At 37.9% G+C, this 72,089-nt stretch overlaps 6 protein-coding genes across 9 annotated transcripts in view; 2 read left to right on the forward strand and 4 right to left on the reverse strand.

The window, feature by feature from the left end:
• Positions 1-20,684: 20,684 nt before the first annotated feature.
• Positions 20,685-24,698, reverse strand: LOC118486418. The gene is made up of 7 exons (XM_035982853.1): positions 23,820-24,698; positions 23,363-23,763; positions 23,109-23,262; positions 22,893-22,962; positions 22,378-22,723; positions 21,249-21,795; positions 20,685-20,711 (listed from the first exon to the last, which is right to left on the reverse strand). The coding sequence occupies exons 1-7, from the start codon at positions 24,696-24,698 to the stop codon at positions 20,685-20,687; spliced, it is 2,424 nt and encodes an 807-aa protein (XP_035838746.1).
• Positions 24,699-25,750: 1,052 nt separating this feature from the next.
• LOC110899536 lies at positions 25,751-26,677 on the reverse strand. Its single transcript, XM_022146425.1, has one exon. The coding sequence runs from the start codon at positions 26,675-26,677 to the stop codon at positions 25,751-25,753; it is 927 nt and encodes a 308-aa protein (XP_022002117.1).
• Positions 26,678-39,724: 13,047 nt separating this feature from the next.
• LOC110926750 (F-box/LRR-repeat protein At1g67190) lies at positions 39,725-41,842 on the reverse strand. Its single transcript, XM_022170451.1, has 2 exons — positions 41,654-41,842; positions 39,725-41,059 (listed from the first exon to the last, which is right to left on the reverse strand). Exon 2 carries the CDS (start codon positions 41,014-41,016, stop codon positions 39,745-39,747), a length of 1,272 nt encoding a protein of 423 aa, XP_022026143.1. The 5' UTR covers positions 41,017-41,059; positions 41,654-41,842; the 3' UTR covers positions 39,725-39,744.
• A 1,631-nt stretch (positions 41,843-43,473) lies between these two features.
• Positions 43,474-46,464, reverse strand: LOC110926740 (cytochrome b-c1 complex subunit 9). The gene is made up of 3 exons (XM_022170446.2): positions 46,191-46,464; positions 43,854-43,901; positions 43,474-43,733 (listed from the first exon to the last, which is right to left on the reverse strand). Exons 1-3 carry the CDS (start codon positions 46,305-46,307, stop codon positions 43,686-43,688), a joined length of 213 nt encoding a protein of 70 aa, XP_022026138.1. The 5' UTR covers positions 46,308-46,464; the 3' UTR covers positions 43,474-43,685.
• Positions 46,465-54,403: 7,939 nt separating this feature from the next.
• Positions 54,404-55,781, forward strand: LOC118488145. Its single transcript, XM_035985341.1, has 2 exons — positions 54,404-54,601; positions 55,229-55,781. Exon 2 carries the CDS (start codon positions 55,241-55,243, stop codon positions 55,733-55,735), a length of 495 nt encoding a protein of 164 aa, XP_035841234.1. The 5' UTR covers positions 54,404-54,601; positions 55,229-55,240; the 3' UTR covers positions 55,736-55,781.
• A 13,315-nt stretch (positions 55,782-69,096) lies between these two features.
• LOC110926719 (transcription factor TGA9) overlaps positions 69,097-72,089 on the forward strand; it is a 6,380-nt gene continuing 3,387 nt past the window's right edge. Inside the window, exons 1-6 of one of the 4 annotated variants that reach the window (XM_022170439.2) lie at positions 69,097-69,601; positions 69,692-69,816; positions 69,917-70,008; positions 70,276-70,358; positions 70,981-71,271; positions 71,732-71,776. In XM_022170439.2, the coding sequence (XP_022026131.1) occupies positions 69,734-69,816; positions 69,917-70,008; positions 70,276-70,358; positions 70,981-71,271; positions 71,732-71,776 (594 nt within the window). In that variant the 5' untranslated portion in view covers positions 69,097-69,601; positions 69,692-69,733. The remainder of the gene's footprint in view (positions 69,602-69,691; positions 69,817-69,916; positions 70,009-70,275; positions 70,359-70,980; positions 71,272-71,731; positions 71,777-72,089) is intronic. The other 3 variants (XM_022170425.2, XM_022170431.2, XM_022170436.2) reach the window with 3 other exon arrangements.

Consider the following 72,089-nt stretch of genomic DNA (forward strand, 5'->3'; position numbering starts at 1 on the left):
CATGCTCGGAGCATGTCTTCCAAAGTTTGTATCGTCCTTTCACTTTGCCCGTCGGTTTGTGGATGATATGCAGTACTAAGATTTAGTCGAGTTCCCATTGCTTTCTGAAAACTAGTCCAGAAATGGGAAGTGAAACGACTATCTCTATCCGATACAATGGAGAGCGGAACTCCATGTAGGGATACCACTTCATCTACGTACAGCTGAGCTAACTTTTCCATACTAAAGGTTTCTTTCATTGGTAGGAGATGAGCTGATTTGGTTAATCGGTCCACAATTACCCAAATCGCATCATTGCCTTTTCTGGTTTTGGGTAACTTAGTAACAAAATCCATTGTTATGAGATCCCATTTCCACACAGGCATTTCTAATTGCTGTAGTAGTCCGGAAGGTTTCTGATGTTCGGCTTTTACTTGTGAACATGTTAGACACTTAGACACGTATTCGGCTATATCCTTTTTCATTCCTATCCACCAGAAATTATTTCTTAAATCTTGATACATCTTATTATTTCCTGGGTGCATAGTATACCTAGACTTATGGGCTTCTTCTAAAATCTTATTTCTTAATTCTCCCTCCTTAGGTACCCAAATTCGTTTCTTGTGGAATCTCCAAATTCTATCGTTTCCTTGTTCTAGTTCTTTCATATAACCTTTCATTCCTTCAGCATCATCCTTGATTGCTGTTTCCTGAACTTCCTTGATTTGTTTCATTAAATCTACTTGTAGATTTAATCTAAGAGCACGGACTCGCTTTTGTTTCTCTTGATACTTACGACTTAAGGCATCTGCGACTACATTCGCCTTTCCTTCGTGATATTGAATATCACAGTCGTAATCGCTTAGGATTTCCATCCACCCCCTTTGCCTCATATTTAACTCTTTTTGCCCAAATATGTACCTTAAACTTTTATGATCTGTATAAACAGTAAACTTACTTCCATACAGATAATGTCTCCAGATCTTAAGGGCAAAAATTATGGCTCCTAATTCTAAATCATGAGTCGTGTAATTCTTTTTGTGCTTTTTCAATTGCCTAGAGGCATACGCAATTACCTTTTTGCGTTGCATTAACACACATCCAAATCCTAATTTTGAAGCATCACAATATACTTCAAAATCTTCTGTTCCTTCAGGTAAGGCTAAGATTGGAGCATTTGTCAATCGGTGTTTTAAAATTTTAAAAGCTTCTTCTTGTCTAGGTCCCCACTCAAACTTAGCGGTTTTACAGGTCAGCTTAGTTAAAGGTACAACTATTTTAGAAAAATCCTTAATAAATCTTCTGTAGTATCCAGCTAAGCCTAGAAAACTTCTAATTTCCATTGCTGTCTGCGGGACTTTCCATTTCGTGATTGCTTCTATCTTAGCAGGATCTACATGAATTCCTTCGTGATTTACCACATGTCCTAAGAATTGCACTTCTTGCAGCCAAAATTCAGATTTTGAAAATTTAGCATAGAGCTTTTCTTTTCTTAACAAAGATAAGAGTGCGTGTAAGTGCTCACAATGTTCCTTTTGACTTTTGGAGTAAATAAGTATATCGTCGATGAAAACGATCACAAATTTATCCAAGTATGGTTTACAGATTCGATTCATCATGTCCATGAATGTTGCAGGTGCATTCGTTAATCCAAAGGGCATGACTGTAAACTCATAATGACCATACCTAGTTCTGAAAGCAGTTTTAGGTATGTCCTCTTCTTGTACTTTCAGCTGGTGGTATCCGGATCTTAAATCTATCTTAGAAAAATACCTAGCGCCTTGAAGTTGATAAAAAAGATCGTCAATCCTAGGTAACGGGTATCAGTTCTTAATGGTAACCTTATTCAATTCTCTATAATCGATACACATTCTCATTGATCCATCTTTCTTTTTCACAAACAATACTGGTGCTCCCCATGGGATGAACTAGGTTGTATGAAGCCTTTGCTTAATAATTCATCTAACTGCTTTTTCAGTTCTAGCATTTTGGTGGGTGCTAGTCGATAGGGTGCTTTCGCTATTGGTGCAGTACCTGGAATTAAATGAATTCTAAATTATACTTCTCTATCGGGTGGTAACCCAAGTAGTTCTTATGGAAAAACATCTGGGTATTCTGAGACTACAGGGATGTCCTGAAGTTCCTTATCTTTAGTGTTAATGATTACGGAAATCATATACACCATTTCCTGTTTTCTAGCCAATTTCATTACTGAGATGAATTTTAGTGGCTTTCGCGGTCTATCTCCTGTGATTAAAATTACTTCTCCTGTGGGGGTTTGGATTTCTACGGAATTCTTATCACATAGGATTCGAGCATGGTTTGGCTATCAACCAATCCATTCCTAATACCACATCGAATCCGGCTAAGGTCATAGGTAACAGAATTGCAGAGAACTTATGGCCTAATAGTTCTATTTTTCCTTCTTGCAAAACTTTATCTATGTTAACAGAATTTCCTTCTCCTGTTTCGACCATAAAAATCTGCCTAAGAGTGGTTAAGGGTAGCTTAAGAGCTTGGCAAAATGAAGTATTAATGAAACTTTGGTTTGCACCAGAGTCAAATAATACTTTTGCAAATACGTCGTGAACTAGGAACGTACCGGCTATCACGTCTGGGATGAGTTCAGCTTCTTGAGTGGTCAGCTGGAATGCTCGTGCGTTCTTCTTGGTTGTTCCGTCGGCCGGTTTAGCTTTATTGTCTGCTGGTTTAGCTAACTTAGGACATTCAGATTGGAAATGTCCCATTTCTCTGCAGTTATAACAAACTCTTGTTTTCCTTCTACAGTCTTCTTCACGATGTCCTTTTGCCTTGCAAAAATTGCAAATTATATTGCATTGTCCATAGTGTTTCTTTTTGCAATTTCTGCAGAAAAGAGGTGATGAGGATTGCCCTGTTCCTCTTTTCTTAGTATTACCCACACGAAATCCTTGGGTAATCTTTTGAGCTAATTCCTTCTTTCGATCTTCTTCTCTTATGCGCACCAGTTCATCTGTTAGGGTATTAGCTAATTCCACAGCATCGTCAATAGTACGAGGTCTCGCGGCTTTAACGATGTTACGGATTTCACTAATTAATCCTGTCACACCCCCAAAATCCACCCGCGGAGCACCACCGCTTGGAGGCGTGACATACCAGGATCAAGCCACCAATCATATTGAACATGTAATAAATAGTAATGAATATCCATCAATACGAAAGGTGTTTATCAAAACCAACATAGTTAAGTATAGCGGAAGCATTAATGTAAAACCCAATCATAAGTATTATTATTTGAAACATCATAAGTATTAATGTATGAAATGACATAAGTAATCACGACCCAAATGCCCACAACGACCTGCTCCTCCTTGTGCAAGCTCCATGGATTACCTAAGGTCCTGCAAGGCGTGCAGCAAATAGTCAACAACTAGTTGAGCGAGTTCACAGAAAGTAAGTTCATAACAGTAATGCGTAAGTTCATCTAGTGGGGGCTTCCCATACAGGTATATACTACTGGTGAGGGATTCTCACATTTATCCTTTATAATGGGGGCTTCCCATTATGGTACTTACTAGACTAGTGCAACCATGTGTTCTTCTTAAACCGAGAACAGGAATACGTACAATGTCACGCAGGATTTACGTGAGTGCCCTTCCCCGAGGACAGTGGTACGCGTGGGGTTTACGTAGGATTTACGTAAGTGTCCTTCCGATCCGGAAGACAGTAATGGGTATTAGGTTACGTAGGATTTACGTAAGTGTCCTCCCGGCCCGGGAGACAATGGTAATTACTAATTTACGTAGGTTTTACGTAAGTGTCCTGACTATCCTGAGGACGATGGTCTATAGTCTAGTGATTGCGTAAGTACGAGTAATCATTCCATATCAACATTCCAACCCAATTCCCAACCCGGGAATCCCATGCCTTGGCTATGTGAACTCACCTTGGATTGCTCGGCAGATACACAAAGAGGTTTCTTGAACTAAAGTGGTCAACCACGTCCTATCATGGTTATTATACAAGTCATGTTTTGACTTAAAGTAACAAACGTTGGTTTCACATAGGTTAACATGGTACGAACATGTGAATATCATGGTAAACACATAACAGTCAACAATGTGCGAATAACAACAAGCCCAAAATATTGTGCGATCCATTGTAAACCCGGCCCAAACAGATAAGCAGTCCAAAAACATAACAGTCATAAGTCCAATTATTTGGCCCAATTGATTGGGCTCGTGACAGTGCCAGGTCCAATCAGTGTGCATGCATAACTGGTCTCGAGTCGCAACCAGCGATCTCGAGTCACAACAGGAGGCTTCGAGTCGCAACAGGACTCGCAACTGGGGTTTCGGCTTGTCATGGTCCGGTTTCGAGTCGCAATGGGACTCGCAACCGTGGTTTCGGCTCGTGCTGCTGTGGTCTCGAGTCGCAATCCGGACTCGCAACCTTGGTCCCGTGCTGTGCTGCTTGTGCGATCAGTTTAAATACCCGTATCTTATGCGATCGGTTACAAAAATTAACATTTTCCAAGTATATCGAAATCAATTAACAATTAACCGGTTTCCATGATTATTATTTAATCAATTAACAGAATTCCCATTATCCAACTAGCAAACCATCGATCAAACAGGATTTTTATTACCGATTCACATAAACCCTAACATCATATCATATTATCATATTAACAATTCATATAGCCATATAGCCGAGAACATCAATTAACCCGATTAAATCTAGACACACACATGGCCGGTTATCATGAGTACTATCAATACGGTTTAGCAAGGATACCAACATCATCACGATCATGCAAGCCGAACATGTAACCATACATCAATACTAAAATCATCATTCAATTATCAACCCTAATCATTCAAGTCTAAGCATGAAGTCATGTAATCAATCAATAACTAAACCATTCAAACACTAACCGATTGAATTGAGACAAAAGGGAAGGTGAGCCGAAGATTGTGGTTGTTCGCCGTCGGGTTCTAAGCAAGCCGAAAGAGAGAGAAGGGAAGTCTAGGGTTCTTGTGTGTTGTGTGTTTTTGTGACAAACTAACAATACCAATCCCCAACTATGGGGTTTACACGGCTAAAGGAAGTGGGCCGAACCCACTTGGGCTGCCCTAACGGACCCGCGCACAAGGTGTAAAGCCCAAATGGCTTTGTGCGATCAAGTGTGGGTGTGTGTGTGTTGTGCGATCGGGTTAATACATGCATACATACGTTACATCATGCACTCAATAACAAAACATTCATTAAATCCAATCATATAATTTAGTTCACATATGCACGTAGCGTTACACAAAGTAAGTCTAAAGTTCGAGTTGTCACATTATCCCCAACTAAATAGAAATTTCGTCCCGAAATTTGGTATGCACTCACCTAGACAAGTTCAATCGTTCACTGGTTTTCCTGGGGTGTCACATCCTCCCCCCGTTGATCTGGAATTTCGTCCCGAAATTCCGAAGTAGTAGCTTCAGCCTCAACAGTGGTTGCATTGGTTCCGAATAACTGGGGGTACTTTTCTGTCATCCTGTCTTCGCGTTCCCAGGTGTACTCTGGGCCACGTTTGGAGTTCCAACGAACTCGAACAAGAGGGATTCTCTTGTTTTTGAGGACCTTCACATCCCGGTCCGTGATTTCTACAGGCTCCTCGACGAACTGCAACCGCTCGTCGATAGTGAGTTCTTTGAAAGGAATGATGAGGGTTTCATCCGATAGGCATTTCTTTAGGTTCGACACATGGAAAACATTATGAACTGCCCCGAGTTCAGCTGGTAAGTTCAATCTGTAGGCTACTGGGCCTATTCTTTCTATAATCTCGAATGGTCCGACATATCGCGGATTTAGTTTACCCCGTTTGCCAAAACGTACCACACCCTTCCAGGGTGAAACTTTCAACAAAACCCGGTCCCCGACCTGAAATTCCAGTGGCTTTTTACGCTTATCCGCGTAGGCTTTCTGACGGTCGCGTGCTGCCGCCATGCGTTGCCGTATCTGTGCAATCTTTTCCGTGGCGTCCACTACAATCTCTGGACCCGTAATTTGACTATCTCCCACCTCTGCCCAACAGAGAGGTGACCGACATTTACGCCCGTACAATGCCTCGAATGGAGCGGCTTGTATGCTGGTGTGATAACTGTTATTGTATGAGAACTCCACCAAAGGGAGATGCTTTTCCCAGCTGTTGCAAAATCGATAACGCATGCTCGAAGCATGTCTTCGAGAGTTTGAATCGTTCGCTCAGACTGTCCATCCGTCTGAGGGTGATAAGCTGTGCTCATGTCTAACCTTGAGCCGAAAGATTTGTGCATCGCTTGCCATAGTTCTGACGTGAATCGTGCATCCCGATCCGAAATGATAGAGGTGGGCACCCCGTGCCTTGAAACGACTTCTTTAAGATAGATGTCTGCGAGTGTGGAGAACTTATCCGTTTCCTTTATCGCTAGGAAATGTGCAGACTTGGTGAGTCGATCCACGATTACCCATATAGTATCGTTCCCACGCAGAGATCTAGGTAGGCCTGTAACGAAATCCATGGAAATTTCTTCCCATTTCCACTGTGGTATCCTAGGCTGCTGAAGTAGACCAGCTGGTTTCTGATATTCAACCTTGACCCTCGCACAGGTCAAGCACTTGCCGACATAGGTGGCGATGTGAGCTTTCATACTTGGCCACCAGTATGTTGTTTTGATATCGTGGTACATTTTATCCGACCCTGGATGTACCGAGTAGCGAGACTTGTGGGCTTCGTCCATCACAAGTTCGCGTAGACCGCCATAAAGTGGGACCCAAATACGCCCTGTTACATAGTAGGCGCCGTCTTCCTTTAGTTCCATTCGTTGCCTTGAGCCGCGTAAGGCTTCAGCCTTGACGTTTTCGGGTTTTAGTGCTTCTATCTGAGCATTCCGTATCTGAGCAGGAAGACTTGACTGAATAGTAAGCTGGAGCGCTCGCACGCGCTTCGGTAAGGTGTCCTTTCGACTAAGGGTGTCAGCCACAACATTGGCTTTACCTGGATGATACTTGATAGCGCATTCGTAGTCGTTGAGCAGCTCGACCCATCGTCGTTGACGCATATTCAATTCCTTTTGCTTAAAGATATGCTCGAGACTCCTGTGATCGGTGTAAATCGTGCACTTGGTACCGTACAGGTAGTGTCGCCATATCTTAAGTGCGAAAACAACAGCTCCCAGCTCTAAATCGTGCGTCGTGTAGTTCCGTTCATGAACCTTTAGTTGACGAGAGGCGTAGGCAATAACTTTATCCCGCTGCATCAATACGCAACCCAGACCCTGTATTGATGCGTCACAATATACTACGAAGTCATCCGTGCCCTCTGGCAATGAGAGAATAGGTGCGCTGCAAAGTCTATCTTTTAGGTACTGAAAAGCAGTCTCCTAGGGCTCTCCCCAGCGATAAACGACACCCTTCTGTGTCAGTAGCGTAAGCGCCTGAGCAATCTTTGAAAAGTCTTTGATGAACCGCCGATAATAACCTGCCAAACCCAAGAATTGGCGTATTTCTGTCGGTGTACGCGGTGCAGGCCAGTTTCTGATCGAATCTACCTTGGATGGATCAACATGGATCCCGTCTCTGTTCACCACATGGCCTAAGAAGTGGACTTCACGAAGCCAGAAGTCGCATTTAGAAAGCTTAGCGTACAGCTGTTCCTTCCGAAGGAGTTCCAAAATAAGGCGGAGATGCTGCTCGTGTTCCTCCTGACTCTTGGAGTAAATTAGAATATCATCGATGAATACTATGACAAACTTGTCAAGATAGGGTTTGCACACCCTGTTCATAAGGTCCATAAATACAGCAGGCGCGTTCGTTAACACGAATGGCATGACGAGAAACTCGTAGTGACCGTATCGAGTTCTGAAGGCTGTCTTGGAGACGTCCTCATCCCGGACTCTCAGCTGATGGTACCCTGACCTCAAGTCTATCTTGGAATAGTAACTCGACCCTTGCAATTGGTCGAATAAGTCGTCGATGCGCGGAAGAGGATAACGGTTCTTCACCGTCACCTTGTTGAGTTCACGGTAGTCGATGCACATTCTGAACGTACCGTCTTTCTTTCTCACGAAAAGTACTGGAGCTCCCCAAGGCGAAGAGCTTGGACGTATAAAGCCCTTTTCCAAGAGCTCCTGCAGTTGCTTTGACAGTTCTTCCAATTCTGATGGAGCTAAATGATATGGTGCGCGAGCTATAGGTGCTGCTCCTGGAGCGAGCTCGATCTGAAATTCGACCTGACGATGAGGCGGTAATCCAGGTAAGTCTTCAGGAAATACCTGAGGAAAGTCACGTACGACTAGTATATCCTCCAGTCTCTTTTCTTTCGCTGATGCATCCGAAACAAGAGCCAAAATGGTTGTGTGACCCTTTCGTAAGCATTTCTGAGCCTTCAAGAAAGAGATGATGCCAACCACTGCACCACTCTTGTCGCCTTGCACTTCGAGAGGTTCTTGACCAGAACGAGGAATGCGAATTATCTTCTCACTGCATAAGATTTCTGCCTGGTGTTGGGACAACCAATCCATCCCAATCACGACGTCGAAACTACCCAAAACTATGGGAATGAGATCGATAGAGAAAGCTTGACCAGCTAGGATAAGATTACAACCCTGAACTACGTGCGTGGCTTCTAGACTTTTACCGTTAGCTAACTCTACTACATGTTTGGTGGGTAAAAGTGTTGGTGCACGTTTTAACAATTGTCTCATTTTCACAGACATATAGCTTGTATCCGCACCCGAATCAAACAAGACAGTAACATAAATATTGTCGAGGAGAAACTTCCCCATAACGACGTTGGGATCGTTCCTTGCGTCGCCTTGACCCAGCACGAACATACGACCACGAGCTTCGTTGGCATTGTTGTTGTTTCCCCCGTTGTTGTTATTCCCGTTGCCCTGATTGTTGTTGCGATTCTGATTCTGGTTCAATTGAGGGCAATCACGCTTGAAGTGACCTTCAGCCCCACACTGAAAACATCCCCGGTTTCCACGCTGTGGCTGCTGTTGCTGGTTCTGGTTCTGCGGAGCTGGTAGTTGAGGTTGCTGGTTTTGATTTGCAGGCCGTGGACTCCTACAGTCTTTGGCCTCGTGCCCCATCTTGAGACATCTTTGGCAACGACCCTTGTTGCATGGGCCACTATGGTGTCTGTTGCAGTTGTGACACTTGGGGTGAAATCCCTGATATCTTCCCCGTCTATGACCACCAGAGGATTGCTGACTAGGACTCTGGTAATGGTCAGTCTTCTGTTGCTGAGCTTGGGACTGAACGGATGCTGAACCTTTACTAGAATCCCCTTCCCACTTTCTTTTGCTGTCGCTAGGAGTAGCAGGAGTAGCTGAAGTAGTGACTGTAGCAGTAGCATTGACACGCTTAGGCAGCTTATTCTGATCCACTGCCTGGTCGGTGATGCGATGAGCGAGGCGTTGAATAGCCTGGATGTTGTCAAGATTAGCCGAGGTTACGTGGCTCTGGATTTCTGGTGCCAACCCCTTGAGATACATCTCGATGCGCTTCACTGGAGGGTCCACCATAGTTGGGCACAGCACGGCCAGCTCATTCGACCGTTTGGTATATGCTTCGATCTCTGACCCAACCATTTTCAAATTGTACAGCTCGTCTTCCAACTTGTGAATATCTTCACGCGTGCAATATTCCCTCTTGATAAGTTCCTTAAAATCGTTCCAGGGTGTGGCGTTAGCAGCTGCCAACCCTAAGATCTGAACTTGGGCGTTCCACCAAGTCAGTGCTATCCCTTCCAAGGTGCCAGTGGCATACTTGACCTTGCGTGCCTCAGGGCACTCGCACATTTCGAATACTGACTCTAGCTTCTCAAACCAATGGAGGAGTCCCACTGCCCCCTCGGTGCCACTGAAAGTATTTGGACGACAGTCCATGAAGTTCTTGAATGTGCAGACAGACTGCTGCGCGTGTTGACCTATTGTGTACGAATAGGACGAAGTTAAATACAAGAGCTAATGGGGATCTAAGGATCCTAAGATGAGTTATACTGCAGGGTATACTACCTGCTTGAGCTGCTGCAAGTGCCGCAGCAACTTGAGCTTGAACGAGAGCCTCTAGCTGGGCTTGAGTCATGTTAATTCGTCCAGACATGATCTTCATCGCAAAAGTAGCATAAGTAAGAATGGTTCGCGAGTAGGGCGATGACAGAAAAGAGTAAACACGTAGGGATTCTCATGCTATAATGTCATGTGTATCTGAGCACAATACGAGCAAAGTTCTACATAGTTCTAGCATACAGGCAATAAACATAAACCTTATTACCTAGGATGTCGAGTCTTGCACGAGGAGCGAAGCGTCGTTGTGGATCGTTGAGAGCACTGTTCTGGTTATAGTCCGGTTTTAATAAAAACGTTTTCCCATATTAAAACCAAGTTCTCTATAACCAATGGCTCTGATACCAATCTGTCACACCCCCAAAATCCACCCGCGGAGCACCACCGCTTGGAGGCGTGACATACCAGGATCAAGCCACCAATCATATTGAACATGTAATAAATAATAATGAATATCCATCAATACGAAAGGTGTTTATCAAAACCAACATAGTTAAGTATAGCGGAAGCATTAATGTAAAACCCAATCATAAGTATTATTATTTGAAACATCATAAGTATTAATGTATGAAATGACATAAGTAATCACGATCCAAATGCCCACAACGACCTGCTCCTCCTTGTGCAAGCTCCATGGATTACCTAAGGTCCTGCAAGGCATGCAGCAAATAGTCAACAACTAGTTGAGCGAGTTCACAGAAAGTAAGTTCATAACAGTAATGCGTAAGCTCATCTAGTGGGGGCTTCCCATACGGGTATATACTACTGGTGAGGGATTCTCACATTTATCCTTTATAATGGGGGCTTCCCATTATGGTACTTACTAGACTAGTGCAACCATGTGTTCTTCTTAAACCGAGAACAGGAATACGTACAATGTCACGCAGGATTTACGTGAGTGCCCTTCCCCGAGGACAGTGGTACGCGTGGGGTTTACGTAGGATTTACGTAAGTGTCCTTCCGACCCGGAAGACAGTAATGGGTATTAGGTTACGTAGGATTTACGTAAGTGTCCTCCCGACCCGGGAGACAATGGTAATTACTAATTTACGTAGGTTTTACGTAAGTGTCCTGACTATCCTGAGGACGATGGTCTATAGTCTAGTGATTGCGTAAGTACGAGTAATCATTCCATATCAACATTCCAACCCAATTCCCAACCCGGGAATCCCATGCCTTGGCTGTGTGAACTCACCTTGGATTGCTCGGCAGATACACAAAGAGGTTTCTTGAACTAAAGTGGTCAACCACGTCCTATCATGGTTATTATACAAGTCATGTTTTGACTTAAAGTAACACACGTTGGTTTCACATAGGTTAACATGGTACGAACATGTGAATATCATGGTAAACACATAACAGTCAACAATGTGCGAATAACAACAAGCCCAACATATTGTGCGATCCATTGTAAACCCGGCCCAAACAGATAAGCAGTCCAAAAACATAACAGTCATAAGTCCAATTATTTGGCCCAATTGATTGGGCTCGTGACAGTGCAAGGTCCAATCAGTGTGCATGCATAACTGGTCTCGAGTCGCAACCAGCGATCTCGAGTCACAACAGGAGGCTTCGAGTCGCAACAGGACTCGTAACTGGGGTTTCGGCTTGTCATGGCCCGGTTTCGAGTCGCAATGGGACTCGCAACCGTGGTTTCGGCTCGTGCTGCTGTGGTCTCGAGTCGCAATCCGGACTCGCAACCTTGGTCCCGTGCTGTGCTGCTTGTGCGATCAGTTTAAATACCCGTATCTTATGCGATCGGTTACAACAATTAACAGTTTCCAAGTATATCGAAATCAATTAACAATTAACCGGTTTCCATGATTATTATTTAATCAATTAACAGAATTCCCATTATCCAACTAGCAAACCATCGATCAAACAGGATTTTTATTACCGATTCACATGAACCCTAACATCATATCATATCATCATCTTAACAATTCATATAGCCATATAGCCGAGAACATCAATTAACCCGATTAAATCTAGACACACACATGGCCGGTTATCATGAGTACTATCAATACGGTTTAGCAAGGATACCAACATCATCACGATCATGCAAGCCGAACATGTAACCATACATCAATACTAAAATCATCATTCAATTATCAACCCTAATCATTCAAGTCTAAGCATGAAGTCATGTAATCAATCAATAACTAAACCATTCAAACACTAACCGATTGAATTGAGACAAAAGGGAAGGTGAGCCGAAGATTGTGGTTGTTCGCCGTCGGGTTCTAAGCAAGCCGAAAGAGAGAGAAGGGAAGTCTAGGGTTCTTGTGTGTTGTGTGTTTTTGTGACAAACTAACAATACCAATCCCCAACTATGGTGTTTACACGGCTAAAGGAAGTGGGCCGAACCCACTTGGGCTGCCCAAACGGACCCGCGCACAAGGTGTAAAGCCCAAATGGCTTTGTGCGATCAAGTGTGGGTGTGTGTGTGTTGTGCGATCGGGTTAATACATGCATACATACGTTACATCATGCACTCAATAACAAAACATTCATTAAATCCAATCATATAATTTAGTTCACATATGCACGTAGCGTTACACAAAGTAAGTCTAAAGTTCGAGTTGTCCCAAATCCCCATATGTAACGGGAAATGAGCACCGGTTCTGGCGAAGCCAGTGTTGGTACCACTCTCGCGTATTCAAAGAATGTCGAAGTATAACCACGACAATCTACACCCGTCATACGGTGATTTAGGAACTTATTTGCCATTTGATCTTTTTCATATTCGGGACAGAATTTTCTTTCCACAAGGCTCTTAAACTCTTCCCAGCTCATGGCATAGGCCATTCTTCTTCCTTTTGCCTGTAATACTGTGTTCCACCATTCTAGTGCCCCTTCTTTGAACAGATTTGAAGCGTACATAACCTGATCTTCATCGGCACATTTGCTTATTGCAATTACTGCTTTGGTTTTCTCTAACCAACGCAGTGTTGCAGTTGCCCCTTCGTTACCTGCAAATTCAGTGGGTTTGCAAGCAAGAAATTCTTTATAAGTGCAACCAGGCGTTGCAGCTTTCATTTTCTTAGGAAGTGGGACTTGTCGTGGATCATTATCATGATTGTCATGATTGCTTCCTCTATTTATACTATGACTAAAGTTATCTTCCTGAGTACGTTTACTAGGAATGATTTGTTGTGGTTCAACAGGGTTCCTAGCAGCAGCCATGATTGCTGGAATAGCATTGACTATCCCTTGAGTAATGATATTTTCAATATCTTGTCTAGTCATATACTGGTTTTCCGGGTTTTGCTCATATTGATTCTCTTCATTGACTGGTTCATTATTAACGTTTTCCATCTGATGATTTTTATACATATAAATTTTTAGTATCAAGTAGTGGTAAATTCAGCAAAACAACTGCACGTAATCACATAATCTTATCACAACACCTTTATAACCAAAATTTTCGATTTCTCGACTTCTATTTTGTGTTTTTATATTGTATATGCATCCATACACACTATATCTTACAAGGTTTTATTGCCCATTTTACAGAGTTCTAGTTTACTATTAACACTATTATATAATATACTTTTCCGACTCCACTATTCCGTTGGTTGACTGACAGTTCTAGTAACGATGCTCCCTTTCATCGTACTTCCAAGATAGTTGTTCCCCCATTTCCCTGATCCTATTCCCTGTTCCTATCAGTTCTTCTCCGAACTGTCGAAGTTTGGCTAAGTTTTCATCACTCATGGGAGGATTGGGGATAGGTTCTGGATCAAATTGTGGAAGGAAGGTGTAGGGACTATTAACTTTGCTTTGGAATTGCCAGTCATTTGTCCACCATTCTTTCATTTCGCCAAATGGTCGGGTGTGGATTAAAGGTTCTGGAATAGCTGGTTCTAAATTTAAAGGAAATTGGACAGTGGCCGGGTAAGGGTACAGATTATTACGGATTAGGCTGATAACATCACAGTTTGCCAGTAGACGATCTATTTCGTCTTGAAACGTGATTCCTTCAGATTGTTTCGAGCTTTCTCCGATCTATATTCCCTTTTTCTTAATGTCTTCCCTTATTTCTATTTCTGGCTGTTTTGAATTCTCTCCAGTCTCTATTTCTTTCCCTTTACTCATAGGATTTTCTATTTTAGGGAGTCTCCTATTGGCTGGCTTTCTCCTGTGCACTTTTCTCCATCCTACATATCTTCTCTTTTTAGGTTTGGCTTTTTCCAGCGGTGGAGCTTGGTATTCCAGGGGTTCTTCTATGTCAGCAATATAACCAGTAAAGTCGTGGGAGACTTCAATAGGCACTGGATATAAGTTGAGATTCTGAAACGCTTCCGATATCTCATTCATGCTGCATAGCATATATGCAAAATGCACAAAAATGCTAAGTTAAAACTTTGGAACAAAGTTTTACGAATAAATACTGAAGTTTCATTGCATACTAATTTGTACAGAGGACAACAGAAAGAAACACACTGGGATTTATTTATTTACTGGATAGTGATTTTCTACTAGACCCGACTTATTGGATTTTTAGAGGTTTGCATTTTCTGCTACAGTAGCTAGCATATAAAGATTTGCCCATTTTTCATCTAACTTATCTTCCCAAGGTGAACTATTGCCTAGTTCCTGGATTTCAGGATTAAATCTCACTTTCTTGACTTGGGGTTTCCGACTTTTCCTAATAATCGAATTTATTTTCTCTGGGGTAAGAGAATTTTCATATTGTGCTTTTCGGACAAAAATCCCTTCTTCTAGGGTTGCTGGGTATTTGGAGGAAGAGGTTCCTTTTTCCTGAGGTGCAGTATCTAATTTGTGGTAGATAGCAGAAAGCTTTTGTTTACCCATACTGTATCTAATAAATAGTCAGTTAATAAAACACATAATCATAGAATAGCAATTAATAGAATTAAGTATTTTGTCCAATACTTAACTTATAGGCTTAAATCAGTGGCTCGATCAGTGACTCTGATACCACCTTTTTCCTGTCACGGCCCTCGGTCCGGTTTGACCCGGTTCAAGAGCCGCGGGGCAGGAATCCCGTGGTATTTAATTTAGGCGACAACAGAAGTCTTTTAATTCAGGATCTTTTAACACCGAAAATGCCCGTTTAATATATTACATAAGATTTTAGGGATAAAATCCCATAATTCACAATAAGTTGATTTCACCAAGAAATCTTTATTTCTCAAAACATGTTTCTTATTTATTTTTATTGAGCCACTTCTCTGAGCTTGTAGTGCTTCACGGCACTTTCCCTGGATCACACAGATCACCTGAAACATGTTTGAAAAAGGTTTTGTCAGCGGGGAAATACTGAGTGAATCATTCATTTTACTGAAAATGACACATTTGTTATAATCTACAGTATTAAGAGCGATTACAATGTTTCTGATATCAACCCAACTACCCACAGTATTTGTCACTCGACCATCCATTGGCTAGCCCATTTGTCCAATGGTGTCCGTGACTGTGGTCAGATCACCCCTTGGCCACCCGTTTGTCCAAGTGTGACGGGAAACAAGTAATGTATACAAAACCCCACATACCGGCTGTAATATGGTGATTACAAAGACTTAATCCCTGTAATTATAACTTTGAAAATAATTTGGAGTTTTGTAAAACAGTTGATAAAAAGAGAATGACTCACATTGCAGATTTAACGAGCAAGATACAAGCCTACTGATTAGCCTTGATTAACCTAATTTTTAACACAATGCACACACAAACGGGTTAGTAACTAATACAGCAGTTACGTCAATTCACGAGATTAAACCCTCACAACGATTAACCAGTGCAATACTTAATAATTCAATCGGATTCACAACGAATAACAGAGCATAGTCCGAATTCGAACAACACTCAAATATTCAAGTCGAAATCACGATGAAAAATCAAAGTATAAGCTCAATTTGAGCAGCACTCGGACAATCATTGGATAGTTATAATCGATCGGACGTTGAATCGTGATAGCGATCGAGTTATTACCCTGAATGCGGCAGCACTTCGTGATCGTGTGTGTTTAATTGTAGTGTTTTAGCTTTATCTCGACGTACACAGAAATTCTGAGCGTCGTTTCAACTTCAGAAGGCAAGTGCCAATGTCTGCTATTTATAGTGATTTTTGAGACTCGCTTACGGACCGTATGCCCTTTCCCTTACGGTCCGTAAGCTAAGCAGTCTAATTATAGGCTGCCTAGGCTCGGGACTAGGCTTGCTGAATCAACTAAATTAACAAATCAGACTGTACCAACGTTTTATTTAGATAAACATTCAACTAGGGTTTACCCCCCTTGAGTTTAGGGGTCCTGATCCTTATTCCAATTGTTCCGGAAATTTTAGGGTTTATGCAAAATTACTTGGGTGTCTCAATTAGGGTTTCCTTAATAGATAATTATCGTCCTAATTATGGATTTTAGTGAGAGTTGTTACATAAAGATTCAACGGTTTTTAAACAAAAAGTTAGGTGAAGCTAGCCACCTAATATTTCCAATCGAAAAACAAAGACTAGACATTCAACAACATATACACGATCGATAAGATTTCTCGGACTGCAAATCGACCTTAAAACATATAAACAAGCCTATTACTTTTGGGTGTACCTATTAGCACACCAATGTGCCTATATGCACACAAACCCTAGTTGAATCAGGGTTTACCTACACTGCGTATAGACCTATACGCAGCGTATAAGGTTACATATGTACGCTGCGCATAGAACTATACCCAACGTATATAAACCATAGATTTGAGAACCTTATCAGCAATCATTGGACAGAAAAAAGGGTTTATATACTAGGGTTTATATACGCTACGCATAGGTCAATACGCAGAGTATATAAAGGGTCAAAAAGACAATGTTACCCTTATTTTTGGCTGCGTATAGCCCCCAATGCAGGGGTAAAATTGTCTTTTTTACTATTTGCCATGTATAGCCCTCTATTTGGCGTATATATGGGGCAAGTTTGGCAAAAAGACCATTTTTGTCACACCCTAACCAATGGCGGAAACATCGGGATGAGACGAAGTGTGAAGATTGCTAGAGACATCATAACGCTATTTGTGACAATATTTAATAAACCGATTTCATTTCATAATTCATTTGTCAACATTACAAAGAAATCAAATAACGTCAAGTTCAAAGGAATTACAATACAACATAATCAAAATTGATACAATGATTAAACCTAAACGTCTATATGTGTATCTAGGCATCAACGCTACTTCATTTCATAGCATCATCATCCTCAACCTGTAACATGTTTAAAATAAAGTTCAATGCAAAAGCAAAGGCGAGTATACAAGTTTAAGCATAAGTATAAGTATAAGTATAAAAGTTTAAAACGAATCCACATGGCAACTTAGTTTATACGAGATCAACTATCGTGGCATGCGATATTTCTAGCCAACCTCTGTTTACGCAAGAAAGTTTAATTAATTCAACATGACCCAAGTTTAAGGGGGGCGGTGCGTTACTCCTATAGCGCTATACATGTCGAAGGGAGGCTCGTGAGAGCTAATGACTAAAACATATCACATAAGTATGGTCCACGTAAGCATCAAGTATCATAGCATAGTATTCATGTATAAGGATTGTTTTGTGCATTGCATAAAGAATAAGTTTAAGTGTAGTTTAATAGTAAAACATGTTACACCCCAAAAAGTGGTAAACATAAAAAGGGGGTTGCGAGTATACTCACAAAGTTTGCATATGCTTTCCAATTATCCAATTATTGACGAGTTGATGAGGTGAGAAGATTGAATGTGTAGGGTTAAAGTTCAAGTATGCTTAGAGTCGAGATTCGGTATTTAAAACAACATAAAAGTAAGATATGAGAATAGCATGTGAAAATAATCATCTTCAACACTTAACACTTGTATGACACTTGGTAACCACAAAGGTTATGATAATGTTTTCATGAGTTGAACACCCATAAGAATCACAACAAGGTTTTAGGTCTTAGGTGATGTTCTACTACTTTAACATATAAACATAAGTTCAACATCAAAGGTTCGAATGAGTGTATATATATATCTAGGTTAAGTACTACATATTATTTAGTCCAATAACTCAAGTAGGAGGTAGAGGATTAGGATCTTCATTTAGGCACCTCGTGTTATCATGTATGGGGTAGGAAGAACATGCTTCCATTTAGGAACCCCTTGAATGTTCACCACTTCACTTGATGTAAAAACAACCAAGGAGGGTCACGAACTTGGTTTAGCACAATAACATAAACAACCTAACTATAGAGAAATCATCAAATCATGTGAGGATTGTATGTAGGACAACCCAAGTTGTTCCATAATCACTCATTCATCAAGATCTAAGCTTGACATGATTTGTGGGTTAAATACCCTAACAAAACAGAAAGTATTTGAGGTTTTAACCTCTGATTTATAGTGTCTCAACCTTGTTTTTAAGCTTAACCAACCATAAGTGAGGTTGTAAGCATTAGGACATAGGTGTGAGATGTGTTAGACACAAGTTGGATGAGTTTAACAAAGTTTAGATAAAAACAGAAACGAACAGCCCACTTTGGAGCCTATTTGGGGACATTCCAGGGACTTATTTACTGTGAAAAACCCATGGAAATGTAGATAAGGTCGATACAAAGTAGTAGGAAAAAGAATCGAGTGAATCGGATAAGAATTGAGTGAGTTATGCTCATTTTCGTGAAGGGGTGTCAATCTACCTGTAACAACTCTCATTAAAATTAATAATTAGAAGAGAAAAATGCCCAGATAGTCCCTGTGGTTTCGCATTTTTTCACCTATAGTCCCCAACTTTCTAAAACTACCTGAATAGTCCCCAACTTTTCAATTTTTGTTCACGGATAGTCCCTGGGTCTAACTTCAGTTTGTTTTTTCTGTTAAGTGGGTGTGAAATGACCAATTTACCCTTTCCTTTAAAAGGCCAAACCACAGGGACTATCCGGGCATCTTCTACATTTTTAGAGAAAAAACCCCACCACCACATCTCATCTTCAACCTCCACCCACCATCACCCTCCTCCACCCTCCACCATCACCTTCTTCTCCCCATCACCCTCCTCCACCCTCCACCATCACCTTCTTCTCCGCATTTTTCTATGAAAAAACCCTAAAACACCCAAGCCCCACCACCACCACCACCACCCTTGTGTGAATTGCATCTCTACAAACCATCACCAAAATCCCCCAAATCATTCAACCCCAAATCCCCCAAATCCAGCCACAGCCACAACCACCATCATCAATACCACCACCCCACCACCAAATCGTAAATTATGTATAATAAAAGTATACAAAAGATTAACAAAATGAAAATTAAATCTTAAATTATGTATAACAAAAAGAAGTTCAACTATTTAATGTATACGAAAGATCTAAAAAATGAAAAAATACATCTTTCAGCTTTGAGCCTTGCAAAAGCCATTTGTCTGCAAACCTTTAAATAAAAGTACTTTCACTTTGAAAGATATCAAGGCTAAAAGTGAATAATGGAAACAAGATGAAGAGGTTCTGCCCTCGGTTGTGTTTCTGAGCTTCAACAACAGAGGCGGGCGTCCATAAGTTCCGATCAAAAGTCATAAATGCTTCTTCTTATGGATTCCAATCATTTTTTCAACTGTGGATTCAATATTTCCGGTCGAACCTCGATCCCGGTCTTAAAAACACTGTCACAACAGAAGGAACCTTATCAATCTGTGGGCCGTTAAAAGTAGATGATGAATTAGATGTGGAGATCAGATCATTAAAGGAGTTGGAAAAATCATTTTTCGATTGGTTGACTGCAAGCCTTGATTCATTATGCATTGCTTCTATATTGATTGTTGTCTGTGAGTTTTGCGTCAGAGAGAGAGACAGCGAGGGGGGGGGGGTTGAGGTGACTTGGGTGTTTTAGGGTTTCTTCAAAGAAAATTGCAGAGAAGAAGGTGATGGTGGAGGGTGGAGGAGGGTGATGGTGGGTGGAGGTTGAAGATGAGATGTGGTAGTGGGGTTTTTTCTCTAAAAATGTAGAAGATGCCCAGATAATCCCTGTGGTTTGGCCTTTTAAAAGAAAGGGTAAATTGGTCATTTCACGCCCACTTAACAGAAAAAACAAACTGAAGTTAGACCCAGGGACTATCCGGGAACAAAAATTGAAAAGTTGGGGACTATTCAGGTAGTTTTAGAAAGTTGGGGACTATAGGTGAAAAAATGCGAAACCACAGGGACTATCCGGGCATTTTCTCTAAATATTATCTTTGTTTTTAACCACACTAACGTATTTTATATCAAAATTGTAATAAGGAAATGATTAATTACAAAATTTGAATTAGAATTAGATTCGAAACCATTTACTACTTCAAAACTTTTAAATTCAATCCAATTGATAATTAAGGAAAAAAATAGTTATTATATTTGTTTTTAATGTTAATAAGACTATTCGGTTTTTAACATCAAAGTTTTGTTCATAACTAAGGAAATATTTAAATATATTCAAGATTTAATGAGCAAACTTTGAACCATATGTTGTGATCAAACATTTGTGTTATGAACGTGAAAAATATTAACGCTTAAAATGGATGTTGTTTTGGGCAGGGAGTAAAATCGTGATAAGCTTCATAGATCAGGGAGTAAAATAACTATTTTTAAAGGATTGAGACAAAACCGTTAAAACGATCAAACTACATGGAGCAAAATGGAAGTTTACTCTGTTTATTATAAGAGTTAAATGTCAATTTAGTTCATGTGGTTTGGGTCATTTTGACAGTTTAATCCAAATGTTTCATTTTTCATATGTGGGTCCAAAAGGTTTTATTTCGTAAAAAAGTTAGCTTTTATCTCGTACTTGTATACATTTGCTAACTTTTTTAGTATTCAATAGTAATTCGTAAAAAAGTTCGTTTTTATCTCATACTTGTATACATTTGTTACACCCCCTGTATGGAATTTTTTTTTTTTTTTTGAAAAACGAACTTCATTAAAAAACACCTCCTACCCAAACGGACAAAAGGCCAAACAAACAAACACCCCCGACCCAACCGGGCAAAGGGCAAAACAAATTACATCATATACAAAGGATATTTACACCAATCCGTCCAATTTATATAATTACAGGACGATCTACTCTTAAACCAAGCGAAACCTTTCGATTTTATTTCCCCTATAATATCAAGCGGACTTCTTCTGATTTGATTGAACACCATCTCGTTCCTTCCTTTCCAAATACACCAACACGAAATAATCACCAAGCCGTAAATTATCTTCTTCGATTTCTTACCAGCCTGGATATGATTATGAGTATCCAGAATATCTTTGAAGTCGAAGGCGAAAATAGGAGGGATGTTGCACCACGTACTGAAAGCCGCCCACACACGATTAGCAACCAAACATGCAGTAAATAAATGCTCCACCGTTTCCTCGTATTCTTCATAAAAAGGACACAAAACCGATGTAATGTCCACATTCCTTCGCCTTAAATTAACTCTTGTTGCTAGCCTATCCAAATTACCTCTCCAAGCCATAACATTGCATTTGAGAGGCACCCATTTACACCAGACAAAATTAGGAAGGTGGCAATGACCTCTCTCAATAATTAAAGCCTTTTTGACAGACTTCACTGAGAAACTATCCTGGCTACCGTCATTCCAGTACCACGAATCCTTATCGTTGAAAAGCCTCACCATGTTGAGAACCTCTAGACATTCCAGCCATTCTTTAAGCTCGTCATCGGATTCGGGAAGTCTAGACCAATGCCAAGAAAAGCCCTCATTACCTTGAACTCTATCCGCAACCCTGCAAAATTTATACAATTCCAAACCAAACAGACGAGGCCATCTTTCCATGAAAGGAAGATCGCCCATCCAGGTGTTAATCCAAAAACGAATATCATCCCCGTTCCCCACCTTGCCCTTGATCAACCGATCTAAACCTTTCCCGTTTAATTTTATTTTGGAAAACACCTTTACAATATTTTTCCAACATCCCGCTATGTTCCCGTTGAGCGGAAGGAAGCTACTTTGGTTGCTTTTATAATGGCAAGCTTCCACCACTTTCCTCCATAGATTTTGGTTTTCAACCCTATACCTCCAACCCCACTTAGATAAAAGGGCCTCATTGACCTCAATGAGCCTGTTAATACCCAAACCCCCTTTAGATTTGGGTCAGGTGACCCACTCCCAAGCCACCCAGTTCATTTTGTTTAAATCACTAGATCCCGCCCAAAGAAACTTTCTCATTTTTGCTTCCAGGGTCTTAATTATACCGATTGGGGCCTCGTATAAAGAAAAATAATAGATAGGGAGGCTCTCCAAAACAGAATTAATCAGAGTAATCTTCCCACCTATCGAAATAGTTTTAGCTTTCCAAACCGACAACCTTTTGTTGAAAACCTCGATTATCGGGTTCCAACTGTTAATTCTATTCATATTAGCCCCCACCGTGATCCCCAAGTATGTAAGCGGAATATTACCAGTGTTACACCCGATCACCTTAGCCATTTCCGTAATCTCGCTATTATCCACACCCAATCCGTACAAGTTAGATTTAAGAAGGTTGATTTTTAATCCAGAACATAAATAGAATATTCTTAAACATCTGGCCACATTTACCACATTTTCCCTATCCCAATTCCCGATTAACAGAGCATCATCCGCATACAAAAGATGCGAAATAACCGGACCGTTATTAGGAGTTTGAATTCCTTTTAACACCCCTTCGAGCCCTGCTTTGCAAAAAAATGCTAGACAGAGCTTCCATAACCAGCAGAAACAAAAACGGAGATAATGGGTCTCCTTGTCTGACCCCTTTGGAGCAACTAAACTCAAAAGTAGGAGACCCGTTCACTAAAACTGAGGATCTAGCCGAAACTAGAACCCCTTTGATCCAATTACACCATAAATTAGGAAAACCCATTTGATCCATAATATCCAAAAGAAAACTCCAATTCACATTATCATACGCCTTTTCAAAATCAATTTTTAAGAGGAAAGCCTTTTTTTATCTTTTTTAATCCAAGCTATAAGTTCGTTAAGCATTAATGGACTATCAAGAATGTACCTTCCTTTGAGGAACGCCGTCTGATTTTCCAAGATGATGGACCCGATTACCTTTTTGAGGCGGTTAGCAAGAATCTTAGAAATAGTTTTGCTTATCACCCCAATTAGATTAATAGGCCTATAGTCTCTCAACCCCACCGGATCCTTGCTTTTTGGAATAAGAGTAATAAAAGATGAGCTACACCCCGCCTCAATAGTACCTTTGCTGAAAAAGGAATCAAGCAAATTATAAAAATCATTCTCAATTGATGAATTTGAAATTAAAACCGTCTGGCCCTGGAGCTTTGTCAGCCCCACATTCGAACACAGCACTTTTGATCTCTTCGTTCCTAAACGGGACCGTCAAAATCGCAGCGTCTTCCTCTGAGAGACGCCTAATGATGTGACAATTGAGTCTTGGTCTGTCTTTGGTTTTTTCCTCGAAAGCCTTTTTGAAGAAGTGCATAATTTCTCTTTTGACCAAGGATGGTTTTGAAATCCACTTTCCGTCTACCATAAGACCTGGGATATTGTTAAGAGCTCTTCTACTATTTATATACCCATGAAAAAAAGCCGAGTTTTCATCACCTTCCAAATCCCATCTAATTCTAGCTCTTTGTTTGAGATCTTTAATTTTGTATCCTTCGAGCTCCCTTAAATCTTTCAAGCATTCCACCTTAGACCACTCCTCCTCTTCTAACAACTTTCTCTCCTCTGAAACTTCGTCCTGCCTTTCAATATCTTCCTTTAGAATCCTTTCCGTTTCCCCTCTTTAGATAGAACCTTCTTTTTCCACTTTTTAATATCCTCCCTAATCACCTTGAATTTATGCATTAAGACCACTTCAGGTTCCCCGTTCCCTATAAAAGAGTCGTTTGCTTTTTGCACCACCTCGTCGAAATCTTTCCTCTCCAACCAGGAGTTGAAAAACCTAAATGGCTTGGGGCCAAAGTTTTTATCCGAGCAACTCAAAACAAGAGGACAGTGATCCGAGTGAACCCTTGGTAACTCCCTAAGGCAAGCCACCGGCCAAGCGTTGAAAAAATCATGACAAACCAAAAATCTATCGATCTTGCTTTGCTTATTACTGTTGTCTTTATGATAAGTGAATTTCCTACCTTTCAAATCATATTCTATCAACCCATTTTCGAAGATAAACTCATTGAAATTAGAAGCACAGTTTTTATTAAAATTGGAATTCCTCTTTTCTTCCATAAAACGAACCGCATTAAAGTCCCCCATAATCACCCACCAACCCGTATAACTCCCCAAAACCACCCCAATATCCTCCCACAGAGCCTTTTTTAGAGGGACTTTTTGCGGAGCGTACACGTTAATAATATTAATAGCTCTATTAATCCCCTTAATAACCCCCATAGTTAATAAAAAATTAGGATGCTTGATAGAATCATGTACCTTAAAAACGCTTGGATCCCATAAACTAACAACTCCACCAGATCTTCCGACCGCCGGCACGTGATCCATCTCGAATTTGCCCGTTCCCCAAAATTTCTCAAACTCTATACCTGAAATGTCACTGAATTGTATTTCTTGCAAAGCCATGAAATCAATCCCATTCTCTCTTTTTATCTCTTTAACCCACCCCGCTTTATTTTTAACCCCCTCCCCAAGACCTCTGATATTCAAAGAAAGGAAATTCATCTTGACAATTTTTGAATTCCTTCTTTCCTAATCGCTTCTCTGATCAAATTCCCATGGTTCTGCAGATCAACTCCCGCAATACCCCCCGTGATGAATGTAGCGTGTGTTTCTAGAAAGGTGTCGTCCTCCTCCTCGATGGGTTGCACATTTAAATCTTTTACCATCTCCTCCACCCCCTCCTTTCTACTACCTCTTGGTGCTTCCTGTCGAGACTCGTGCATCTCTTCATTCCCCATATTTTGGACTCCGACGTCTTCCTGTTCAGCGGAAGAGAAACTATCATCCTGTATTCCTATCGTTTTATTAAGGTCAAAAGGATCGTCTTGTCTCGGTCTATTTCTAGGCCAAGTAAGCCCACTAACTTCCTCCAAGTTAATCCTATTTTTTTGGGCTTCCTCATTTTCTTTAAACTTTTACTAGGCCCCATGGGCTTTAGGTTAACTGAAAATCCAAAATTTTGAAAATTAGAAAACTCCACATTTTCCCCAGCCCCACTCTCTTTCCTCGATTCCTTCTCCTTCCTTAATTGAGGGTTTTCAAAAAACCTTGGAAACTCCCTCATCCCAATCGCCTCTTCTTGAATATTAACCCCTTTATTACCGTTGCTTACCTCGATGTCATCCTCCTCATTAATGTCATCCGACCGTTCGGGAGCAGTTCTTATCTCTCTTTCCGCCGTCGATTTTTTTCCGCCGGAATCGCTAACTTCCGCCGGTTCGTTGTCGTCTCCGATGACCTTCACCGGATCCGGTGAAGCCGTAAAAATTTGCTCTTTAAACTCCTTCCCATCCTTTTCATCCTCCCCTCTATCAAATTCCCCATATTTCTTCTCCAATCTCCGATCATCCCTCAAAGTATTCACCAAAGTTTCTGAATCGGACAATAAATCATGTCCATCGTCTTCTACCGTCTGACCTCCCAGCTTCTCGACCGAGTCCGGGACCCAAACTTCCCTCTCTTCTTCGACCCACACCCTGAACCGCTTACCTTTATCAATGAGAATAACTTCTTCTTCTATCCTTTTTACCGCGTCCGTCATAACACACACAATCTCAAGTTAAAATGTTGTCTTCCGGTTGTCGTTGCGATGCGTGTATGACTTTACCGAAACATCTTCCCACCGAGTCGAATGTTTCATTACCGGACAGATGAAGCGGAACGCCGTAAATATTAAGCCAGGCAAGTCTCTCGAAAGCAATCATTTGACCTGTCCATGACTCCACGCTGTCAAACCACCCAAATCCAGGAATGTCGGCCCTGAAAATATCAGCTTCGAAGCTCGACTTGAAGACTAAAAGTATACTTAGACCGCCAAGATACTTGATTGTCGTATCACCATATTTTTCTTCCTTCAACAGCACATTCATCTTCCCAAAGCGTCCATAAATCCTTCGCTTTCGCCCGATTATCGCCTTACCATGTAACTCCTCGAAAGCCTTAGCGAACACTGAGGCCACCACTTCTTTCATGATACCAACCTCTTGTTGATTGCCGGACAGAACATCTGCGTAAGACTTACCGCTGGGAGCGAAAGGCCTGGAACTACTGCCTCCCTGATCCTTGTAAGCTTGATATCTAACTTCCTGGGTTCTGTGTCCCTGTATCTTCTTCTTACCCTTGCTGTCCCGATTACCCCTCACGTCGTCGTTATCCGCGGTGAACCTGGCTATATTGATGAAAAGTCTGTAGCTGCCCATCCATACGTTTTTCATCTTTTTTTCCAGTTCCTCCACATCCTTTACTCCGCTGAAGCTGGCGAAACCGAAACGGAAACCATTCTTGTCTCTTTTTCTCGCAACATACACTCCCTCAACCTTCCCATATGGTTCTAAAGATTTCGATATATCTTTCGAGCTACATCTCTCCGGTAACCTTGCCACGTAGAACTTCGCAAAACCGTTTGAACCCTTCTCTGCCCCATTGTCGAAACCCGCTTCCGATCTCCGGCCGTCCCGGTCCGCCGGTCTTCCGATCGCCATTGCACCTCGTGTGGGCTTGTGACTTTTGTTATCAGCACTTTGTTTTCATCAACCACCTTGGGGTTACTTTGACATTTACTCAATTATTCCTTTTTTTCTTTTATGAAATCAATGATTAGACAAAGAGTAAATTACAAAAGGAATAATGGAATTTAATAATCCCAACTTTCACCAGTTGGTCGGCAACGGACCCAACTTCAAAAATAGCCATTGGCGGTCCCAACTTTTGACATTTTGTAAAACATATGACCCTTTCTAACACCGGCCAAGGGATGTTAGTGGTGACCGCCAGTGGTCCAATGTTTGAAGTTGGGAGCACCATCTCCTACTCTCCCAGCAAGGGTCCAATGTTTTACAAAATGTCAAAAGTTGGGACCGACAGTGGTTATTTTTGAAGTTGGGTCCGTTGTCGGCCAACTGGTGAAAGTTGGGATTATTAAATTCCATTATTCCATTACAAAAATCGTCCTTTATGTTAACACTAATTGCAAGGTATGTCCTTTGTCTTCAAAAATTACAAAAAACGTACTCAATGTTTGCAAACCATTACATATTATGTCCTTTAACCCTAACTTAGTTAATTTTAATGGTTAAATTTTACCAATTGGGCCCCATATAAGGGTATTTTGGTCATTTTACCATAAATACTTGTAATAAATAATAGAGTAAAAGATGAGTTGCAGGTTGAAATGTAAATGGTCAATAGAGGTTGGTGAAGGTTGGTGGTGCACGGGGTAGTGGTGGTTATGGAGGTGTACGGTGATTGAAGGTGGTGTGCCATTCTGAGAAAAAAAGGCTGAGAAATCGAGATAACAATCCTTAAAAATGGCAAGAATAGTGCAACTTTTCGGAGGGTTTAAGTTTGTGGAGGTGGTAGGTGTCTACCTTAAACGATGGCGTACGATGGGGAGTGGTGGCGGAATCCATTAACGGTTCCATTTCTTGGAGATGTTTTGGAGATCTGAGAGATACCCAAATGAAAATTTTGAATCTTTTTGAGATTTGAGTGATACCCAGATGGAAATTTTGAATGTTTGTGAGGTTTTGAGAGATATTTGGGGATTTTAAAGATGTGAATTTGAAGAAAATAGAGGAATTTGTGGAGCTATTGTTTGGGTAGCGTGACTAAAGGAAAAAGAAAGAGACATGGCTATGAATATGATGGGTTAGACCTTCACAGTATATATTGTATAAACTGATTATTGTATTTACCTCTTCAATTAATGGAGATTTTGTCACGTTTATTGTTAATGTTGGAAGAATCCCCTTTCAGGTTAGTAATTAGTTGCGTTTTTTTTCCAGAAATTTGTTCCTTAATCTGTATGAGTTTATGCTTTGTTGATGACAAGATGAATTGAACTAAGGTGGTTGAGGGTGTTGGATTTATATGTACGGGTTCGATAAGTCAACGCTGCTGACCGAGCTATGACCCGTAAGAGTTACACCTTGGGCAACGAACATTAAATCCACTTAACTCGATTAACTGGTGATCACGAACAATTAACGGAACGGAATATATAATTATCTAGAATAATTATATATCTACGAAAAACGGAATTTATTATTTATACTGGTTATAAATAATATAGCGTTTAATTACTTATTTAATTAAACCCGTTTTTGATAAAAGTCAAATTGACACCACTGAATCCCAACAGTGGTATCAGAGCCACGCTTACAACATGCAAAACGAAACCGGTACTTTTAACCGGTTATAGATCTCAAACTTTAACTTGTTTAAAGTTTCAGATCTAAATATTTCTTGGGCAAAAAGTTATTTGGTCAAAAGTTTTATTTATTTTATTTGACCAAAAGATTGCCCACTTTAACATGATTGTGTTGAATATGTAAATCTGGCCGACCTTGTACTTGTATTTTGTTATTGTTTTGTTTTATGGTTTTGGCCCACTTTGTGGCTCAAAGTTGTAATAGATTAGGGTTTCAATTCTTGTTATATTTTTATATTATAACTTAAAGCTGAAGACCCGAAGACAAAACTGAAGACATTACAGGAATCAAGGAGATGCTAAAGACAACTAGATGCACTAGGTCCATCCTTGTGGTTGTTGTTACCCCGTGACCCAGTTTGGTCTTGCTATTTGGCTCTAGCAAGATCAAACAAAATGGCCTAAAGATTTACATATTTATTTTTGCTATTATGGTTGCTTTTATCATATAAGTTGTTATATTACAACCAACCTAATACCAAACTTTTAAAAGGTGTTTTAAAATGTTCACAATCAATTATAACAAGTTCTAAATAGATTTTTACAACTTGTAAATATTCGTTATAAAACAAATAGTTTATTTCAAAATAAATAATAACCATTATAGTTTTTTAAAATTTAACAAGTTTTAACTTTCTAAAACTCATAACTTAATAGTTTTAAAACTATTAACTTTAAATGGTTATACAAGTCGCGACAAACTTAGTTTTAATAGGTTATTTAAAATTAAGTGTCCTGAGAGATGAAAGGGTTCATCAAGATGTCACGACTAAATATATACTAAAATCGGCTCTTACGACCCTATTTGGTAAATATTAAATTTACCCATAATTAAAATCAATAGTCTATGCCATTCTATCACAAGCTACACTTGGAACGTAAAAGCGAACCATCAGTGTTTGGAGCCACAGCACCACACTTGATGTCTAGCATATCCTTCCAAGGTGCAAGGGTTTCGTTGACACATCCGGCCCTTCCACAAGTACCTCTTTTAGGACGACTATTACTTTTTCTTTTCTCACCACATGCTCCAGCTGTCTCGAAAGTAAAAAAGTCGGCATAGATGAGGCTAAACGTATCAATGCATAGACAAGAGTTGTCTTAGCGGCCTCATACTCGAGAGTTGTGCAATTCTCACAATTGACACTCGTTGTTAGTCTGCCTAGTCACTTACTAGAGTGCATGCCACAGCTGCCTTTAATACTGACATAGCCAGATTCTCATTCCTTGTTCTAATTACTATAATGGGTCATTAATTAAATAAAGAAATATACATCGAAAATACTAATTAAAATCTCTTTGTTTATGTAACAGATGTCTAATGAAAACAACTCCTTCGTTCTCAAGTCTATACTTGAAAAAGAAAAACTGAATAACACCAACTTTCTCGAATGGCACCGCAATCTGAGAATAGTTCTCAAGATGGCGAAAAAGCTATATATCTTAGATGGCCCAGTCCCTACCGAGCCTGAAAGTAACACTACTGCTGCTCGTAAGGCACTGGAAAAGCATAACGAGGATGCCATTGAGGTAGCCTGCCTTATGCAAGCCACCATGTCTCCTGAACTTCAGAAGAACATGGAAGATAAAGATGCTTATGACATGATCCAGCAACTAAAAGGCATGTTTCAGAAACAAGCCCGACAGGAGCGATATGACACCATGAAGCAGCTCATAAGCTGTAAAATGCAAGAAGGATCGTGTGTCAGTACTCATGTGCTTAAGATGAAAGGGTATATTGACCAAATGAACAAACTTGGTTATCCCCTGCAAGATGAAATGGCAGCGGACTTCATCTTGAACTCTCTCCCTAGCTCATATGACCAGTTCATTATGAACTATAATATGAATGCTTGGGTGAAGACTGTGCCTGAGCTACATGGTATGCTCAAAACGGCCGAGATGAACATTCCACATAAAACCAACCAAGTTCTGATGGTCAAGTCTGGTGGTGTTAAGAAGCCCAACAACAAGAAAAGGGCTAATAACAACAAAGGCAAGAAAATGGCTGTTGTTGCTGCCAAATCTGCCACCAACAACAAACAGGTTGCTAAACCACCCCCTCCTCAGGAGCGTCAGTGCTTTGAATGCAATCAAATGGGGCACTGGAAAAGGAACTGCCCACAGTATCTAGCCAAGCTGAAGGCGAACAAGGCCAATAACATTGGCACTTCTTCAGGTATTCTCATTTATGTTATTGAGCTTTTTACTGTCTCTAGCAACACATGGGTATTTGATACCGGGTGTGGTTACCACATCACTAATGTTTTGCAGGAGCCTGAAAAGTGGAGGAAGCTGAAACAAGGCGACATGGAACTCATCGTTGGTGATGAGAAAAGAGTGCCCGTTCTTGCAACCGGCACATTTCATTTTTCATGTCCTTCTGGCCTTGTAGTTAATTTAAACAATTGTTTGTTTGCACCTGGTATAACCAGAAACATTATTTCAGTTTCCCTTTTGTTTGAACAAGGTTTCAAGTACGTTTTTAATGGTATTTCTATTTCTGCCTACTTGAATGATGTCTTTTATTTTGAGGCTAAACCTCGAAATGGTATTTATGTGATTGATGTTCAAACATGTAACAACATATATCATCTTTCTAAACGTAACAAAGCTGGTATTAATGAAACCTTTCTATGGCATTGTAGACTTGGCCACATAAGTAAGGCACGCATAAAATGGCTCCAATCCGAGGGGATTCTTGAATCCACTGGACAGGACTCCTTCAATGATTGCGAATCTTGCTTAGCTGGCAAACTCACAAAGCGTCCCTTCACTGGTGTTGGTGAACGGGCTAATGGTCTGCTAGGACTCATTCACACTGATGTATGTGGCCCTTTCAGAACCATGACAAGAAACCATGAAAGATACTTCGTTACTTTCATCGACGATTATAGTCGATATGCTTTTGTCTATCTTATGAAGCATAAGCATGAAACTTTTGAAAAGTTCAAAGAGTTCCAAAACGAAGTAGAAAACCAACTTACTAGAAAGACAAAAATACTTCGATCAGATCGAGGTGGCGAATACCTCAGCTTAGAGTTCCTCAATCATCTCAAAGAGTATGGAATAATTTCAGAACCCACTCCACCTGGCACACCCCAACTTAATGGCGTGAGCGAGAGGAGAAATCGAACCCTACTTAATATGGTTCGATCGATGATGTGTAGAACTAACTTGCCTCACTCCTTTTGGGGTCATGCTCTTATGACTGCCGCCCGCATTGTCAATCTGGCTCCGACTAAAAAGGTAAACAAAACCCCATATGAGATATGGCATGGGCGTAAACCCGATTTGGAATACCTAAAAGTATGGGGATGTGATGCATACATCACAAGTGATACTGATGATAAGCTCGATCCTCGAGGCGAAAAGGTTGTTTTCGTCGGATACTATAAAAGAAGCGGATATTATTTCTACCATCCTGATGCAAATGTTATTTCCATCAAAAGGAAGGGGCACTTTCTCGAGGAAGAACTTCTTAATCGAGGAACTGGAAATAATGTGGTTGATCTTGAAGAAATTCAAGAACCAACAACAACCGCTGATGAAGTCGGAACGTCTGAACAACAAGAAATTGTTGCTGATCAATCAGACATGAACACAGGCGTTCGCAAAAGTAGCAGGACTCGTAAAGAACCTGACAGATACCTTTGGCATCTCGAAGGTGCTGAAGTCTTGGTAGTAGATGAGTCTAATGACGAACCTACTAACTACAAATCTGCTATCTCAGATCCTGAATCTGCGAAATGGCTGGAAGCCATGAACGCTGAGATGCAATCTATGCGTGATAATCAAGTCTGGGACTTGGTTGAGCTACCCCCCGAATCTCGGGCAGTAGGGAGCAAATGGGTTTTCAAGAGAAAAACCGATATGCATGGAAATGTACACACCTTTAAAGCACGGCTAGTTGCGAAGGGTTTCACTCAAACTCAGGGTATTGACTATGATGAAACCTTCTCGCCCGTTGCTATGATCAAATCGATCAGGATATTGCTTGCCATAGCCGCGTACTATGACTACGAGATATGGCAAATGGATGTCAAAACCGCTTTTCTTAATGGGCATCTCTCTGAAGATGTCTATATGGTTCAGCCAGACGGTTTTGTTGATCCAAAATATCCTAATAGGGTGTGCAAGTTGAATAAGTCCATTTATGGACTCAAGCAGGCGTCTCATAGCTGGAATCTTCGTTTTGACCAAAAGATCAAAGAGTTTGGTTTTGTCAAAAATGAAGATGAGCCTTGTGTTTACAGAAAGGCTAGTGGGAGCACTATATCATTCCTCATCCTGTATGTGGATGATATACTGATCATTGGAAACAGCGTCCCTATGCTTAACGAAGTTAAACACTGTTTGGGAACTTGTTTCGCAATGAAAGATCTTGGAGAAGCAGCTTATATTCTAGGAATCAAGATCTATAGGGATAGATCTAAGCGGCTTCTTGGGCTAAGTCAAAGTACATACATAGACAAAATGATGACACGCTTTAAGATGGAAAACTCCAAGAAAGGAGGTGTTCCCATGACTAAAGGGACTGTGTTGAACAAATCGCAATCTCCTTCAACGGACATTGAAATTAAGCGAATGGAAGGAGTTCCATATGCTTCAGCGATTGGCTCTATCATGTATGCTATGTTATGTACTAGACCTGACGTCTCGCATGCTTTAAGCATGACTAGTCGTTATCAGCAAGCTTCTGGCATCGCCCATTGGACTGCTGTCAAGAACATTCTAAAGTATCTGAGAAGAACTAAAGATATGTTCTTAGTATTTGGAGGAGTAGAAGAAGAGCTCACTGTAAGATGTTACACTGATGCTAGTTTTCAAACTGACCGAGATGATTCTCGCTCACAATCAGGTTTCGTATTCACTCTAAATGGAGGAGCTATCTCATGGAAGAGCTCCAAGCAGAGTGTGGTGGCGGATTCAACCACCGAATCTGAATATATAGCCGCATCAGATGCTGCAAAGGAGGCTGCTTGGATGAAGAAATTCATAACCGACCTCGATGTGGTTCCAAGCATTAAGAAACCCATCGAGATATTATGTGATAACACAGGTGCTATTGCTCAAGCCAAAGAGCCCAGGTCTCATCACAAGGCCAAGCACATTCTAAGAAAGTTCCACTACATACGGGAAATTGTGGAACGTGGAGACATCGTGATAAGCAAAGTGGACACAGATCAAAACCTAGCAGACCTGTTTACTAAGCCCATGACTCAGGACAAGCATGATCACCACATGGGTGCTATCGGGCTTAGATTAGCTAGCAATATGTTTTGATTTAGTATTTGGATGTACGAACTTTTAATAGTTGTACTTTTGAATTCAATTTTGATTTACTGGTTAAATGCAATTTTGAATCTTATAACTGTGTTCGATTTTAATACGTTTAATCCATGAATCTTGCATTCTAAACTATCCGTAGTCGGTCAGATTCGTGGGAACGATTCTGAATTAAGACTATTCTGACTTTGGACTCAAGGAGTTGACTTCCAAACTCACAGACCTCATTATGAATGACGTTGGATGTAACTCGCATCAAATCATCTTCATGGATCTTAGTCATAAAATGATTTGATATTGGTATACTCATTTAGTATCCTTCGACCTGAGATACATATTAGAACCTCCGTTTACCAAGGATTATTCTTTGATTACTGTCAACCGCTGTCGCGTAACTGCCAGTCATAAAGGCTTTAATTGGGAATAGTTCTGAAGTTCAGTGGGAGTTGTATGTAGTCGATATGGGATTCTGTACTCTTACATGATATGTAACAGTTAGACATTGTGGCGCCCTCGTTGATTCAAACTGGTGAAGTGTAAGGCCTTACCCAAACTTACTGTGTGTTTGTTCGGACCACTTTGACTCTTGATCGAGAACAATAATAATTGAACACCATATGAGAATGAACTTAATCCATGTCTCATTGATTCAATTTATGTCTTTTACAGAAAGGATGAATGACAACAATTACCATAAGTCTATTGTCTTGCAATAGTAAGTTGTTACTAATGGCAAAGTGTTTTGGTTAATGACTTTAAAGTGTCATACCTTGTTGGGGGCAGCCATGTGCAGCTAGAGCGCCACTGACTGTCTGCGTTGAGGATTTTATCGAAGACCGTCCAAGTGGGAGATTGTTGGATTTATATGTACGGGTTTGATAAGTCAACGCTGCTGACCGAGCTATGACCCGTAAGAGTTACACCTTGGGCAACAAACATTAAATCCACTTAACTCGATTAACTGGTGATCACGAACAATTAACGGAACGGAATATATAATTATCTAGAATAATTATATATCTACGAAAAACGGAATTTATTATTTATACTGGTTATAAATAATATAGCGTTTAATTACTTATTTAATTAAACTTTGTTTTTCGGGCTTCGTATCGCATCTGGACTTGAACTTATTATATAGGGCTTCGAGGCCTAAGAGATAATTAGGGTTATTAGTTAACCTAAATATATATATTACTATATATATTTCAACTCAATTATCTCCTTTTGAGATAAGCTACTGCCGTAAGAAACAAAAGGAAAAAACATCCCTTTTGTTTTGTGTGACAATCACAAAGGAAAAGAAAAAGAACAGCCGCCATTTTGGTGCCTCCCTTTTTGCTTTCATCTTACGACGGTTCAGTCAAGCCAAAGGCGCCACTGATTGTTTCGTGTTCATGTTCTAGCACTCGTTCGTTGTACCTAGGTGTCTCACACGGTTAATTATTAACCACAAGGTATATTTAATCTCATCGGTAGATTAATTATTTTATATATCGTATTTGCATGTTTGTAACCATGATCCTGTTTGGTTCACTTTGGTGTTAATTATTTAATATTTATTCCGCTGCGTTTTATTAATTATATATTTAGTTAATAAAATATATCAAACCCGTTTTTGATAAAAGTCAAATTGACACCACTGAATCCCAACAGAGGGTTGGGTATGATTTGAGTTAAATGGACAGCGGCGAGAGAGAGAAGTGGTTGAGAGTGTTGGAGGGTGGTGGCTGGAGATGGTTGAGGGTGGTGGCTGGAGGTGGCAGTGGTGGTTGTGGTGGTGAATGGCGGTGGCAGTGGTGGCAGGGGGTAATATTACAGAGTAGAACAAAACACAGGGGGTAATATGAAAGAGCATTATAGTCATTTCACATTCCAGTTAACAGATCTGTTAACAAAGTTGACGCCGGGGGGTAAACTTGCGACATAACACCAAACATTGGGGGGTAAAATTGCAATTATTTCGTTAGGGGGGTCAGAGTGCCAATTGGCGTAAACCTCAGGGGCTAAAATTGCATTTTACTCTTTTTTATGGAAAAATTACAAGTTTTGTCCTTTATCTTTGTAGTACTTTACAGGCGGTGTCCTTTTTTCAAATATTGACAGGCGGTGTCCTTTAGTAGGTATTTTGTTACAAGTTTTGTCCTTTAGGCCAAACCCAGTTAGAATTTTTAGTTAAATTTGGTCATGTGCCTTGCACATGAGGGCATTGTTGTCGTTTCTTTAGGGACTATTGTGTAAAAAAACTTATGTTTAGGGACTAGTTTGAATCTATATTTCTTGAACCAGACAATAAACTTGTTCGAGCCACTTGAAATTATGCCCTGTTTGAATCGCATTCAAGTTTTTTCTCACACCGGGGGAATCTTGAATAGCTTCAGTCACTCCAACGACTTCTTCAATAGACATTGAATAGCTTCAGTCACTCCAACGACTTCTTCAATAGACATTGAAGTGTGTGAGACTTTAACATAATCAGTATTTTCCCTTGTTTTAGGTGTAACAGAGCTTTCAGGTGTTCTATCTTCCGGCATGCCTTCCGGGACCAGACGACGGCGTTTTGTAGGTTGTACAACATCTTCGTCGCCAAGAACTCTACCACCACCATCTCCCACCTCCCACCACCACCACCACAACCATCCGCCATCCTTCTCATCCATCATCCACCACCACCTCCCACCACAACCATCTGCTGTCGCCCACACTTCTACCACCAACATCATCTCCCACCTCCCATCACCACCACCACAACAACCATCCGCCGCCGCCCACACATCAACCACCATCATCATCAACCGGTGCAGACTTGTGTCGCTGTATCCGATCACAGACCTGTGTCGCCGTCTCGATCTCACCGTCGTCCGAATCCGTATTCATCGATAAACCTCCACCGCCTCCGGTAATTTTTGAGGGTAATGATTTGGGGGGGTTTTTTAAGTTGATTTTAAAGAACTCACATTGAGTGTGAATGAGAGACAGTGAGTTGCATGCCATATGTACTACAGATGTTCTTGGTGTGAAGCTTTAGTTGGTTCAGATTGGGTCTCTAGAAGATTGGGGCTGGTTCGAATTACAGAGAGATAGAGAGAGAAAGAGAGAGATGAGAGAGAGATGGGTTGGTTCAGATTATAGAGAGAGAAAGTTTATATTTCTTTTAGTTTTTATTTTTTACAAATTATCCCTAAATAAGAATTCTTTACAAACTAGTCCCTAAACATAAGTTTTTTTACACAATAGTCCCTAAAGAAATGACAACAATGCCCTCATGTGCAAGGCACATGACCAAATTTAACTAAAAATTCTAACTGGGTTTGGCCTAAAGGACAAAACTTGTAACAAAATACCTACTAAAGGACACCGTCTGTCAACATTTGAAAAAAAATGACACCGCCTGTAAAGTACTATAAAGATAAAGGACAAAACTTATAAGTTTTCCCTTTTTTATTTTTTGTTATAAGTATTTTTGGTAAAATGACCAAAATATCCTTATGTGGGGTCCATTTTGTAAGATTTAACCATTAAAATTAACTGAGTTAGGGTTAAATGACGTAATGTGCAAGGGTTTGCAAACATTGAGTATGTTTTTTTAAATTTTTAAAAACAAAGGACACACTTTGCAATCTAGTGTAAACATAAAGGACGATTTTTGTAATTTACTCTTGGCCAAAAGAAGTTATTGGAACCGACTAAAATGATAAAGTCATTATTTCAAGGGCTTAGGTATGCATTTGTATTTGGACATCCATTTCTTGATGTCAACTAGAACATATGGAAACTAACTTCAGGGCATAGGATATTCTTCAATTCATCATCCATAAAGTATTTGTACCTTGATAGCTTTTGTCATTGCACAAAATTTTGACCAAATCGTAGGTCAAATCTTAATATTTTCTTAATTACTCTTAATCACAAAACTTCTCTTATTTTAATTTGTTAATAGTGAGTTTTAACAAAGTCAAGAACGTTGAATATAACGTTTTAATTTGTTAATAGTCAAGAACATTGACAAGATGGCATTTCCTTTGAAGTTGCCCTTTCAAGACATTACGTGTACCTTAGAAGCAATTTTTATTATATAACGCACCAAAACTATGATAAAATAAAAATCGTTTAAGATAAGTTTACAATGTAAATAGCAATATTGATTTGATGTCCCATTTTACAACTCAATAGTTTTGAGAATGTTAACCGAATTTAAAACATAATTTAATAATTAGTTAAACAATTATGTATTCTTAGTTATAGTATGTTAGATTGTTATCCATATTATCACATTATAGATCAGGTAACCAATAAAATAGGGCATAACTCATTTTTTTTATTAAATATAAGAGAACATCACAAATGTGTTTGTATATTTAATTGTCGGGGATGTAGGTGAAATTGAAGTTCATTCGTAAAGTATTTATGCTATTACCACTACATATTTAAAAATTTATTTGCCGCATATACAAACCAACTTACTTTTTTCCTTTCTTTAGACCAATTTATATTTGTAGTACCAGCCTTTAATAGACTAACCTTTAATAAAGTTATCACATAACAATCTCGGTTTAATATCTTCATAAATAAAATGACGTTTTAAAGTTCATTTTTATTCAAAACAAACACCCCTGCCGTTACTTCCCACTGCAACGCGCATTCCCGTCGCAACGTGAGAGGTATAAAACTAGTTCTAACATTCATGAAATTAAAGTAGAATAATTATTTTTTTTCATAATTTTTATAACTACATAAGTAATTCATTGTATGAGATTAATACCAATATATACATCTATACTATATTGTAATACATATAAGTGCACTAAAGGCAACTTTATATAATTTTAAGAGTTTAACCAGTTACAGCTTTTAAAACATATGATATAATCCTTTAAAACATATTGTTAACTTTTAAACCAACATCCACCAGTATTTTTAAACGACAATAACTTTTCACATGTTTTTAGTTTTTAAATAAAAACTATACTATAAAAACGAGCATTTTATATAATATAGCTATGTTTTTTTTTCCTTTAAAAAATTAAAATGTTACGTGATTACTAGTGTTTGTATTCTCGGCCACATTACTTAACAAATATACATATTTTGTAAAATTTGATAACTATATAAATTGAAAATATAATTGTAGAAAGAAGGGTATCCTTGGTAAACGTTTGTACATACTAAAATGAAGCCAAAAAAAGGGAGATTCACTAGGGAGGATCCTTTGTGGACAGAAATGGTACTTGCAGCCGATTAAGAGTGTCAGTCCACCCTTGAACAAGTCTTCAAATCAATTAAAGCATAAAAATGGTGACTAGCTTTTCAAATTTTTATTTTCACATTTACTGTAGTGTTATTTTTCTTTCCTATTATCGAATTAGATTTTTTTTTTCTTTTTTTGTCTCACACTTTTTGAATTATTATACTGTTTTGATCTCATTTATTTAGAAATTACACTTACGTTGCTCATTGTTTACTCAACCGTAAACATTTCCATTCTTTAGTCCTTAACACTAACAATTGTTAAATTTTTTGTTACTATTAAAAAATATATAAAAAACGTAAAAACCTCTCATCTCACGTCTTCTCTCGCTAGCCCTTTATCTTTCCCACCTCTTATTCCCGTCGATGACAACCACCAACGTCGTTGTCAACAACAACATCATGATTCTAGGTTTCGTAAGTCTTGTATCAATCGCACCCCTTTTTCTCCTTTCTTTTAAAACCGCTCAATTGCATGTTTTTTTCTTAGTTGGATTTCATCTTCATCGCCAATAACTTATTAATCTCGCACATCATTTTGACAAACCTACACCCCTTTGCATTTAATTTGGTGTTGTAATAATCAAACCCTAATCAAAATGCAACAAATTGGTGATGTTCATGCCATCTTGTGGGAGTAATATAAAAAAAAAATGTTCTCTTGAACTGGACGGTATTATTATTCATATGAAAAACATCAATCAAAATCATATATAAATTAATCTGGCCATTTGACTATTTGAGTCTACATATAAAAAAAAATAATATCACAAGAACTAATCCATAAAGAAATCTGCAAAATGTTTATTCATATATAAACTGAACATTGACATGAATGTATTGTCTCATAAGTTGAACAATTGATGAAGTAAAACTAGCCAGCATATGACATTCAACATTCGTTTTAGACTCCGAAACAACCCCATGAATGATCAACGTTTTAAGATTTCGACATCTTTTCAGCAAACACGCAACCCAATCCGCAAAATGTTCATCAAGAACAGTCCATCCAAGATCCAACGCAGTCACATTTTCCATCGAAGATGAACCTTGCAAGCTATAATGAAGAACACTTTCTTTTAACTCATCTCGTAACTCATAACTCAGCGCAAGATAGTTCAGTTCAGGGAAACATAACGCAATCGATTCAAGGTCAACAAAGTCAACCTCGTCGTCAAACACCACGTTCCATAACCGCAGCCTTCTCAACTTCGAAGATTTCGAGATTATCTGATAAAACTTTGACCATATGATGGTGAAGTTGTTTACGTCAATGATTTCAAGATCATCCATCGGGTCGATAATGTCGAGATGCAGGATGCTGACGTCATCCATCTTGAAATGCTTTAAACTACCGTTCCCGCTAAGCTCGAAAAGCTCGAGAGCGCAATCTTTCAAATGCAGTTTCTCAAGCTTATCGGCTTCGAGGGTGAATTTGTCTAAACTTATGGCTTCGATGTAGACTTTCTTTAACGTTTGACTGGTCAACTCGACGGTTACTTGAGCGTCAGTGATGGCAATCTCGGGACTTACGAGTCCCAAAAACTCAATCTTCGGACAAGCAGTGAGTAACAGATTTAAATCCAACGACGAAATACTGACGTAACTTAACGAAAGCGACTTCAAGAAAACGAATCTTTGATAATTCGGGTCAACCCCAGTGATCGAATTATGCGCCAAAACCAAAAGCTCGAGCTTTTGCCGCCCACAAACGTCGAGAATGTTAACATTTGGCGCGGTCCGTACGTTATAATACAAGCAACGCAATGTCTCTCGAGTATACATCAACCAAGCGATAACAGCAGAAGCTGAAAACTCGTCAACGTCGTCCATCAATATGGACAGACCTTGCAACCCTTTGGTTTGAAAAATAGTCTGTGTGATCAATATCTCGAGCCTGCTCGTTGTGAGGTCACGAAAAACCGGCCAATCGTCGGAATTAAACGACAGCATGTGAAGATGTTTATCACAAGCTTCTCTCCATTTCTTACAGGTTGTTGAAGCAATTACAACATCTCTAGCTGCCCTAAGATGGGACAGTATGTTGCCTATCACTTCAACCGGAAGACGATCCATAATCCGAATCACACACAAATTACTCAAGTACAATTTATGAACCCTAAATCCATAACCGAAAACCCTAATTATCAATAGAATTTAAAAATTCAATAATTAAGAGTGCCAAATGATGATCAAATCATCCCAATCAAAGAATGTAGAACTCAAAAATTACCAAAAAATCATTTTATGAACCCTAAATCTACAACAGGAACCCGAATTATCAATAAAATTCGAATAATTCAATAATTACGAGTGAAATGATGATCAAATCATTCAGATTGGACAATGTAGAGCCCAAGTACAATTTATGAACCCTAAATCTATAACAGGAACCCTAATTATAACAGGAGACTCTAATTATAAAAGAAAATCGAATAATTCAACAATTATGAGTGAAAATAATGATCAAATCATTCCAATCAAAGAATGTAGAACTCAAATACAATCTACAAACCCTAATTATCAATAAAATTTGAAATTCAACAATTATGAGTGAAAATTGATGATAAAATCATTCGAATTGAAGAATGTAGGTATGAAAACGAGATCGAAGAGCTTGATATGTGGATTTAAGGAATTTTAATATGAATGCTAGATACAAATGCGTGTATAGAATTTGAAATTAAAGGAAAATTGGGGGAAACGGAGGTACCGGAAAGAGGATGAGGTGTTTATTATTATTAGCGACGGTGATTGTGATCGTAACCGGTGATCGGAGAACGGAAGGTGCTGGAGATGACGGTTATCGGCTCCGATCGGCGGTGAAATGGTGGTGGTCCGGGATAGGGTATAATGGTTATGGAGTTTTAACGGTTAGTTATATGGTACGGAAAAAGTTTTGTAAAAATGTTGTTATTTTTAGAAACTTATCATAATCTATGTTTATGATGTCACAACAAGGGTCCTGACTGACCCCTTAGAGGGGAGGTCCACTTTACGCTCGGCGGACATCCTTGTGTTTGGATGGGAAGGGGGGAAACATGCTTGTGTAGATCTAACTGGAGTCTCCCCTCTTGTCGGGCTCAAGGACAAGGGCTTTGTCGTAGGGCAAACGGTGCTCAAGGCAGAGGCGAGCAAAGTGGCAAAACATGAGAAAGCCTGCCTGTAGAATCAACATGTGTTTGTCCCGTTTGCGTTTGATACCTTTGGTGGTCTCGCTCCTGACGCTGTGCGACTTTTGAATCGGGTTCAAAAAGTCGTTAATAGTAATTCTTCGTCGCTAAAGGTTTCAAACTTTGTATTTAGTAGAATTGGTTTTTCTATTCAAAAGGGGGTAGCGGCGCAACTTGTTGCCCGACTACCTGCCATTGCTTTCTAATTGCCCTTTTTCGTGTGAAATGATATTATCGTTTAACTGTAAAAAAAAAAAATTATTATTCTTATGTGAAATGTGGGTACGAGAGTAGTTTAGTTTGCCACTAAAAAAAATATGATTGTGATGATATCTTGGTGTGTATAAAGTTCGATATCTTGGTGTGTATAAAGTTCTGTTAGTTAAAGGGTTATGTAAGTGTCGCATAGACGGAGAGTTTATCAAGCCAACCCTTAAACATGGGTGGGGTGGTTTAAATTTTAAAGCGCCTTCCAAACCACCGCTTCCACCACTACTATCATCCTCTCACAATACCAACACCACCTCCGTGAACAACTACTGTCGCCACCCTCTCACCTCTAACCTTCCACCATTGTTCACTACCATCCTCTACCACTACCATACCGTCGCACCACCATCATCCAAACAGCTACCATTCGAACCACCACCATGTGCGACAACCGCCGTCCCCCACCACCAAACCTGGCACCCTTCACTACCGTGAACCACCACCACCTGCGACAAAAGCCATTTTATGGGTATACGGGTATGGAGATGGAGGTCAGCCATGGCCTCCGGCAGTCCATTCTTTCCAGTGACATGGTTGTGGGTTAACGGATTTGGGAATCCCCCCCCCCCTCTTTTTCTTCCCTTCTCGCAGCCTGTTAGCGGCCCGTAAGGGTTGGCAAACCACATCAACACACCCCTCTTTGGCGCCCCTTCTATGGTGTTGAAGGCGTTAGGGAGCTAAGCTGGACGTGGACGCCAGCCCACATTGTCCAGACTCATAAAAAAATATCACAAAAATACTTTATTTTTTTATGAATTGGCAAGATTTCTCTTTTGAAAACACAAACATAAATGACTTTGTACACTGTTGATCGTTTTGGGAATATGTTGACTGTATACAAGTATAACAGCTTTCTAAAAATAACAAGATTTTACCAGTTACACTTTCTTAAAAGATGCCCAGATTCGTTAACATGTTATGTTCTTAAATATGTAATTCTAATTATTATTATTATCATACATATTACATTATTTTAAAGACGAATTATTAATCATTTCCATAATTTATTACAATTAGAAAAACAAATTAAGTCCATAATTTATGATTTATGTCCATAGAGAATAAAAACAATTGGTTTTGAGACAATAAATCAAACAAAAGTCGGCAACTATTTGAGAAATTTCAAAAAAAATTCAAACAATCATGGGAATTAATCATCTGCAAAGTTGAAGGATCTAGTTCTGGGATTACAACCAGTTTGACCCAAAAAAAAAAAGTGAACACTTATTACCAAAATTCATATAAATTTTATCCTTAAATGGTCCCGACGGGGTGTGAGGTATCGCATACTATGATCAACAGTCATTCGGTTGGCCTCTGTCCCAAAACAGATATATCCTCGTACCGTTTCTGCATAAAAACAAGATGCTAAGAATACCACTCGGATATGAAAATCTGGAGAGATACAACTATAATAGATATGTGATTTAATTTAAAAAAAAAAAAAAAAAAAAAAAAAGCTAGACTTACCCCAATATTGTTATTCTCCCATAGTTTATGAACTCCATAGTCAACTGCCTGAAACACATAATCAGCACAAGTATATCAGTCACAACTGAAGCATTTCTTTTACATAAAGAACCACGAATAATAGATAACCAATGATAAAACCAAAAAAAGGAAAGCCGCATAGGCTAGGGACTTAGCGTTCGTTTCATGGAATGGAATGGAATGGAATTAGAAAGTTTTTCTTTGTAAAATTGATCTTGGTCGGGGGAGGGAGGAATTTGAAATCCCATAAATTTCTTTAATCAATGAAATTTGTGACTATTTCAACATTCCATTCCATTCCTTCATTAGAGTGAAGGATTTCTAAGGAATGTTGAAATAGTCACAAATTTCATTGATTAAAGAAATTCATGGGATTTCAAATTCCTCCCTCCCCCAACCAAGATCAATTTTACAAAGAAAAACTTTCTAATTCCATTCCATGAAACGAACGCTACCTTAAAAGTGGTGTTTGGGATTTGCCTTTTAAAACTGTTTATCTGCTTATTGTTTTTTAAATAAGCAGTTTGAAAAAAATAAAATAAACAAACGCGAACAGAATCGAAGCGTGTGTATATATAATGTGTTGTTAGACACAATATAAATCAGATCTACGATAAGTCGATAACAATACAAAACATAAACAATATCAACATCAACAACCTAATTAATCAAACGAGAATAGTATATACAGTGTGTTGTAAAACACAATATAATCGGATCTACGAAAACAATACGAAGCATAATCAATTTTATAAACATCAACAACAAAAACCCAAAAACCTAACTAATCAACCGAGAACGGAATCAAAGATCACAACAGGAAGCATAGTCAATCCAAGAAATCAGATCTACGAGGACAATACAAAGCATAATCAACCCACTAAACATCAACAACACAAACCTAATAACCTAATTAATCAAACGATAACCGAATTGAAAACTATATATACAGTGTTTTGTAAAAAACAATATAAATCAGATCTACGATAACAATACGATGCATAGTTAATTCTATAAACATCAACACAAACCTAAAAAGCTAATTAATCAAACAAGAACGGAATCAAAAAGACAAAAACTATATATATAGTGTGTTGTAATACACAATATAACCAGATCTACGATAACAATACAAAGCATAATCAATTCTATCAGCACCAACAACACAAACCTAATTAACCACGCGATAGCGCAATCAAAGAGTATATATATAGTGCATTGTAATACACAATATAATCCGATCTATGATGACAATATGAAGCATAACCAACCCTATCCACAACACAAACCTAAAAACCTAATTAATCAAACGGAAACGAAATCAAACAGTATACATATAGCGTGTTGTAACACAATATAATCAGATCTACGATAACAATACGATGCATAGTCAATTCTATAAACATCAAAAACACACACCTAAAAACCTAAGTATTAATCAAACGAGAACGGAATCAAAAACTATGTATACACTACACAGTGTGTTGTAGTACACAATACAACGAAATCTACGATAATAATACAAAGCATAATCAATTCTATCAATATCACCAACACAAACCTAGTTAATCAAACAAGAACAGAAGCAAAAACTATATACATCGTGTACTGTAATACACTATATAATCAGATCTATGATAACAATTTGAAGCATAATCAATCCTATCAACATCAACAACACAAACCTGAAAAACCTAATCAACCAAACGAAAACGGAATCAAATAGCATACATATAGCGTGTGGTAAAACAAAACATAAATTAGATCTACGCTAATAATACAAAATATAATCAATTCGACAATCATCAACAACACAAACCTAATAACCTAATTCAACAAACAGGAACAAATTCAAAAACTATACACACAGTGCGTCTTAATCCACAATACAAATCAAATCTACAACAACAACAATACGAAGCATAATCAATTCTATAAACATCAACACAAACCTAACAACCTAATTAATCAAACGAGAACGAGATCAGAAACTGTATATACAGTGTGTTGTAATACACAATACAAATCAGATCTACGATAACAATCCGAGGCATAATCAATTCTATAAACATCAACAACACAAACCTAAAACCCTAATTAATCAAACAAGAACAGAATCAAAAATTATATATACAGTGTGTCGTAACTCGTAATACACAACATAATCAGATCTGCGATAACAATACGGAGCATAATCAATTCACAAAAATCAACAACACAAACCTAATGAATTGAAACAAAACGGAATCAAACAACAAACATATCGAAAAGGTAAATCGGAACAGATATTAACAGATAAGGAATCGGAACCCTAACCCGTTCACCGAGGAAAGCACCGGCGATGACGAAAGTGACGTAGACGGAGTTACGGCGCATGAGGACTTTGTATAGTCCTTCAAACAGGCCTCCGGATCTCCGAGCTGCCGTGCTCATGGTGATATGTTAACGAAATCGGTGGTGAAATGGTGGTGCGATTTGGGGGTTTCGGTGAGTCTATAGGCGGTTACCGATGTTGCGTTTTGTTCGTGTGTCAGTCAATTCAGGGTAAAATGGAACCGGGTCCGATTCGGTATGTAAACATGACTGTTCCGGTTTAGATGGTTTGGGCCGGTTCTATAAGTGTACTTGTTTAAACTATGTATGGGTCACTTCAATTTGGATGTGTACAAATGTTGGCATGGATTTTTCTTTTTTAATTGTAAATTGGTGTCTATGTATTGAAAGTTGATGAGATAGTGTTTTAAGTAAACTGAAAAAAAAAAAAAAAAAACCAGTGGAGTGGTCGTCTATTGACAAACGCAAATCCTTTAAATATTTGGGTTCGGGTTTGTGTTTGTGTTCGCGTTTGGGTTCGGGTTGCTTAGATAGTATGGATCCATGGCCAAATATATAAAAAAGATGAAGAATTTTATAAAGTTGAGAGAAAGTTTAGGTTGGAATGGTTTAAAAATGGGGTGAAAGATGTGTATTTAAAGATAAAATAATTAATTATTTTTTTTAAATATAGCCGTTTGAGGGCATTTATTTCAAAAACATAATATTTTTTTAAACTAGCCGTTAAGCGGCATTTGTTTGAAAGCATTAGGCCCGGAAAGAGTGTGGGGTAGAGGACGCTGAAGACGGGGCCGGCCCTAGAGGGCGGTGTTCAGGCCCATTGCCAGAGCCCGTCGGCCCTTGACCGGTCCCATACCTGATTTATACTCGACTTAAGTTTCTTACCTGATTTTAAATTGTGTATTTCGGTACCTTGTTTGTCTTTTGTTGTCTACAATTTAGACTTCTTTTACATATTGGTTTCTTATAAATTTAGACTTCTTTGGTTCTTTTACATATTGGTTTCTTAGACTAGTGGGTATGGAGAGCCTTATTCTCAAGGGGATGGGCCGTCACATCAGCGCCACGTAGGCTCGGCTTGGAGGGGATGGACCTAGGGGTGGGGGATGAACCCCTTTATATATATATATATATATATATATATATATATATATAGAGAGAGAGAGAGAGAGAGGGGGGGAGAGAGAGAGAGAGAGTAAGGTTAACATACAAAAAGCCTTATCATACATCACGTAGGAGACAATGGTAGTCGTTGGATCAGGGGTATAATCACGCATGGGACCACATAATCACGCATGGGACTATAATCACGCATGTTCTATGATAATAACGCACGTTATATTTATTGTCATGTATGTTAATGTAGGTTAAGCCTTGAAGTACATTATACTTTCTCTCTCTCTCTCTCTCTCTATATATATATATATATATATATATATATATATATATATAGAGTTAGGATCCTGTAAAAAAGGCCCAAAGTGTGAGAAAGGTAAGAAATAATATCAGCCATTAGATCTTTTGATCTAATGGTTGAGATCAATAGGGACCAAAATGTAAAATATTTATATTAATTTGGATTGAATTGAAATATCTAGGGGCAATTGTGTCTTTTTATCTTCATTTTGTAAATCAATTCAATCTAAAATCCCTACAATTTCGTTCTCTCTCTATCATACGTTCCTAATTTCTCTCTTTCTCTCTCTTTCTTCTTCCATATTCAGAACATAATCCCTGCAAACATCACGAATCTGAAGATAAAACATCAATACGAAGATCAAACATCAATCGGAAGATCAAACATCAATCGGAAACGGAACCAGTAGTGGTGGTCGACGACGGCGGTGGTCGACGACGGCGGTGGTTGGGTTCGACGACGGCGGGTGGTTGGGTTAGATGAAGGCGGCGATTGGGAACTATGAGATTTTACTGTCGGGTGGTTGCGTTCGACGACGGCGGTGGCGGACCGGCAGTGGTGGTGCCGGAATCGGAGAAGAAGATGATACAGAGATGTAAGGATTATTGAATGGTGTTATTTTTTACTGAATGGTGTTATTTTTTACTGAATGGTGTTATCTTTTATGAATGGTATTATTTTTTACTGAATGGTGTTATTTTTTACTGAATTGTGTTATTCTTTTCTGAATGGTGTTATTTTGTTTCTGAATGATGGTTTTTTTTCTTTTTCTGAATGGTGTTATATTTATTTACTGAATGGTGTTATATTCTTGTACTGAATAGTGTTATATTATTTACTGAATGGTTTTATTTTGTTTACTGAATGATGTTATTTTTTGTTTACTGGATGGTGTTTTTTGTTTCTGAATGGTGTTATTTTATTTCTGAATGGTGTTTTTTGTTTACTGAATGGTGTTATATTTTTTTTGTAAAAACACCATGAATTGAACTATGACTTTTTTTAAAACATCATGTCATGAACATACTCTGATTCTGTGAATGATGCAAAAAGAATTAAAATGAATGATGTTATGGACGGTTATAAACTTATAATTCCTTAAATCAAGGATTTTCTCTCTCCAAATCCTTAAATCAAGGATTACCATATTTGAATTTGTTAGTGCATTTACAATCATACCCTTTTCAATTAATTTAGATCTAATGGTTGAGATTCTTTCTTACCTTTCTCACACTTTTGGTCTTTTTTACAATAACTCCATCCTATATAAACAAACAGCGTCTAACAGGCAGTTTCGACAGTTAATCTCTTCATCCCCAAATTCGAAATCACAGTTTTTGGTCATGCTCTCTGGTTCATACGAATTCAACAACACATACATACTAGTTCTTGTTCTCGAAATTCTGAGTTGCATTCGATTGAATTATTCGGGAGAACCACCGAAATAATTTGATCTGAAATGATCACACGCCTCTCAGATTATCCATTTACAAAATTCCCCAACAAAATACTAATACCTGATCTATAGAAAAGTGGGTACTGAATATCGTACGGAATCTATAGGTACGGTACCTAACAAGGAGCACCCCGCCCTATCCTCCTTGTTACGAGTCACGGTGGGTTTCCTTGTGCAGAAGACATGTTAAAGGACGGCCCGGCCATTGATCTCGGAAAGAAGAGTTAACCCGGGAGGTTAAGTCACTAGTCTCGTCAGTACCGCTACTCCTTGCAAAATGCTTATCTTTATATAGTATCGGTACCGAAAATACCAATACCAAATTATTGAAAAAAGTGGGTAGGTACCGAATCTATCAATATGATATCGATGCTTGGTACTAAATACTCAACCCTAGTTCAAAGTAACCACTTGAATGATTTTTTTTAAGTATAATAGGTATAATTTAATCTGGAAGGATAAATAGGGAAGAAAAGAGAGTTTGGGATTATATGATAAGCAAATGTTAATAATTAATATACATGTTTTTATGTGTGATAAAATGTTACAGAATAAGTTATGTGCATTCATAATAATCAATACAAGATATATAACATTTTCCTTTTATAAAGATACAATAGATGAAGGTACACAAAGAAAGCCAAACAGTGGCGGACCCACAAATTATTTGATGAGGTGCGAATGAGGGGATCATATTTTCAAAAGGTGCGGTCAGGTTTTTTATCTAAAAAATACACTAATTTTTTGTCAAAAGGCGTGCCCGCCCACCCAGCAAGACACTTGGATCCAACCCTGAAGCCAAATGGTCCATTGTAACACTATTTAATTACTATTTCGCCATTCCTTAGTCCTTTATAAACATGTTATGTTGCAACTATATCAATCCATATTAGCTATCTCGGTTTCTTCTGTAAATGAAGTTAGAAACCTCAAGTTGGCGATGATACTTTTGTTGTGTCACTCTTATTGTGTTGAAAAGACTTTCACCATCATCATGTTACCAAAATTTTCGTTCATCCGTGTCACACTTATTCTTGCACAATCAATATCAAACTTTCTCATCCATTCTAAGACAAAAGGATTGCATTTTGACGGCGTTTTCATCCTATTTACGTTGTTTCCACGTATAGGCACACCAAGAATGTTGTGAACTTGGTTATAGAACTTAAATTGGTCTATAAACTCATTTTAAAAATCTAACAAACTAACTATAGTATCTTTGATATTTTAATTAAATTAACTAGGTTATAACCCCGTGTATTACATGGGGTTGAATAAATAAATTTTACATATTAAATAATAAAACAATATATCTTTAAAACCTCATTTATTGTACGTGTTTGAATAAATGCAATTTTCTGTACTAAATAATAAAAAATATATATCCTTAAAAAACCCCGTGTATTGTACGAATTGAAGAAATCTAATTTTATATATCAAATAATAAAAAGTTATATCTTAAGAAACCTCATGTGTTACATTGGTCGAGTAAATCTAATTTTTTATAGTGAAAATAAAAATATTTAATATATTAATACAATGTTTGGTTTTCGTGATAAAATAGATTATTCTGTTGTTGCAAATTGTATTAACGAAGTCTCAATAAATTTAACCCTTTATTTAAAACTCCGCAAATGTATAAATGACAAATAATATTAGTTAATTTTATTTTAAGTTCTGTAAAATTTATCTGATAACAAACTAAACAAAACATTCAAATATAATTGATTCAAATAAATAATATTAGAAATGAGAAGGAGATTACACTATATAATAATTATTCATAAGATATTAAACTAATAATATTTAGTAGGAGGGTTATTTATAATATAAGATATTAAATTAAATAATATTTAGTAGAAAGGTTATCTATAATTAATTAGAAGAAATTAAATTAAAATAATAATTATCTATAAGAGATAGTCTAATATAATGACAAATGTCCCTAAAGTGATTTCTTTTATTATAGTAGTAAGATTATTTAAAGAAGTAAATAAATAAATTGACAATCGATAAATGGATTAAATTAAAGGATAATTCCTTCGATGGTTAATTATTTTCGCGAAGCTTTCGAATTTCAATGTTAGGATCCGAATTTTAAGACGGATCGGATTTAGATATTCGTTTTTTGACGGATGTTACATATTCCTTCGAGCTAACACAAAAAAAAAATCTTTTTAAGTTGTCAGCATATTTAACTTTTCAATCTTTAAAAGTCATAATATCGATTTAAATTTAAAAATGTCATTAAATTTCAATAGCCTAAACCATCCACTAAAACATATAAAGAAGCATTTAATACCCGGTCGAGTTTTTTTAATTCCCGATGCGGGTTTTTTCCCAACCCGATGCATACCTGAACCTGGAAATAAAGTATTATAATACCCGGGTTTTATAAAACCCGACCAAGACCCTACCCAAATCCGGGTACATAGGGTATACATTTTTGGTAGAAAACCCAGACCCGGACCCGACCCGTTTTTTCAAAAAACCTGATTTTTTAAAAGCCGATCCTACCCAAACCCGGTTCCATACCCGGAACCAGGTTTTCAAAAAACCCGATTTGTGCACCACTACTTGGAGCTGGGGGCCTGGGGTTAATACCTCCGCTTTTTGTCTAAAGTTGGGCTTGTTTTCTCTTTGTCTGGGCCCATTAAACTGCGCTATTTTAGTTCTCAAAATTCATAACCACAATCAAAGTCCATTACACGATAAACAAGTTTTTTATTCTAAAAGAGAAAAATGCCCAGATAGTCCCTGTGGTTTCGCATTTTTTCACCTATAGTCCCCAACTTTCTAAAACTACCTGAATAGTCCCCAACTTTTCAATTTTTGTTCACGGATAGTCCCTGGGTCTAACTTCAGTTTGTTTTTTCTGTTAAGTGGGTGTGAAATGACCAATTTACCCTTTCCTTTAAAAGGCCAAACCACAGGGACTATCCGGGTATCTTCTACATTTTTAGAGAAAAAACCCCACCACCACATCTCATCTTCAACCTCCACCCACCATCACCCTCCTCCACCCTCCACCATCACCTTCTTCTCCCCATCACCCTCCTCCACCCTCCACCATCACCTTCTTCTCCGCATTTTTCTATGAAAAAACCCTAAAACACCCAAGCCCCACCACCACCACCACCCTTGTGTGAATTGCATCTCTACAAACCATCACCAAAATCCCCCAAATCATTCAACCCCAAATCCCCCAAATCCAGCCACAGCCACAACCACCATCATCAATACCACCACCCCACCACCAAATCGTAAATTATGTATAATAAAAGTATACAAAAGATTAACAAAATGAAAATTAAATCTTAAATTATGTATAACAAAAAGAAGTTCAACTATTTAATGTATACGAAAGATCTAAAAAATAAAAAAATACATCTTTCAGCTTTGAGCCTTGCAAAAGCCATTTGTCTGCAAACCTTTAAATAAAAGTACTTTCACTTTGAAAGATATCAAGGCTAAAAGTGAATAATGGAAACAAGATGAAGAGGTTTTGCCCTCGGTTGTGTTTCTGAGCTTCAACAACAGAGGCGGGCGTCCATAAGTTCCGATCAAAAGTCATAAATGCTTCTTCTTATGGATTCCAATCATTTTTTCAACTGTGGATTCAATATTTCCGGTCGAACCTCGATCCCGGTCTTAAAAACACTGTCACAACAGAAAGAACCTTATCAATCTGTGGGCCGTTAAAAGTAGATGATGAATTAGATGTGGAGATCAGATCATTAAAGGAGTTGGAAAAATCATTTTTCGATTGGTTGACTGCAAGCCTTGATTCATTATGCATTGCTTCTATATTGATTGTTGTCTGTGAGTTTTGCGTCAGAGAGAGAGAGACAGTGAGGGGGGGGGGTTGAGGTGACTTGGGTGTTTTAGGGTTTCTTCAAAGAAAATTGCAGAGAAGAAGGTGATGGTGGAGGGTGGAGGAGGGTGATGGTGGGTGGAGGTTGAAGATGAGATGTGGTAGTGGGGTTTTTTCTCTAAAAATGTAGAAGATGCCCAGATAATCCCTGTGGTTTGGCCTTTTAAAAGAAAGGGTAAATTGGTCATTTCACGCCCACTTAACAGAAAAAACAAACTGAAGTTAGACCCAGGGACTATCCGGGAACAAAAATTGAAAAGTTGGGGACTATTCAGGTAGTTTTAGAAAGTTGGGGACTATAGGTGAAAAAATACGAAACCACAGGGACTATCCGGGCATTTTCTCTCTAAGAGAGATTGACATAAAGTTTTATAATTAAAATGCAATTGTATATAAACATTTGTGTTTTTTGAAGTAAAATTTTAACTTTAACATACTAATTTGCGAAAAGTTAAAAATTTCAAAAGTCGGGTTGAATGGGTCAGGCTCGGGCCAACCCGCTAATATTTGGGTCGTGTTTGGGTTCATATGTATGACAAGATTTTTGGGTTCGGGTTCGTCTAAAATTTTCGGGTTCGGGTCGGGTTGAACCACCGCTCTGGAAAGATGTTATGTTAAACCTCTTGGACTCTTGGTACATAAAGTAACTAACCTTTCATGGTTGAAACAAGGATTCAAAATATGGGATCTGTTTGGTTCGGATTTTCGGTTTTGTGGATATTGGTTGTTAAAATGTTTAAAACCGAACCATAGGTTATTCGTTATATTCGGTTTTGTCTTGTCACTTGATCTTGTTATTAAAAGTTTGGAGTAAGGAATAACAGTTCAAACTTATAACATAATGTTTTCTTTCTGTAGATAATTAACGATGTCCCGACGCGGATTAAGAAGGCAAAATCAGACAACACAACCATTAGTATCGTGGATTGGTGTGGCTATATCGTAGCGTGCTTAAAGAGAACCAAAGAGGAATGGGACGGTAAACTGGCCTATAACGGCCCATTGACTTTTCTCGCGGTACGTTTATTTACTGTTTATGTTTATATAAGTTGCTTTAGTAACTAACATAAACACATTTAATATGATTTTTTTTTTTTTTTTATAAATCAACAGGTCCTATATGCACATGAACAACAAACGAAACTTAATCCTGATTATGCGGTGACCCCAGCGATAGAATATGTTTCGGATGAATATTTAGAAGATTTTGAAAAGGAAGTTCTACCCATTGATGAGGATACTCAGATGGTAAGTTTATTTAAGTTATGCATACTATTATGTATGTTTATATAAGTTTTTATGTATACATAATTTTTTAATATTTTTTTTATAAAGAGCGCATCACGTATGTGATGCGCTCGAATCGCGCATCACACATCGCGCATCAGATTTTTGGAGGAGACGCATCGGAGTGCATCACGCAATTTAAAACGAAGCTGGTATGTAGATTAACGCGTATTGCTTTATCTTTGTAGTTACTCCATGATGACGGTGACGATGATGATGATGGTGGTAGTGGTGGTCCTACGGGTGGTAATGGTGATATTGGTAGTGGTGGTGGTAGTGACGTTGGTGGTGGTGATGGCGGCGATGTAAAGCAGGAAGAATGTGAGCTTGATGAAGACGCGTCTCTTATATCCGATTCTGTATGTATCTAGCTACCTCTTTGTTATGTTACACATTCCTATGATTATATTAAAAACTAGTTTTTCATATCGCGCGTTGCGGCGAAACCGATCAAATGATAATGTAATACAAACGTGATTTGAAAATAAAGCATGTTGTTTAGAAAGTCAAACCATTAGAACGATTTAGTTTATCATCGTACCGTTTTATGATACCAAATAAATACTTTATTTTGAGTATAACCTCGTTTTAACAAAACTTATAACGGAATGTCAGGGAAAGAAATCAAGCACAACTACGTACTTAAGTTTTTCGAAAAACGTTATAAACGTAACTTATTAAAGAAGTATCAAATTAATCGATAAATTAATATATGTCAAAAAAAAGAAAAAAATTATTAAAAAAAAGTACAGGAAATAGATGTTTAAAAAAATGAAAAATATGTTATTAAAAGTAAATATAATAATAAACTGTTATAATATATTAAATAATAAAATAATAAAATAATAAAAAAGATATATATTATTATAAAAATAAAGTTACTATTCATCGTCCCTCGAAATCAATATATATATAATATAATGGCAATTACCCAACCCGATCCTCTCGTGTTGGTCACCTCTAATTTGTATCCTTTTATTGTATAGCATCAAAGAGGCATGGCTCGTGTGAGAGGCTACAAAGTGAATCGCAGCATTGCACCAACTCTTGAACACATTTTCAATGAACACGGTGACATTGCAGCTAGGTGCAAATTTTCCTCGAGTCTCAAAGCATTTTTCCTTGAGTCTGTTTGTAAAGTTTTCAGGCAGATCCAAACCAACGATATCGAAAAACTATCAGAAGTAAAGGCTGTGCTGTCGGATTTAAAGACAGTCAAGATTGATGTGGCATGGCTGGAAGCTCTCCTTGAAGCCATTCGCAAGAAGAAGGAGGCAAATAAACAGTATTGTTTGTCTTTGGAAGCGAAAATAGGCATCATGAGGGTTAAAAATTCCTTCGAGATAGATGTGAGAAGGGGACGTGCGGAGCTTGTTGCTTTACGAGAACATATTAAAGAGGCTCAAAAGGGTGCGGATGCAATGCGTCTTGTTGAAAAGTATCTAGATGACACCCGCAAGGATCTTGAAGCTGACCCGTATCTGGTTATATAGGCTGATTAGATTATGCTATGGTGTGTAAGTGAACACGAGGGGCAGTTTATCGACTATGTGTTTTGAACCTTAGATTATGCTATGGCGGTGAATCCCCACCGAGATCGAAGAGCCTGTGTGGTATTAGAAATTACCAATAAAAACAGGGTCTACTCGGGCTCAAATCAAATGCTTTTATAGTTTCAAATAGCCATATGCGGAACTTGATATCTAGTGTTTTTACTTTTTAGAATAAAAAACTTGTTTATCGTGTAATGGACTTTGATTGTGGTTATGAATTTTGAGAACTAAAATAGCGCAGTTTAATGGGCCTAGACAAAGAGAAAACAAGCCCAACTTTAGACAAAAAGCGGAGGTATTAACCCCAGGCCCCCAGCTCCAAGTAGTGGTGCACAAATCGGGTTTTTTGAAAACCTGGTTCCGGGTATGGAACCGGGTTTGGGTAGGATCGGCTTTTACAAAATCAGGTTTTTTGAAAAAACGGGTCGGGTCCGGGTCTGGGTTTTCTACCAAAAATGTATACCCTATGTACCCGGATTTGGGTAGGGTCTTGGTCGGGTTTTATAAAACCCGGGTATTATAATACTTTATTTCCAGGTTCAGGTATGCATCGGGTTGGGAAAAAACCCGCATCGGGAATTAAAAAAACCCGACCGGGTATTAAATGCTTCTTTATATGTTTTAGTGGATGGTTTAGGCTATTGAAATTTAATGATATTTTTAAATTTAAATTCGATATTATGACTTTTAAAGATTGAAAAGTTAAATATGCTGACAACTTAAAAAGATTTTTTTTTTTTTTTTGTGCTAGCTCGAAGGAATATGTAACATCCGTCAAAAAACGAATATCTAAATCCGATCCGTCTTAAAATTCGGATCCTAACATTCAAATTCGAAAGCTTCGCGAAAATAATTAACCATCGAAGGAATTATCCTTTAATTTAATCCATTTATCGATTGTCAATTTATTTATTTACTTCTTTAAATAATCTTACTACTATAATAAAAGAAATCACTTTAGGGACATTTGTCATTATATTAGACTATCTCTTATAGATAATTATTATTTTAATTTAATTTCTTCTAATTAATTATAGATAACCTTTCTACAAAATATTATTTAATTTAATATCTTATATTATAAATAACCCTCCTACTAAATATTATTAGTTTAATATCTTATGAATAATTATTATATAGTGTAATCTCCTTCTCATTTCTAATATTATTTATTTGAATCAATTATATTTGAATGTTTTGTTTAGTTTGTTATCAGATAAATTTTACAGAACTTAAAATAAAATTAACTGATATTATTTGTCATTTATACATTTGCGGAGTTTTAAATAAAGGGTTAAATTTATTGAGACTTCGTTAATACAATTTGCAACAACAGAATAATCTATTTTTATCACGAAAACCAAACATTGTATTAATATATTAAATATTTTTATTTTCACTATAAAAAATTAGATTTACTCGACCAATGTAACACATGAGGTTTCTTAAGATATAACTTTTTATTATTTGATATATAAAATTAGATTTCTTCAATTCGTACAATACACGGGGTTTTTTAAGGATATATATTTTTTATTATTTAGTACAGAAAATTGCATTTATTCAAACACGTACAATAAATGAGGTTTTAAAGATATATTGTTTTATTATTTAATTTGTAAAATTTATTTATTCAACCCCATGTAATACACGGGGTTATAACCTAGTTAATTTAATTAAAATATCAAAGATACTATAGTTAGTTTGTTAGATTTTTAAAAGAGAAAATGCCCGGATAGTCCCTGTGGTTTCGCATTTTTTCACCTATAGTCCCCAACTTTCTAAAACTACCTGAATAGTCCCTAACTTTTCAATTTTTGTTCCCGGATAGTCCCTGGGTCTAACTTCAGTTTGTTTTTTCTGTTAAGTGGGCGTGAAATGACCAATTTACCCTTTCTTTTAAAAGGCCAAACCACAGGGATTATCTGGGCATCTTCTACATTTTTAGAGAAAAAACCCCACTACCACATCTCATCTTCAACCTCCACCCACCATCACCCTCCTCCACCCTCCACCATCACCTTCTTCTCTGCAATTTTCTTTGAAGAAACCCTAAAACACCCAAGTCACCTCAACCCCCCCCCCCTCACTGTCTCTCTCTCTCTGACGCAAAACTCACAGACAACAATCAATATAGAAGCAATGCATAATGAATCAAGGCTTGCAGTCAACCAATCGAAAAATGATTTTTCCAACTCCTTTAATGATCTGATCTCCACATCTAATTCATCATCTACTTTTAACGGCCCACAGATTGATAAGGTTCCTTCTGTTGTGACAGTGTTTTTAAGACCGGGATCGAGGTTCGACCGGAAATATTGAATCCACAGTTGAAAAAATGATTGGAATCCATAAGAAGAAGCATTTATGACTTTTGATCGGAACTTATGGACGCCCGCCTCTGTTGTTGAAGCTCAGAAACACAACCGAGGGCAGAACCTCTTCATCTTGTTTCCATTATTCACTTTTAGCCTTGATATCTTTCAAAGTGAAAGTACTTTTATTTAAAGGTTTGCAGACAAATGGCTTTTGCAAGGCTCAAAGCTGAAAGATGTATTTTTTCATTTTTTAGATCTTTCGTATACATTAAATAGTTGAACTTCTTTTTGTTATACATAATTTAAGATTTAATTTTCATTTTGTTAATCTTTTGTATACTTTTATTATACATAATTTACGATTTGGTGGTGGGGTGGTGGTATTGATGATGGTGGTTGTGGCTGTGGCTGGATTTGGGGGATTTGGGGTTGAATGATTTGGGGGATTTTGGTGATGGTTTGTAGAGATGCAATTCACACAAGGGTGGTGGTGGTGGTGGTGGGGCTTGGGTGTTTTAGGGTTTTTTCATAGAAAAATGCGGAGAAGAAGGTGATGGTGGAGGGTGGAGGAGGGTGATGGGGAGAAGAAGGTGATGGTGGAGGGTGGAGGAGGGTGATGGTGGGTGGAGGTTGAAGATGAGATGTGGTGGTGGGGTTTTTTCTCTAAAAATGTAGAAGATGCCCGGATAGTCCCTGTGGTTTGGCCTTTTAAAGGAAAGGGTAAATTGGTCATTTCACACCCACTTAACAGAAAAAACAAACTGAAGTTAGACCCAGGGACTATCCGTGAACAAAAATTGAAAAGTTGGGGACTATTCAGGTAGTTTTAGAAAGTTGGGGACTATAGGTGAAAAAATGCGAAACCACAGGGACTATCTGGGCATTTTTCTCTAATATTTATATCTTTCCTAACTTATCAAATAATTATAAATTTTTTATCAAATTGTATATAGTAGGATATCATTTTCGAGATTAATTTAAATTCAGTAACTTATAATAAGTTTAAACCAAATTTGATTTAACTAAATAAGTTTAAACCAATTCTAATTTAATAAGCATAATCATCTCATTCAATTTATCACATAATCATCTCGTTAACATTAAAAATCAAAATTAGTAATGGAACACTTCTTTAAATTTGAAACTACGGTCGTAGTTATTGTCACACCCCAACCGATGGCGGAATCATCGGGGCGCGGCACTGAGCGAAACAGATTGTTCAGAAGTTTCCACAACAACTATTTATAATATTCAGTTATAGATACGTCCCATACCGTATCCCAAATATTCAAATTAATTATTACAGAAAGCAACTAAACAAGTAGCACTGTTCCGACAACTCAGATTCTACTTATTACAAACCGAATTAAATATTGTTTGATGTTTCTAAGACCCCTATGTGTGGACCCCTCTGGCTACAGGTGCCAATGGCAAGATCTACAGATAACTATGGCCCTGGAACAGGTACATGGGCAGAGAGACCATAGGTTCCGGGTTCCTAGAAGCTTATTATCGCCTCGCTTCCCTAGCAAGCTAACACATTAAACACCTGTCACATACGTTAAAATACAAGTCAATACATATAATGTAAAGGTGAGTACACAAGTTTGATATAGCATATTAGAGTTCGAATAGTTTACGCATAACCAGGCACGTACACAAGGGAAAACGATGCATGTAAATTATCAACATGGGACCATCGGTACCAACGACTGCGGGTTGACTGTTCGAGACAGTTCGCAATACATGATTACCACCGTAATCCATGCAAGTAATTGTCCTTAGCAACCCCCGTGTGAACGGGTGCTGAGTCCAAACTATAGTACTATGTTGCTAAAGCAGGTAGATAGCACTCCACGTGTAAACATAATAAACAACAATCATTTAGTCAAGTAGCACATGCAGATAGGTTAGCGTTCAAATAGTTTGTGTTGATTGTGATTTTGATAGTTTACGTATGTAACACCCAAAAGTGCTGAAGGCAAAAAAGGGATCGAGTATACTCATAGTGGTTTGTTGTGGATTGAAGGGAGCACTGAGAATAAATTAGCCTGAATAGTTCGATAGTACAACAATGATGAGTAACGCGGAAAAATGAGAAATGGGTATTGGATCGAGTAGGCCATTCGACCGGACGGCTGGTTCGATCAGATGGGCTGTTCGACTGGTTTGAAAGTCCGTTTTAATCATTCCCATTCGATCGGCCGGCTGGCTCGATCGGCTGGTCCTTTCAAGTGGATTGTTTCTTCCTTTAATGGGAAGGATGTGTTTGTGTATGATGGTTTGAACTTTTGAAGTTTTAGTTTCAGTATTTGAGAACATCAAAGTGTTCTTACCTTTCAAGTCGGTCGATCGAACGGGTCGTTCGATCGGTTAGCCCAACCGATCGGTTAGACACCTTGGTGTAATTAAATGGTAACATGTCACTCGATCGGGTGGCATGCTCGATCGGGTGACATTCCAATGTTTCGAAAAGGTTAGGTGTTGAAGTATAGTATCTCATGATTCGAGTAGTAATGTTCAATCGATTGGCGTAGTCGATCGAACACCATTTCCTTGTCAATACTACACTTGGTGAGTTGGTGGGCCCAGGTGCTAGTCGATCGGTTAGCCCGGTCGATCGGCTGGTATAGTCCGTTCGGCTGGGCTGTCCGATCGGACAGCCTAACCGTTCGGCCAGCATCCTGACCTGGTTAGCCTATCTCTTAGCACTTGGTTATTCCCGTTACTTGGTGTGATTTGAAGATAGTTTGACTACGAGTTGAACCACAAAGCTGAAGTCCTTACTTAGTCCACTGACTCGAGCAGGAATCACCCAAGCTCGGCCAGAGACGGTTTGGAACCTAAGCTTAACGTTAACCCGAAATCGGTAATCCCTCGGTAGAACCCGGATCTTGAACCATGTGTTTGTTTAGATTGATTGGTAAGTTGGTTCAAGTCCCGTTTTCACCGGTTCGAGTGTAAAAGAGTTGAAAGATAGATGGAAACCCATCTTTCAATCCTTTTCCACCGTGAAATGTTAAGATCTTTGGTAGATTTTAGGTTATTTATGTGGAAATCGGTTAGATCTAAGCTAATCATAGTGGAATAATGTCAAAACTTAGTGTTCTTGAAGAACACCATGATGACATCATCCAAGAACACCTAGATCTTGGTGATTTCACGGTTGAAATCCAAGTTTTGAAAGATAGAAAGGTGTAGAATCGGTTAATGAGCAAAAACGTACAAGGATTTGAGTGAAACACTTACCGGATTGAGAGAAATCTGAGATTTAGCGAGAAGAAGAGGCTGGTCGGTCAGAGCTTTTCCAAAAGTGGAAAGTTTGACAAAGATAGCCCTATTTATAGGCTTCCAAAAGAGGAAAGGTCTAGCTGATCGAGCAGCATTCCTGGTCGAGTGGGCTGCTCGATCGAACAGCCTGTTCGATCGGCTAGCCTGTTCGATCAGGATGCCCTGTTCGATCAGACTGTCCTGTTTTGAGCGTTTTGCGACGATTTTTGATATTTCGATCTCGATGAATGAGGAATTGAGTAGGATAGAGTTTTCTATTCAAATTACTTTTAGTCCCAACTACTATATCTATCATACAAGCATCCTTACAACCTAAATTTCACATTCGATGTCGATTGAGTTTGATTATCCTTCGAGTTTCGATTTGATTTGATTGATTCACCACACAAAATAACGTAAATAAACACGCACAAGTAACACGTAAGGCACACACACACGTATAAAAGTACTAAAATACCCACACTTGAGCTCGATGATTGATTTGATTACCTTGGTTATAGATTGATTAACTTTATCGCATTGTTACTTCCTACTATTCACAGTCGGTCGTTGATTCGCGGGTAGATTATCGGTCGATTAGTTTAGATTATACAACACTTACTTCACATAATATGAAAATCAAAATGAAACTAAATAAAATAATCTTTATTTATCTTTAATTCCAATCACAGTCAACACTTGACTTTGACTTTGACTTTGACTTTTGGAAAACACGGGGTGTTACAGTTATCGCGCGTTGCGCAGGGACGCGGTTGGAATTGAGGACGTGTTGCACACCATGACAAAACGAAAAAGAAAACGATAGAAATTTGGTTGGTTTTGACGCGCTCGTTATAGTAAAGAAAAATAAAGTTAAAAATAAAGTTAAAACAATAGAAATTACTTTTCTATGAGTCACTTTGGTTCATTTTAATCTCAAACTAATCAAACACGACAAATAAAAAAAATTAACTAAAAAAAGTTGAGCGAGTCAAAAGTAATCCAAAGTGTTATTAATGCATATTAACTCATTTTTTTAAACTAGGATTTCCCAATGATTGGCGTCATGGGAGGCGCGATTCCGACGGGAACTTTTTGTTATGGAAGATCATGTACTGTATGAATTTCTAGGGCTTGCACGAGATGAAAATGAAGAACAGGGGAGGCTATTTTTAGAGCGATTTAATTTTTTTTCACTAAACAATGTATTAATTTTTTCTAAATCGTCTTATTTTAAGTAATTTGATGTAACTGAAACTTACAGTCTCTTTTATTGACGAATGCACTTTTATATAAGATAGACAAAATGACAGTGCACGTCCTTTAGGTTTAACTAAAAGTACAGTGCACGTCCTTAACGTTTAAAAGTTGCACTGCAAATCCTTTAACTTTATTTTCGTTGCATTGCAAGTCCTTTATGGAAAACGGTGTTAACTTTAACCGTTAAATCCCCCATGTGCCTTCCACATGAGGGGTAGATCTGTCATTTTCCTTCATTTTCCCCCTTTACACCCCTGTTACCAAAAACACTCAACATTTCCCATTCACCCTTAATTTAACATTCAAACAAGTAAATCAAACCAATGTGCTGCTCTAAACGAACAGTTAGTCAAACATATACTCAATTAAAAACCACATTCTCTAAACACTACTTAGTTAACAAAACATGTATTTCGATTCATATTTCAATTTACCAATCAACAAACGTGTGCAAATCAAGAATCACAAGACTATTATTGACAAATATTTACTGACCAAGAGTCTACGAGACAAAAGGGGGTGCCCGCTGCCATCGCTGCAGCCTGAATTGGGGCTCCGGTCGCCGTAGGCGGTGAGCTTCTCTGCTGCCACCATCTGAAGTACCGCAGCTCCCGTCTCAGCACCACTGGATACCATCGTCACTGCAGCCCCCAAACTGTCACCAACTCACCACCATGCCGTATGGACTCATCGGAAACACATCGCTTCTGAATCAGTCATGAGACATCATAATCCAGCCGCCGATGGCGACCCTTCTGGCTGTCGTTACCTTGCCGTCGTGGCCACTGACCTTCCCGTCAATGCACCTCTCTCTCCATCGCCCTCTCTATCTCTCTCTCAACAAACTATCTCTCTGTAATCCTGGATATGTGTGTGCGAAGGATGGTACAGAAGTGTTTTATGGGTGTGGGTGTGGGTGAAACGAGGTAAGGAAAGGGGGTGTTTGCGGTGTCGTTTGGTCTGAGGTGTAGCCAGAAATGGTTGCCAAAATTTCTGCTCCGGCCGTCGGGAAAATTTGAACGAGGTAAGGAAAGGGGGTGTTTGGGGTGTCGTTTGGTTGTAGATTTGGAGAATGAGGTTGACATGAGAGATTTCGAGTTTCTTGTAGAGCAAGAGGATGATCCAGTGCAGATTGAGTCAAATCTGGATTTGGATGTGCTAGGTAAAACCCCAACAGAGGAAGGAGATGAAGGGAAATGTTGAATATTTTTGGTAACAGGGGTTTTAAAGGGGGAAAATGAAGGGAAATGACAGATCTACCCCTCATGTAGGAGGCACATGGGGGATTTAACGGTTAAAGTTAACATCGTTTTCCATAAAGGACTTGCAATACAACGAAAATAAAGTTAAAGGATTTGCAGTGCAACTTTTAAACGTTAGGACGTGCACTTATTTTTATCTTTCAAATATGTGAACACATGGTTCAAACAAAGTATAGCTTGTAGTCATTCAAAAATTGTAACAAGTTAACAATTTGGGTTTGCAAAAGCCTAAGTACAATTTGGGTCATTCAGATATGTGATACATTGATTAAAAGGCTTTTGCAAACCCAAAATTGTAACAAGTTAACAATTTGTTGACCACAAATCACAATTGCCAAGTGACAACCCATATTTGACATCCTTAATCCCAGCTCATCACAATCAATTTCCAGCCTTTAATTATTCTTGTATCCATTTTTAGTTTCTTTTTGGTCTATAAATTAAAGGCCTGAATGTAATAGAAATTATCAATCAAAATTATAATTCAATCATCTTTTTTCTATTCACGACAACACGTACGGCGAGCGCAGCGCCGTCATAATGGGCTTAGGTTAGAATGCTACCAGCCATCTGTTATCTTTTGAAATGGATCTAATTACTATATTATCTTCAAGGTACTTCAAATTTTTCATTTATGTTAAGAATAAACAATTCAAAATTCACATAGCTGCTCTCAAGTTGAAATGGAAAGTTTGCTATTAAGAAAAGATTCAAATATATCTACTTGAACCAAGCTTAACTCTAATATTGGGTCACTCAAACTTATATAATAATTACTATTTAATAAGTATTTTTATAATATTAAATTTTATATGTGTGTATATATATCACACAAACTAAATTACACCTATTTCAACCCGTTCTTCACATTAGCCATGCCCATAATGACCCTGTAGGTCTTAAAGTTGACCCATAACAACCCAAATCAGGTGTTGAGGGTAGAAATATCAGGTCTATAGACAATTTATACACGCATTTCCGTATACGCTGCATCAAGCGCAGCTGCAACGTGCCGCGAGCGCAGCCTCAACGCCGTATCTAGCGCAGTCGCGATAACAACCGCAACATCACAGTAGCGAGCGCAGCCGTAGCGCCACATCGAACGTAGCCACCGTATCTAGCGCAGTCGGAGCGAGCATCTCCGCAGCTGTATTAATGGCCGGGAGGGGCGCCCGACAGCCCGAATTTTTCGCTCAGTAGTGTTACGCATGTACGTTTCGTAGAGAATTTTTTAGGTAGACGTGTTTTCGACCATTTGGTACTCAATTATTGTTATTATTGGTATGATAAGTATTTAAGTTATTAAAGCGGAAAGGATTTAATCCCCATTAGGAGTCGTTAAAAAAGTTGAAGTTTACCTGTACATTATGAGAACATAAGTATTCAACTGTTGAAATTTGCTTTAAAAATTTACTAACACAGATTCATAGAACTCACATGGAACATAATTATTCAAGTATTCAAATTTTGGGTAAACCACATCGCACCAATTTTTTGAGAGTTTACAAACATTTTTAACATCCCACAAAAATTTCATAAAGCCAATGGGTTGAGCAAGTGAAAGCATCCAACCAAATTTTTTAGAGTTTGGTAACATTTATAACATCCCACGAAATTTTTATAGAGCCAATATCTTCAGCAAGTCAAAACAAAGCAATCTTACAAACCCTAGATTGTCAATTAAAAGGAATACGCTAAGAAGAAGTCACCTGAAAGGTCCTGGTGAACGATTTCAGATGAATTGTTGATTTTCTTTGCGTTCCAATCTTCTCAATCTCACACTAAAAACCTGGAATTGTTCTCATCTGAGATGAAAGTGAAAGAAGCAAGCATTTGAAGATGATAGCCACGTTGCCAAAACACGTGGAAGCAAAGAGGAAAAAGAAGGAAAACGTGCGAAGAAGCGTTTGATGGAAAAGGCTTCTATTGTTTAGCATTAGCCCAATATTGAGCACATCAGCCCAACAAACGTGAGGAATAAGGACTAAAACGTGTTTGGTCGGTGGCTTCGCCACCGACTTTGTCCTTTAAGTCTTCCAGGGAAATAGAAAGAAAGAAATTTTCGATAATTGTTTACGTTTATGACCATGTGTAGTGGTATACATGAATAATGCCCCCATCTATGGGCATTGTGCGACATGTGTCATCCCAGTCAGCAAAGGGGCATTATAAGCGTTTTCACAAATGGGCATAGTGGGATAATGACCAATAACGCCCCATCAATGATTAACAAATTATTTTAAATAAATAAAAAATAAAACACTTAGGAATATTCTTATTGGACAAACAAGAATTGAGAAAGCATGCACCGGCGTGTTTTAAACAACGCAAAGGACCAATTTTTGAAAAAAAAATGCTTAAACACGCCAAGGGGGTGGGCGTGTTTGGCGTGATTTGTGAGGAAAAATGCCAAAATTGATTTTTTTTTGAACGGCCAACAAACTCAATCCTGAGCACTTTCGGGGCACCCACTGGACAAACGGAGTACTCCGAGAGTAATCCGAGTCCACCACCAATTCCGGGGAAAACCCGGTAACCCACCCGTCCGTAGGCACGACAGTGAAATTACCAGTAAAACCCGTTTGGCTCAAGGATCCAACCCAGGTTTCCCTGGGTCTCCTATCATTGCCCACCAGTGCCTCACTCTGCACCAAGTGGGAGTCGAACCTGCATCTTTCAAGAGAAATGCAAGCCCTCCACCACTTAATCTAGAGATAATTGGCTAAATGCCAAAATTGATACCACTACGAATGATATTATAAAGACTTTATTTTGATGATTAGCATGCATTTTGTAAAGTTCCTCGTACACGTTTTGAATATGAAAATCCCAAAATGTAAACTTTCACGTTTCAATTTCTCAAGATATATGTATTAAACATACAAGAATATTCCTTTTAACATGTTTTTTTTAACGGCCGACAAAAATTTTATTAATTGTAACAAGAAGCTACTCGTCAAAACTTACAATTGTTTATCGACACCAACCAAACCAAAGTTACATTCCTTTTAACATGTGCCTTTCTTTATTTATTCTAGGGTGATAACTATGTTGTGTATGCGGGTTGACCGGATGATGAATTTGTTATACTAATCGTGTATAAGGACTAAACTTGTAACAAAATACCTAGTAAAGGATACCGTCTGTCAACCTTTGTTAAAAAGGACACCGCCTGAAAAGTGGTATAAAGATAAAGGACAAAACTAGTAATTTTTAACATTTAGAGAGTAGTCATCAGAATAGTAACCCTACAATCTTACTACAACTTGTTTTATTTACATGTATAGTTGTACCTATTATTCACTCATAATTCATGATAAAGAAGATTGTAAGTTTGAAAGTGAAATAAAGTCTTGTCTCAATTGCATTTCTATTGGTTTTTAAGCTACTTTTTGTTTAACTAAACTTTTTTATTAGTCTTAATATTATTGGTACTTAGGGATGAGTGTTCTACCTCTACCGTACCGAAAATACCGGTATTAAAAATCGTTAAAAGTGGGTATTGATACCAGTGTTCGGCACCATTATACCAAAAATATCGGTATTAAAAATCGTTAAAAGTGGGTATTGATACCAGTGTTCGGCACCATTATACCGAAAATACCGGTATTAAAAATCGTTAAAAAAGGGTATTCATACCAGTTCGGCACCATTATTTGAACGTAAAAATCAGTATTTTACCGTACCATACCGAACTGGTACAAATATCAAAAATGCCAAAAAATGGATACAGATACCGATATTAAGAAAAATTAATACGAGAAATTTGATACCGATTCAGTATCGATATCCAATACTAAATGTCCATCCCTACTCGTAGTTGCAATGCTCTGAGGGAGCACACAACAACAACCAATAAGAAAACGTAGGTGGTTAGACAATGGAATAGGAGTCGGTGATTTCTTGTTTTTTTTTTTTTTTTTTTTTTTTTTGAACGGCAATCGGTGATTTCTTGTGGGTTCCTGCCATAACATTTTCTTCAATTTTATATAAAAAAACAAAAAAAAAGTTTTAAAATCATTTTTTAATCATTTCTGTTTTGTCTTCAAACCCAACGATTGTTCTTTTCTTTTTTGAATTTTTATTTATTATTTTCTGTTTTGTCTTCAAACCAACAATTGTCTTTTTTGTTTTTTTTTTTTATAAATATTTCTTGAATTTTTATTCTATTAATTGCAAGCACAGGATTTGTGTACTATGCTATATGTGCTTCAAGTTATTTTCATAACTAGTGGGATTTCTGCGTTTTGTGACGGACTTTTGGTCAATATCTGTGTTGTTCGTTAAGGTATCGGTGCGAATCAAGCACTCGTTATAGGAACCGAAAAGAGACAAAAAACGAATACCAGTGTGAATACGACTCTATTTTCAACGAAATTTTTATGAGAACATTGAGACAACATAAAAAGGAATGCCGGTACAGATGTTCTTTAAACGTACAATTCGTCACAATTAGCATAAAAAAGAAACATTATCTTTTACATGTTCGATTTTGAACGAAACTATTATCCAAGCGTACACAAAAGTAAGAACATCACAATAACTTTATTTAAATTTGTAAGACATATATTATATTATTAGTAAGACGATAGTATAAACAACATATAACGAAAAATGAACACTATAGCTTTGGTTTGTACATTACTATTCACAAACAACTCAGTTTTAAGTAAAATTTATATTAAAACATAGCTAAAAATAAATATATTGCAAAGACATGCCCTAAACTTATATAAAGTATCATATATTAGAAGTTATAATAGAAAAAAATATACTAAAAAATAATTATAATAATAAACAATAATTAACTATTATAATAAGCTAACCCCAAAAATAAATTTTAAACAAAAGACACTATTCAACCAGTTGCCTTTTTCTTTAGTAGAGTGTTGTGATGGGTTGTTTTTGAAAATTTAAACGTACAAAAAATATACTTAACGGTGATATATTTAGAAATCACGAAAAGCAACATCATTATAAAAATGTACGTTAACTAAAACATTTTAAATATTTAAAATCAAAATACTAAGTTTTTAGTGAAATAATAAAAAGTAAAAACTAAAAGAAAAAACAAAAAACAAAAACAAAAAAAATTATAATGGTCAACATATGACAAAATTGAATTAGGTGCATATTTACAAAGTATCAATTACAAGGGTTACTTTACATCCCCTTGTAAAATGTATGGTATAAGAATGTTTCTTCATGGAGAAGGAGATTGAGTGTTGAGTGTTGAGAGTTGAGACCCCATGAAAGATGATCAAAAGTTGAAATGCTAAAAGATAGACAGAAAGTAGAGAGAGAGAGAGAAAGTTAGAGAGAGAAAGAGACTATGTTTGAGAAAAAGACTTGACCTTTCTTAGTAGCTATTCAGATGTTAACCTGATATGATATCTTTGATCCTCTTCTTCTTCTTCTTCTTCAACTCATCATGTTTTACTTCTTCAAGTCTTCAACACACACTTTCACCTGAAAAAAAAAAGTGTTGCCTTTTTTTTTTTTTTTTTTTGTAATATGTTCTAAACCCATGTGAGAATTTGTAAATTCTTTAACTTTAACATGATTATTTATGGTTTTTTGACTTTTTTTTATATGGGATTTTGTTAATTCACTCAATTTCATTTGCATATTTCAAAATCTTGAAAAAAAGCTTTGACCTTTGATCATCTTTGAACAAACAATTCCAACTTCAAGAAGTGAGATTCTTGAACTTTTACATGATCATTTCAAGATTTTATGATATGGGTATTTAACTTTTTACTAATTTATTGAATTTCATTTGCAAGATTTCATAATCTTGAACAAAAATGGTGTGAAAGAGGTTTTGCATGGCTACTCAAGATCACCATCACCATCAACACCTTCCATATGCTGTTTTTCCTGCTTTTAATCCTCCAAACACAGGCTTCATGTAAAAAAAGTTCCATTTTTTTTCTAATTTTATAAAAAAAAAATCAATCTTTTTGACACAATCCTATGTTTTTTTGACACTTTTGTTCATTGTTTGTTAGTAATCAAGAAGGGTCATCTTTTGATTTTGGAGAGCTAGAAGAAGCCATTGTTCTACAAGGATACAAGATCCATAATGACGAAACCAAATTACGTATGATTTTATTTTATTTTGTTTTATTTTCTTCAGGCTCGGCTCAGCTCGGCTGGTTTACACGTGTTAGGAAAAGAGGGTTTGAAAGTGTCAAAAGCTTTGTGGGGTTTCTTGCATAACAAGTAACCTGCATGATGAATGATGATCTTTCTACTTGCTCCTCTTGTATCAACATTAAAACAGTTAAAAGTAAAAGGGATTAGGTGTAACCAAAAGTGTGATTTTTGTGATACTAAAAGATATTTGTTTGTTGTGATCTTGTTGCAGCTTTATATACATCTGTACTAAGACCAGCAGCCACTTTGGATATGTTCCCTTCTTGGCCTATGAGAGTTCATCAAACACCAAGAGTAATCTTTTTTTTTTTTTTTTTATACTTTCATGGCTTAATTACCAATTTACCATCTTTGACCATTTTCTTTCATTCTTTTGGTCTATTTTTCTTGGTCAAAGATTGAATCATATAACATTTGAATGATGAGAAAATAATGTTTTTAGGTTTATATGGTATGAATTGGACATACCATTTAAGTATATCCACCCTTCTTGTTTTTTGCTTTTTTTTTTTTTTTTTTTTTTACATTTTTAGCTATTTTAAGCTAATTCAAGATGAATTTCAAAGACCCAACAAGAAATTTTCTTTTCTTGGGTTTTTTTTCCTGTTTTGACCATTTTTACACCATTTTCTAGCATCCTTATAATTAGTAAAAAAAAAAACAATTTCAACTTCAATATTTCCTTAGTCAGAATTTGAAACGGGTTTGCTATTCAAAAGGGGATTGCGGCGCAGCTTGTTGCCCATTTACCCGTCATTCTTCTGCAATTTTCCTAATTTTAATGAAATATGTCAATTAAACAAAAAAAAAAAAACATGTTATTAGATTAATTCTTGGTTTAATTTTTTAAAATAATTTTTAAGCAAAATTTAAAGATCCAACAAGTAATTATTATTTTTTTTGGTTTGAAAAACAGGGGAGTAATTCAAGTACAGATTCAGGATCAGGTGTAAATGTTACAATTGCAAGTAGACCAGAATCTCATTCTCATATAGAACTAGAACCAGAATCTCCTATGAGCAGTAACACTAGAAAAACATTTTTGGAACAACAACAACAACAACCGCGACAACAAGAACACGTTTTACGACAACAATTGCAACATCTTCAAATACCACAACAACAACAACTTGAGATGGAATGTGAAGGGGGTAGTCCTGGTGGATCATCACATTCTCAACAAGCCCCTAAACCATTTTCAGATAAGGTTACTTTTTTCACCTTTTCTTGTCTATAACTCTTCATAACTATAGAAATATATATTAATCTAATATGAGGCTCCAGCATGAGCGGGGTCCGGGGATGTCGGGCCAACTTGGGTTTGACTTACCTTGCATTTCTGCAAGAGGCTGCTTCCACGACGTGAACCTGTAACTTACAAGTCACATGATAACAACCTTATCGTTGCTCCAAGGTTTATGAACAAATGACGTATAAATAATATTAGTTGTATTAATTAAATATAACTAATAATGATTATTATCTTTATTTTATCTTGATTTAATTATGCAAAACTTAATATTTTCAATGCTTTTTTTTTCATTTTACAATTTATAGTGTAAAAATTTAGACAGTTGATAAAAATATTAAACAAAAAATTATAAAAAAAATATTAAACAAAAAATTTTAAAAATATTAATTTCACTCTGTTCTTGGTTTTCATGCAGAGGAAAGGAATTGGTTCAACATCACAAAAAACACTGGATGCCAAGGTTTTAATTTTGTTAGCAGGCCCTTAATCAATCTTACTGGGCCCATCTTTTTATCACAGGCCCAATTATTTCTACTTTAAAGTTTCAACCCTTAATCAATTTTAGAGGTGTACAAAACTCGGTTTGGGCCCAAACCGGTTCGTTTTAAACCGACCCGGATTTTTTAGTTTTGACTCAAACCTGTTCGGGTTAAGAACCGATTTTAGAGCTGAAAACCCCAACCCACCAAAATCCATTTGGATCGCGTTCAAAACCTGTTCTAGCGTTTGAACCGGTTTTTTATCGGGGTTTCTTAGGTGGGCTCAAACCGGGT

This window comes from Helianthus annuus, chromosome 2 (genome assembly GCF_002127325.2).
Source record: "Helianthus annuus cultivar XRQ/B chromosome 2, HanXRQr2.0-SUNRISE, whole genome shotgun sequence".
In the NCBI taxonomy this organism is placed as follows: domain Eukaryota; kingdom Viridiplantae; phylum Streptophyta; class Magnoliopsida; order Asterales; family Asteraceae; genus Helianthus; species Helianthus annuus.

Bases quoted from the DNA above. Each gene is read 5' to 3' on its own strand.
- LOC118486418 (XM_035982853.1), bottom strand. From the start codon at position 24,698: ATGAATTTCCTTTCTTTGAATATCAGAGGTCTTGGGGAGGGGGTTAAA. The intron at 23,764-23,819 runs GTTCTATCTAAA...ATTGAAAGGCAG, and splicing joins TTAAAAAGTGGAAAAAGAAG to GACGAAGTTTCAGAGGAGAG. The intron at 20,712-21,248 runs GTGATTATTTCG...TATAATAAACAG, and splicing joins AGAAGATAATTTACGGCTTG to AGTAAACTTCCATTTTGCTC.
- LOC110899536 (XM_022146425.1), bottom strand. From the start codon at position 26,677: ATGGCGATCGGAAGACCGGCGGACCGGGACGGCCGGAGATCGGAAGCG.
- LOC110926750 (XM_022170451.1), bottom strand. From the start codon at position 41,016: ATGGATCGTCTTCCGGTTGAAGTGATAGGCAACATACTGTCCCATCTT.
- LOC110926740 (XM_022170446.2), bottom strand. From the start codon at position 46,307: ATGAGCACGGCAGCTCGGAGATCCGGAGGCCTGTTTGAAGGACTATAC. The intron at 43,902-46,190 runs GTTAGGGTTCCG...TATGTGTTTCAG, and splicing joins GTGCTTTCCTCGGTGAACGG to GCAGTTGACTATGGAGTTCA. The intron at 43,734-43,853 runs GTAAGTCTAGCT...GTTTTTATGCAG, and splicing joins GGGAGAATAACAATATTGGG to AAACGGTACGAGGATATATC.
- LOC118488145 (XM_035985341.1), top strand. From the start codon at position 55,241: ATGGCTCGTGTGAGAGGCTACAAAGTGAATCGCAGCATTGCACCAACT.